Here is a 67,413-nt window from a genome sequence, read left to right on the forward strand (position 1 = left end):
ACTTTGGTAACTAATGCCTTTTGGAAATGCAAGCAAATGTCAAGTATTTTACAATAACAATTAGTTACAAATACAGGGTGCTACATAAGCACTTGCCCGATTGCCCGGGGCAAGTAAACGTTAGAGTCGGGCAAGTGTTTTGAAGTAAAGACCAAAACTACTTGCCCGAATAGGGCAAACAAAATTCTCACAGTAGAATGACAAAAATTTGGGTCGATATATTGTGATATTGACCCTAATTTTGCTCATGGAAGGCAAGATAAAATCACTTTAGAAAAATAAATGCAATAACAAGGTAGATAAGTTCATGTCAAAAGAGAGAAAAAGGTCAATGGTTTATAAAACTGCAAAACTTTCTTTTGAAGAGGTAAACTTTTTTTTTCAAGGATTTTTTCGGGCAAGTGAAATAGATTTTTGGGCAAGTATATTCCAACTATTAAAAAATGTCCTTGCCCAACCGGGCAAGTGCTTCTAAAAAGTTATGTAGCACCCTGCAAATATCCTTTAAAATTTCTACAATAGTATTAGTTTTACAATAGAAGACTTGACAAGACAAGGAGAAAAGCTGTTGTAATTTGAGAGGCAAAGAACATATAGCAACTCATTGTAAAGTCCATCCTTCACAAACAAAATACACTTGATAAACTGCATTTTCTTGTAACCTGGGAACACAATAGCCCTTTTCCTTTCCTTCTTCCTGAAGTTCCATGATGAGGTTTGTGCCCAGTTTGATTCTGATTTCCCCACCTCCTAGGTACCCACCATCCGACTTGCGTCCTATACCATAGTTGCCATGGCAACTGTATTGAAAGGAGATAGTGGCTCACTGCACGAGGACCACTTCAGTTGAAGCGTGAGACGAATGTAAGGGTTCCGATCCCTGGCCAGCATCGCTATGCCCGAGAATAGCTTGGGGGAAGTGTATACCATAAAGCAGTGAAAAAAAACGAGGGTATACGACCTCCAGTGAGAGAGCTTGAGATAGTTGGGGTAGTATTGCAAATTTAATTGCACATACATGTATAATCTCTAAACTGTGTGATGGCTCTATCTACTCTATTCTTTAGAAGCAATAATAATAATAAAAAAGAGGATAATTTCACTAAATACAACACTGCATTGTGACCATTGTAAATATACCAACTTACAACTAGGCACATAGTCATAAGTTAGAATTGTGGTCTTGCTTGAGCAGGAATCATCCACACGTTTTTTCATTAAAGTTGAATTAAGAAGGGGGTGAGTTTCCATAAATATAGGTTCTAAATACAATATATAGTATATATAAGTTGTTCAAACACATAGCATGTCACAATAATCCTCTGCCTTCTCGATATTTTGCTTTGAAAGTCTATGAAATTAGCCACCTGTCAGAGCCCGAGAGACGAGTGTACAGAAAAGTCACTCGGAGTGTGACGTCACCGGGGGGAATTTAGTATAAGAGGTGCCTGAATGTCATACAGAAATGCTATGCAGAGAGAGAAAGATATTTTACAATTTTTTTTCAAAGCAACTCAAATCAAACAAATAGGACTGATATGTACAAATCTTTACTTTCCCTGTATAAAAAACAGTATGAATAACCACCATGAACTCTTCAATCATGATGTAAGATAGCAAACAGTGAGTTATTGAATGATATTTTCAATATATATTTTCAATATATGTTCAATCAAGTGAGTAGCTGGAAAGTAATTCCGGCGGCTAGCTCAGCGCGCGCTGAACGCATAATACTAGTACACACAACACCCAGGCATTGAGTGTACTGTTTTGGTCTGGTATGTCGACTTAGTTCATGGCCGTGTAGCGATCCCCTGGCGTTTTTTCTTCTTTTCTTTTGTCTTTGACTCCACTTTTATATCCTCTGGATCATTTCCACTCATAGCTCATTCCACAGAACAATCTTGAACCAAACGTATAGTATTCTTTCTCGGCCTTCTGAGTTGTTTTCTATATTTAATTACGCTAGGGGTCACCGTCACACATACAAACGCAATTCGGAAGTGAGTTGAAGACAGAAAGATATATAGTAATTAGTATACATCTCTATGGTTGAAGACAACAAGAACGGTACGGTAGCTCGACAGCTAGCTGCGCCGGAGCGGGCGGCCGGTCGGCACAAAGCAATTCCGCAACCAACTGTGTTTTTTTGCAAGAGCCGCGTCACACGCGAATAAATATGTCATAATAACACGTCTGCTACGTTATCGACTGGTGAGAAGATCTCGATCAAATTTCATATTATTCACCTTGAAATTATTCCTTTAGGGTCTATGGTATCATTCTGAGGGAATTCACATATTTGGAATAATAGTACGGCCACAAATATTTTAATAATTTCCTCTTTGCAAGTTCTATGGCTCGCAGATACAACTTCAACTGCAGTTATTCCATATGAACGAGTACGTGCATAGTACACAAAACGGCACTGCCTTGATTACTACACCGGGACCGAATACCCCCCGGTGACGTCACACTCAAAGAACACCCGTCTCGGTAGGCATTGCAGGAGCGAACTCAGGGAAAATGGGTAGGGATAAATCGTTCAAATTCACTATTTTGAAAAAAGAAAATGGGGGGTCGAATCACCTATTAGTGTTTGGGGGGATGTAAGGTTGCTATTAATGTAAATATCTCAATATTTGGAATCGTCTTCTTAATTCAACTTTAACAATCTTCACATTTCATCAGACAAAGAAAAGAATGCAGGGAAAAAAGCTATGAAAAAACAGAAAATGCTCATGATAAAGGGTTTCGATGAACTAAAGTTGTTTCAAATTTTAACACTGAATCCCCTCTTACAATAGATATGAATCAAAGTTAAGGTGAGGGCTTCTCTACTGTTTATTTGTCACATGTAACGACTCATGGTCACAATTATGGCAGTATGCGTAATAAAAACATGACCTACGCTATAAAATTCATGAATTTCAATCCATATGCATCTCAAATTACCAATGAACTTAATTCAATGTTAAAGGTGAAATTTTTGAAAATATCCAAGAAACACTACATAATTGAAATCTAATTTAAATCGAGAGGGAGAGGGAAGGGGCAGAGATCTACAAGACTGACAAAAGGAGATAGATAGACAGAGACAGGAAGGGGGAAGAGTAGGAGAGAAACAGAGAGAGAGAAGAAAGTACCAAAGATGACTGAGAGGACAGAAAGAAGAGAGAGAGAGAGAGAGGGTGGGACTTATATGCACCATGCTATCTACTTAAGATGTTAAACTATCAAGATTGTGTAAAAGAGATGTGATAGTCTTCTTCTATCATGAATTTTGAAAACATGTAAAGAAACAATTTGATGACATACAAAAAAAAAACTTTCTCGAGGAACAGGCTGGAAATAATCACAAAAGCAAATCTGGTGGGAATGGGTTCATTGGGACCAGGGGCAAATCCAGGATTTTCCAAAGGAGGGGGGGGGGGCACATTTTTCCCCGAGTAAAAATTTGAAAAGCAAAAAAAAAGGGGGCACACACTTCTGTTTTAACGGCATTTTTACTTTACAAAGTTCAAGTGTGCCTCTCAAGGGGGGGGGGGGGGCATGAGTCAGCTTTGCCCCCCCCCCCCCAGTCTGCAGGCACAGACCATGATTGTAACTTTGATCAACAAGTGTGTCTCCAGCTCCACGCAAAGACTAGCACATACATCTTTCATCACACACTACCAAAGTAAGGTCATGAAAAATTATGATTATGATAATAATAATGATAATAGAATAATAAAACAAAAATAATATTAACAACAATATAATAACAAATAGCAATAACCATATAATTTATAATATGCTATTGACCTATTACAACAACGCTGATGCTGAAACAAATAAGGAAATAAATATGATGGCGGAAAATAAGCAAATTATGCATACAGCTAAGGAATATACAAACAAAAAAAGGAAAATTCTTTCAATAGAGAGAAATAATAGTTTCTCAAAAAATACTTAGACATATTTTGATAGCTCTTTTTATTCCATTGGGAACCTTCCCCCACCCCCCCCCCCCCCCTCCATGAAAGGTTTAGAAAATGGAATCTATGCCACGGACTGATGAGAATAAATTCTGAGTCAATTGAGGGCATTCTGATGAAGGTCATACCAATCAAATGTGGTATGATTGATACCCATTAACCATCTTGATACCTCCAAGACATCATATCATACTTATAGTGTAGGTCTGTCATTATCAGCCTAATTTAGCTTAATTACATTGGATACAGAAACCTGCTGTGATCACAAGGGCTGCTATGGATTAAAATCAGACTCAAAATCTCAACCCTGAGTTTTCAAGAGGTAGGAATTGAGATAAATTCTAATTTGATTTGAATATATTGCATCTCTTTGTATCAAAGATGGAGCCCAAAACTAGCTAAAGGGAGTATGCAAGGAAAATAAACTTTGTGAGTTAATTATAATAGTAAGTTGCTTCTTGAGATTAAAAACAATCTGTAAAGGCTTGTTTTTGTTGTAAAATTAACACGCTACTTTGAAAATTCATATATACCACCATCATCATAGTAATGTTTGAAACATGATATCGAAAGTACACATAAGTACCCTATAGCACAACATTATATTTCATGCTCAATCCAGAATAACCCCACTTTCATAGAGGTTTGAAAACTATGCCCTCATTTCCGCAAGCAGGGCTAGAATCTTAAACCTTCGACTCAAGCTAATGAAGACAAACCCTTAAAGGTAGACTGTCTAGATATCCGATGGTTACTCTAAGATCATGACTAATTTATCGACCAAAATTTATCAGCACAAAATATCAGTTAATAGTCACTGAAGAGGCTATCTGTTGAGTCTTTTAACCTTTTGACTTCTCATTTTTGCTATCATTATGCCTGTATTAAGCTCCAATCGCCAGCGCAGTAGGGAAGTCGTTAAGTAATTATCACTCTCTGTAGGAGATATGGGTGATTACTGACACATTTCAAATCTGTTATTTCAAAAGTTATGATGTAAGGTCAGATACTATCATGTTATTATCTAATCTGATGCCTTCATCAAATAAGATACATTATATCCAACTATATGAAATTTGTATACATCTTGTTCCTGTAATACCAAAACAAAGCTTTATCTGAATCTATACCTTAATCTCAATCAGTTTGATTCGTCTTTATTTCATAAACCATTATCAAATGCATACAAAATACATATTGAAATGTAGGCATATTGCCTTGAAATAAAACCATAAAAAAGAAAATAAAATAAACTCACAAAGACAATCATAGTTACATGCATCTTAAAAAATGTATGAAGTAAGCACTAAACATATCTTTCAATGTAAGATAAGAAAGATACTTATTTCCAATCAATTATATCAATAGCAAGTTTGTAACAGATAAATTTACTCTTTATATTGGAAAAAATTATATCGGCAAACAATTGCAAACATTTATTTATTTATTTTGTTTTATTTATTTTATACTGCAGGGTAGGCCTGTTCAGTTCTTAAAACTGCTTTACAAAGGCGCCCTGCAGTTTAAAATACATGTCAAGATAACTATGAACAACAACAACAACAACAAACAACATCAAAAATACAAAATACAAAATATCTAACATCAGAAACAATTAACACCAAAATATAGAGTGGGAAGTGACAATTTAAACATACATAGCATTGTAAATCAATGGAATATCATTTCGCTCTTTATCAATTCGTATGAAAGGCTTTGCATAATTTTTAAAAAAACTAACAAGGAGGTACAAACTTGTAAATATGAAGGAAGTGCATTAAATAATTTGGGTCCGACATATGCGAAAGATTTTCTTTTATGTTCAATTCTAGCTTTGGGAAGCTGAAGGGGGCATCGTAAAGAATACCGTGTCCTGTATTTCACGGGCCGTTTACATACTAAAGGTTTTAAATAATTTGGAACTAAATCATTCATCATTTTATATACAAGAACACAATACTGATATTTTATACGCTGATCTACTGATTGCCACTTCAGTGACTGCAACAAAGAAATTTGTGATGTATTATAATCTTTTTTCAAAAGCATTCTGGCATATTTATTTTGAAGTTTTTGTATCTTATCTAAATGTATTTTTGCACTGCTTCCCCAAGATGTAATACAGTAATCAATGTAAGGTAAAATCATAGAAAAGTACAGCTTCTTCATAATATCAAAGGACAGTATGTGCTTAATCCGCCTTACACAACCTATTGCCCGAGATATTTTACAAACGATATTAGTAATATGTTCGCGCCAAGTCAAGGCCGGATCGAGCATGACACCTAAGTATTTAATCTCTTTTACATTTTCTAATTGTATGTTCCTGAATTTCACTGACAAATGAGCACCCCTCAACTTTTTCTTTTGACCAAATACCATGGCTTTTGTTTTTTGCGGGTGTAAATGCATATTATTTAAGTCTAGCCATTTACTTATTGAATCAAAATCATCTTGCAAATACTTTTGTACCTCCTTAATTGATTCACCGTGATTAAAAATGGCGGTATCATCAGCATAAAGAGACATTTTAGAATGTACATGCAATTTCAAATTACACGTCATTAATAAAAATACAAAATATCAATGGACCCAGTATAGATCCTTGTGGGACACCTGATTTTATCTTCAAAAATTCACTGCGACAACTGTTAATCATTTCAAATTGCCTTCTGTCTGTTAAATACGATTCCATCCAGTTGTATTCATTGCCAGTAATACCATAGTACTTAAGTTTTGCAAGTATAAAATTGTGAGGAATAACATCAAAAGCTTTGCGTAAGTCCAAGAAAATACCACCAGTAACATGTTTTCGGTCCATTTTATCATACAAAAAGTCTGTAATCTCAGTTAGACAAGTGGCAGTAGAATAAGACGGTCTGAAGCCAGACTGACAATTTGCAAGTAGATCATTTACATTTAAGTACTTATACAATTGATCATGTATTGCTCTCTCTAGTATTTTGGACAGGACTGGAAGCACAGAAATTGGTCTATAATTGTCAATATCAAATGATCCTCCCTTATGTACAGGAGTAATTCTTGCTGTTTTAAAATCTTCTGGAATAACACTAGTTTGTAAAGTTGCATTAAATAAATGGGTTAAAGGGCCAGCTATACTCTCTGCTGCCAGCTTAAGAAACTTAGGGTGAATGCCATCTACTCCGACCGCTTTCGAACAATCAATATGTCATAGTTCTTTCAAAACATACTCCTTTTTTATTGCATAAAATTTAAATTCACAATCTGGAATAAACAGAGTTTGTAAATTGTTTAATAAATCTTTCGAGAAATTACCCGAAGCGGCTTGCAACCTTGAGCCGACTTCATTAAAGGCTTTGTTTAGAACGTGAGCTATTTCATTGTTAGGTATTTGATCATTATCAATTGTTAATTTAACATCATGACTCGTGGTTTTATTTTTCTTAGGTATAAGCTTCGATAAAATGTTCCAGTTCTTTTTTTGTCATTTTCGCAGTCCTTAAATTTGTCCTGATAATACTTCTTTTTCAAATTTTTAATCAAGTTATTAGCTCTGTTACGGGAAAACTGAAATTTATTCCACCAATAAATTAATCTTGTTTTTCTAAATTGCTTTTGATAATAATCCCTTTCGCGTGCTAACACACAAAAAAAATCATCATTTATCCAAGGTACCCCTCTTTGTTTTTGCCGCACTGATATCACGGGGGCATGCCTGTCACAAATGTCCAGGAGTGTGTTTTTAAAGTAGTGCCACAATTTTTCAACGTCAGTCCCACAGGAATAAAACTCATGCCAATCAACTTTCCTTACATCATCTTTAAATTTCTCACTGTCAAAGTACTTGAATGAACGACATTTAGTTATTTTCGGAGAAAGGGATTGATGTTTCCCTTTAATTGCAGTAAAAATCACAGAGTGATCACTAAGTCCAGCTGACTGCAAACATACAAATAATCTTAAGACTTATGATTAATTAAAAAATCTACAATTGACTCATGATTGATTGCATTTTTTTCACAACCATACCAAGTGAATGACATTCAAGAAAAGAAAATCAAATGCAATTATCATAGACAAGTAGCACTATATAGACAGCTTGTTACTAAGGTAAATGTGATTGCATAATCATGCAAAGATGACATCATTTTCTGGCACGTTAGGTAAAATTCTTCCTTTGTAACTTGTTATGAACGGAGAGTAAACTGAGAATTGTCATTCATGAGTAATACATTCTTTTCAAAATAGATATTTCAAACAAGGCACGAACTAAATGTACATAAACAGGATTCATCGAACGTACAATGTATCTCTATGAGTGGTGCAATGGAGAAAAATCTATGGTGGCCAAGAGATTATGCTATTCAGGAATTGAAAACAATATTGCTTAACACGGACAAAATTATTTAATTTAAAGGTTTATGTGTGTGTGTGTGGGGGGGGGGGGGGAGTGGATCGCATCATGCATGTACACCAACCCTGAATTATAATGTCTGTCTTACGAGTGCAGGGGGGGAGTCTTGATTCAAGCAGCTTCTAGCTTCACATTTATGGTCTACATGTACATGCATATTCCTCTTAGCAGTTAAACTTTAATAAAGTTACAAAAATAATAATATGCAATATAAGCTGACATACCTTCATACACACGCACTGCCCGCTATTTGTCAGAGTAACAGACCTGCCCACGGCACAGAATAACACAGTGGGCCCAATTTATGATCTCCTCCAAGCTAATACTTCCCATATATATCCTAGTATAATCCTTAAGTTGACAATTTGCAAAACTCTTGTCCCAGTGTCTAGCATGAAAATCACAAGGACGAGACTCTAAAAAAACCCTAGCTTACAATGGTGAAACCCAGCTAAGACCTGTGAATTTTATACCCAAGAACTAGCACTACAACTATAGGGTACTTCATGCTTACTAGTTCCCCTCCCCTCTCCCTCCCTCTCCAAGCCCATCTTATAGAGCCCTCCAAAACTCACCACCGACTCTCATGTCATGCCCACTCACCCTCTTAGGTACCTTTCTACTTTCATACCACTAGTCATACTTCAAACCCAGGCTCGATAACCCATCCTCCTCATATTCATCTGATCTCAAAACTCTCCCTATACTTTTCCCTGTTGCTCTCGACCAGTTCTTATCACAACAGCCCTTGTACGGAGTGTGAAGGAGTCCTTCCCGAGTCCTCACCACAACAACTACCCAACACTAACAATCTCATGTCCCTGGTAGAGGATTCTTCAAGTCCACTCACACTTTCTCTCTACACAATTATTTCTTCTCCCCCCCTCCATCCTTCCAATTCTTCATCCGCTCCAAACTACTTCTACTTTTGCCCACTGGCATGTTTTTGAACAATCACAACGAGCCTTCTTGTTCCCCATTCAGACTACCACTCCACCACAGCTGACGACAACCTCTACTTCTACTTCAACTTCAATGACGTTGGTTGGCACGCCAGCCACGGCCCTCACGACCCCGCTCCCCGCCCTCTATTACCACTGCTGAGAGTCCTAGCAGACCCTCAGCTTACCTAAATCATTTTCAATGACCATTAATGCGTGATCATGGTGATATCTATCTCCCCAATGACAGACTACGGCCCTTTAGCATGCACTTACAATTTGCTCAATAAATTCTGATGCTTGTAGTTCATTGAATACCTGGGCACGGGTGCGTGTTTAATAATTAACACATGCACATGCACGTTTTGGCTCTCATTTTCTGTTTCATTTCAAAGTTTGGCTAATCATTTTACTTTTTAGTTGGTTTGAGGAAATACAAAATAATACACTTACATCACACACTGGCAAAATAAAATATTCCTGGATATTGATGGTTACAAAGCAACAAAAAACCTCAATATGACCACATACTAACAGTTAAACATTGGTTCCCTGCAAGTGTGGCACAATACAGTCAGTCCGCAAGCCCTGAAAAAGTAGCTTCTTTTATCCAAGTGATATTCATGACAAGATGGTTTTTGCATAGTTAATGAGCTTGGTGCGAACCAAAACACCTCTTTTTATTCGGCCATTGCTGCTCTAAATATTGACCAAATTTCATGTTTTTGGTATCTTTGTAAAGAAGAAGAATCATTATTTTAGGTCATGTGTTTGGATTTTTAAAAGAATGTTGTAATATAGGAAAAACTTTTGATCTAAAACATGAAACAAAATATTTTTTTCATGCAACAAAAGTTGTTGTTTTCACACTTAATTTCTGTTTGGGCACAAATGATTTTTAAATCATGATAAAGCTGAAGATCTAAGCTTTAATATGATATAATTTTTATAAGAAGATGTATTTTAGATGGGTCAGCAGCCAGCTTTTCATAGACCAAGTACATTTTGCAGCTCAAAAACAAGAATACTGCGCTCTGATTGGTCATAGACCACACACCCATGCAAATTCCAATGTTCCCCACACTGGGCCTCTGCAAGGTCACACTCACCATGTGGTAATCTCTTCAAATTACCCGCGCCTGTTTTTTTTGAAAACAGTATTCAGCCAATCAGAACTCTGGATTTTACGTTACTCAGAAATTTCAGAAATCTCGTCTTGCATCTTGATGGAAATAACTGGCTGCTGACCCATCTAAAAGATGCCACATATCAAGAGTGACATTGTAAGAAAGTATAAAGTTTGAGCTTTCTGATGATATAAATAATGTTGGTGCCTAAATCACAAAATGTTGCACAATTTGCAAGTGAAAACAGAGGAAGAAAATTCTGTTTGATGCATCTTTTCAGGAAAAAAAATCACTTATTTATCAAAATATTTCATTCAAAAGAAATGACCAATATAAAAGGATAACATTTACTCTTGCCCATGGTACAAAAATAATCAATATTACTCAAGGAGAAAGTGGTTAAATTCTTTGAGAAAGAAAGTCTCACAATTCACGAGATGTTGCAGGGACATGAATTCAGCCACGAGAGGACTTGGATAAATCTTGCTCATTTGCTCATTAACACAGGGGCTTGCGGACTGACTGAATATTTTTTTAAAATGTCTAAAATGCAATGAGTGGAATACATGTTGGCCTGGGACAAAGGTCTTATGACTAACATTATTTAAATGAAGTAAGTGTTTCTTTTTACCTCCCCTTTATGTAAAAATGCAATAAAAAAGTTTAAAAAGGTACGATGCAAATATTGGGATGAGGAAATCGAAGTGAATCAACTTTTCTTCGAACAGGTAAAATCTCAATATTCTATGCTTCTATGAACATAATGAAGGAGCTTTGATTGTAAGCAGAAATGGGGAGGAATTATAACAAACAAACTTTCCATGTTTCAGTAAAGACTAAGAGTATTATTCATTATCAAATACATGGTTAAATGTATTATACCGATACTACAATCAGTCTTATTGATTCCTGATGTCATTACCAACCATACAAAGGTGTGAAACATTTGTCACTTTGAAAGCTTGTGCATCAGTGTATAATTTGAACTTGTAAAAACAAAATTGTCTCCGTTCTTACATGACCACATTACGCCTAGAATTTTACATCAGTGTTAGCTCAACACCTGAAGTGTTATAACACATCCTTTTTGTTCTATAAACTGTTTAGTGTAATACATTCAAATCCCATGGTGCATTACTAACACCTGATTGGTGCAATCCTCTCATATTGATGTTGGTCTTAACAAAAAAGTGTTTACAGTATACTTTATGATATATACATGTACTGTACATGTACATTATTTGAAATACTAATGGTACATGCATCAAGTACACAGTATGCAAATAAAGAATAGGCATGAGTGCGATGGTGCAAGATTTTGCATATTAAAGGTGAAAGAATAGAGCATCTCTTTCTTTCACCAAATGTGAAGTGTGGTACCATTGCACGAATGAGAATATTCGCTACTTGTGTTGTACAACACCTCGGAAGTTAGCGAAATACAAACAATAATCAGTTTTTTCCTACATAAATCTATGAAAATAAGAAAACATTGAAAGCGAAAGGAAAATCCTTTCAAACGTGCATCTGATCTGCAGCAGCAATGTGCTTTCAGCCATTAAGCCCTACGCGTTATTGCATCTGCATTTACTAAGCGCATGCAAAACGTTGAATCATAATTTCATAGTGACATCACCTTTTCCTGACCCATGTAATAGTACATAATGAACGGTACATGTGCAACTGTATGAATGTTTGACATACATAGAATAGAATTCACTGAGCAAAATGCAGAAAATTTCATCAAAATCGGATAACAAATAATAGAGTTATTGAAGTTTTAAGTTTAGCAATATTTTGTGAAAACAGTCGTCATGAATATTCAATAGGTGGGCTGATGATGTCACATCCTCACTTTCTGTTTTCTTATGTTATTACATAAAATCATATTTTTTTTCATTATTTCATACTTGTGTGAATAATATGTCTCCCTTATAATGAAATAAGTTGCAGCAATAAATATCAGTTGTCAATCCAACTTTTCTAGTTCTTGGAGGAAAAAATTGAATAAACCTAATTTCATATAATAAAATACAAAAGAACAAGTGGGGATGTGACATCATCAGCCCACCTAATGAATTTTCATGACGACTGTTTTCACAAAATACTGCTAAACTTTAAAATTCAATAACTTTGTTATTTGTTATCCGATTTTGATGAAATTTTCGGCATTTTGCTTAGTGAATTCTACTCTATTTATTAAGCTATAAATACTTTCAGCCCGGACCATCCCTTAAAACCAACGCTTTGGTATGAATGGCATCATGGGAAATGAAAAATATTATTACACTAAGAGAGAGAGAAAAAACTATAGCATGATACCAGTAAAGTCAATCTATCCCTGATTTTATTGTGTGTTTGAAAATTGATAATACATGTGCTCATTTTGTGAAAAAAAAAATTAGATTTAATTTTCCTCTTTTATATTTTTGGTGCTAAATCACAAAATCAGGATCTCTCATGATCTCAAACACAGTTAATATATTCCTTATGTCTGTAAGACTTAGAGTTGGCCTGCAATACAAAGCTTACTGATTGATCATATAATTGATTTTTTTTTTATTACTGATGAAGTAATTTGCAGAGATCATTATGTGCAATGTAATCAACTACGCAGGCAATTAATCAGCTTTGGCGTTTCTGCGCAACATACAATATGCTGGGCTACATGTAAGTTTTAAAAAAATAAAAAGAAATAAAAACAGCAAAAGCTCTTCTATACTTTTAAATAATTATAAATTTAATGGCTGACAATAATTTGTTTTTCATTGTGTAACCAAAAATTCAACGATAACTGCGAATTCAATGTGCCTATTTGGTTATGATAGCCGAAAATTAAAAATAACTGCTAATTTAATGTGCCTATATGGTTATGATAGCTATACTCTCACAAGATAATGATATCATGATGTGAAAAGGATCAATTGCAGAGCCTCTCAAATAATTTGCAACAAGCCTGCATTCCAGAAAAGACTTTGTTATATCATGATGATGATGATTAAAGTTCAAATACAATGCCAGCAATGCAAGGAGCTGGCGAGATAATTGGTCGTAAATGTTAAATCATGTAACGCTAAAGCCCCAGTCACATATAGATCCCGGACCACCCCGGACCATCCCGGATCTGATCCGGGGTGGTCCGGGGAGAGATCCGTGTTGGCGCCTTGGGCATCCTTGGAGGTCCGGGGTGGTCCGTGTTGGTCCTTGAACGTCCGGGAGGCCAACACGGCAGTTTTTGACTGTCAAAAACATCCGGCGTCATCCGTGGACTGCCGGGTTGGCAAAGCCATCCGGGATGGTCCGTGTGGCTGCCGTGTAGGTCCGTGTAGCTGCCGTGTAGGTCCGTGTGGCTGCCGTGTAGGTCCGTGTAGCTGCCGTGTAGGTCCGTGTGGCTGCCTGGAGTATCCTTGGCAGTCCGTGTTCTTTTTCCCCATCAAATCTTTACAACGCTATTTACTTTATGAACTTTTCAGGAGTTGTTAAACAGTTGAAACAAACTTGCTTAATTTATTTATGATTAAATGGATGATTTAACGATTCAGGATATTTTCTTACGCTTTGGAGATTGGCCCCAACCTAATATCTGTCAACTTAGTGCATGTATCAATTTTTTTTTTTTTAAATATTTACCCCAACTTTGTATGTTATTACTATTTCACATTTCATTTTCTTAAAATAAATGTTATGTACCTGTTACATCAAAATTGTACATTAAGTTTTATACCACTGCCCTGCATCGACAGTTATGCGTCATGACCTGGGCCTATCTTAATTTTTATTATGTTTTCTATTGACTTTGTAAATTTCTTTCCTTTACTGTGATTTCAATAAAGTGATATCAAATCAAATCGAAATTAAATTTGTCGTTCAATATTTAAAGTACTTAACTACTGTTAAAACAGTAAACTGCGTTGTATAAAAAACAGCGTTTTTACTGGTTAAGGAAGTTTTAAATTTTGATATCTTTTTTAAAAACAACATAATATAATGTTGCGACAAGGATGAGAAAAAATAAATAAATATCAGCTCATTATATTATGAGCAGATTTTCATTTGCCGTGCTGGTCAATATAGCTGCCGTGTTGGTCCTTGAGCTGACGTGTTGGTCCGTGTAGCTGACGTGTTGGTCCGTGTAGCTGACGTGTTGATCCGTGTAGCTGACGTGTTGGTCCGTGTTGGTGACGTGTAGGTCCGTGTTGCTGACGTGTTGGTCCGTGTTGGTCCTTGTAGCTGACGGGTTGGTCCGTGTTGCTGACGTGTTGATCCGTGTAGCTGACGTGTTGGTCCGTGTTGCTGACGTGTAGGTCCGTATTGCTGACGTGTAGGTCCGTGTTGACGACGTGCTCTGCCGGCATGGTCCGTGTAGATCCGTGTGAAGATGCCGTGTAGATGCCGTGTTTACAGTCATCAACGCTTAATCCGGGGCAAAACGATCCCGGACCTCCCCGGATCATGCCGGCGTTGCCGTGTTGATCCGTGTCTATATGTGACTGGGGCTTTAGTTAAAATAAAAAGCCTCTCATAACGTATGCAATGAACTGGCAAGAACATAGATAGCAATTATTAAAAGATGATGATGTAAAATTCACATACAAAGCCTCTCATTTGCAATGAGCTGATGAGAGCATTTCTGCATACTTGTGTGAACAGAACATTAACACTTTTTGTTTGGGTAGGTTTTTTTGTTCAAGTGACGAAAACAAAATCAGACATCTATTTTTCATCCATTTCACCCACTCACTGATCCATCTGGTGTTCACACACAAAAGAACAATCATCATCAATTTCCTTCTCTATACAATGACAAATCCTATCTCCTTCTTCCCCCCAAATTCACTACAATCCTTCTGCCATTGCCCTTTGTGAAGAACCCCTCTACGGCACATGAGGTATTGATAGATCACACTCCAAACTAACAAGTACCTGCACGTTGTGAGCTAAATCACCTTGGAAGAGCGCAATATGGCCGCCCAAGAGGTCTTAACAGCCCTCATAGAGCAAGACAAGCCACTCTTGAACGGATGATTTGATACATCACCTCCATTGTCTCATTGTTACATTACATATTATCCCACTCTTTTATTTTATTTTTTCGTTTTGAAAAACAGACTGAGAACGTTAGTTGGGAATGCAAGTCTGAGGAAAGAAAAGCTCATATTATTAACACTGTAAAAAGGAACAAAAGGAAAACAAAAAGGCTCTGATGGGTACAGAAGAGACAAAAAAAAGATAAGAAAAACAGAATATAATGGGTAAGACACAGAAGGGAAAAAAAAGGCTGATTGGTAAAACAGCAGTATCAATGAATGCTACAATCAATGAATGCTACAAGGAATCAAAATCTGGAAGAGAAATCCAAATCTATCACTTAGTTATTTTAAATAAAGACCAAAAAAAATCAGAGAAGACATAACAATGTGGAGCGTTGTGGCCCAGTGGATTAGTCTCCGGACTTTGAAACAGAGGGTCGTGGGTTCAAATCCCAGCCATGGCGTAATTTCCTTCAGCAAGAAACTGATCCACAATGTGCTGCACTCAAACCAGGTGAGGTAAATGGGTACCGGTAGGAAGTAATTCCTCAAGAAGCTGTGCGCTGTGAACGCCTAGCTTAGCCGGGTAATATAGGAGTGCCTTGAGCACCTAACAAGGTGGATATGTGCGCAATATAAATACCCTATATTAACAAAACAAGGTAGGAATTATTTGAAATTAGAATTTCTTTACATACAAGATTTTTTTACTCAGCTGAATAATGATTGTTTAGGACAAATGAGTATTTGCTGCAATGCACAACAATCTAAAAAAATGGGTTACTCAGAAGATCTTCTTTTCTCCAAATGAGGACGTACAATCTAATTAAGAAAAAAAATCCCAACATTAATGAAAATGGAAGATGCAGGTTTTGTTGGGTAACATTATACAAAATAATATGTAATACTTTTCTTAAGTTGTATTACCATTTATCAATAAAAAAAGTATTTACCCCATTTGGGACAAAACTTTTACCAACAAAACTTGTATGTTCCTTATCAACCAAGTTTGGTGAAATCCTTCTATATATTTTCAGAGTGTATTTCCATATGCTATTAATTGTATGTTTTAATATTGCCCTTGAGTGAAAAGCTGCATAGGAGATCTCTGATAATTCATTTTACTTAAGCAAAAGGCATATTAGGGCATTTATAAACTACTTAATAGCAATCAGTAACTTAATATCAAATTTGATAACATAAACCTTAGTTTCGTGTTCAATTTCTTAAAATCTTTCACCACTCATGTTTTTATTGTCATTTTTTCTTTCTAAAGTAGGATTGCTCTATAAGTACTATTCAATGTTTCTTATAGACCCTAATGAAATGACAGGGCAAAAAGAATCACACAGCACATTGTAATTAATGATGAGAATTTTAAAGCCTGTTTGAAGCTTAAATAATGTCTAATAACATGAATTACATTCATTGGACTAAAATTTTTAAAATTCTAATTTTACAACTTGGTCATTAATCAGATTAGTACTCTCTTTATGATGTTATTTCCTTAAAAGAGCCCTTCAAATATTTACATGGCAGATTTACTAGTCATTGAATATGGAAAAAACACTACATACAAAGAATGTATTAAAACTTTCCATCTCATTCCATGCTAAAGAGGTGATTACATATCAAAAAGAAATAATGAGCAAAAAATTCGGAGTCCTGAATTAGTGAAAGTAGACATTGCAAATGTACACTTAACTCCATTTCTATCGGATTTAGAATCACATTATCTTTTCATTCTCATTTCTCATTCTCAATCACTGTATCAAAACATGAAGTTGAATGATTTCCAAATTTACCAAATCTTAATACAGGCTCTAAGGAAATCTCAGTGTTACGTGCAAATGTTGGTGAAATCAGGGAAGTGTTATATGAAAGGGCATTATGAAATTCTATCTGAGATCACATCTTGATTGTTTGGTTTGCTACATTCAACAGATGACCATGATTATTACAAGGTTATGGGCTAATCACCAGTCTTGAATAACAAAATAGGATAAAGTTTTATAACTACCAGGGAAATCTGTGACATAGATTGTTTACATTTTGAATATACATGTACAAGCAAAAGCACATTGGCCTTGTTTAAGAAAGAGACATTGGGTAAACCTACTAATATTGACCTTTTTGGCTTGGTCCTTCATTTTGAAGGGTAGTTTTCCTATTTGCAAGAAATTCTGTGACATGGCAAAGTACAGATGCTGCTCTGTTTAAAACATCTGGAGATTTTATTACCTCAGAACTACTGTAAAATCAAATCATATCACGCTGAGAATCATAAACCACAATATATTTTGTTATTCAAAGGTATGTTCTATGCTTCCCTGTTAATAAAATGAAAACTGGAATAAGATTGAAATAATAAACCCTACAAGTAGCATTTAATGGCATTTACAAAACAAAACCCTCCTTTTGGGCAGCAGACCAACATGACCAACTTTCACAGGGGAAAGATAGGGAAAAAATGTAAAGGAAATAGCAAAGGGTGAAAGAAATTAGAGAAAAAGAAAAAATAATTTTGAACCTATGTAAGTAGGCAACAAAGTAGGGTGTAATGTATGAGTCTTACCTGTTATATGATTGTCCTCCTTGATTGTAGCCTCCTGAATATACAGAATAGACAGAAAATGAGAAGAGAAGAGGACAAAGCAAGAGACGGGAAGAGATAGGGAAGAGAGAAAAAAAGAGCAAGGATATAGATATATCGACAAAGAAGAGAGAGAGAGAGAGAGGGGAAAAAAGATAAAGATAGAGAGAGTGAGAAAAGGAAAAGTTGTTACACATATAAAATCTCCAAATAAAAAAAATGTTATTTGACTGTTATTTGACAATGTAACATTTCTAAAGCTTTAAAAAAAAATTATATGCATGTCCTCATAATTATGCAATTAGTAAGCTGATGATGTCATGTCCCCACTTATTCTATTGTATATATATATATAATAAAAGTTTGTCCAATGAGAATGAAAAAAAATGTATTGACAACTGATTTAATGCAAAAGAATTTTCAATGCTGCAACTAATTTAATCACAAAGGAAACACATCTTATACACATGTATAAAAGTATCAAATGATTATTTGACTGTTATTCGACAATGTAAAAACATTTCTAAAGCTTTAAAAAAAAAATTCTATGCATGTCCTCATAATTATGCAATTAGCAAGCTGATGTCATGTCCCCACTTATTCTATTGTATAATCAAAGTTTGTCCAATGAGAATGAAAAAAAATGTATTGACAACTGATTTAATGCAAAAGAATTTTCAATGCTGCAACTAATTTAATCACAAAGGAAACATATCTTATACACATGTATAAAAGTATCAAATGATTATGATTTCATGTAATAACATAATAAAGTGGAAAGTGGGGAAATGACATCAGCACACCTAATGAGTATTCATGACATCGATATAACTGTTCATGAAAAATATTGCTAAACTTTAACTAAACTAAACATCAGCTTTTGATGAAATTTTAGGTGTTTTTCTCATTTAATTGAAACTTCTGATTTAGACATAATTATTTCATGCCCAGAGTACCCTTATAAGTGAGAGAATACTTTGCATCATGGGCTAGGTAATGAAATATAAATATTTTATCACTGCAGTGGAGGGGTGGGGCGTTGCATTTTTTTATTCCAAACTGTATACAATAGTAAATGTACAATTATGTGACCAACATACACATTGACTTCTTTTTCTATCACTAAGTCTAACCTCACTGCCACATGTAGCTCAATCAAAGGGGATTATACTATGACTAATTTGAAGGGGAAACCCAGCATAGGGAGAGAGAGGGTACAATAATGTGGCTTTGCAGACAGCAAACAGTTTGCCTTCAAATACTCTGTGAATACAGTTAAAAACCACAAAAGAATAGGAGCAAAGAATCAGAGGTCATTACCACTCGTCCAATAACAATAGGCATCTATTATCCATCTCATCACTCAATATAACCGTCTAGCTCCTGGGGCTATCATCTTTGCAATACAATTATTGGGAGTAAGGACAGTTTCTTTTACTGTCTTACTGATTTTGGAAAGCATTTTTATTTCAATTTATTTTAGTTATATTTTATTTTATTTTATTATAGTTTTATTTTATTTTTTTAATCATTTTTAATTAATTAATTCATTATTTATTTATCTATTTATTCATTCATTCATCATTGATTCATTTATTCCTTTTTTTGGGGGGGCTGAATAATTGCTTTTAATTAGGCCAGACTTCATTGCATTTTATACAATAGGGGCAAGATTTCATCTCATTTAATTCATTCCTTACATCTGTGTGGTTTATTATCTACAATTTTATAAAAACTTTCATAAAAACAAAGTCTATTTTATTCCATGATGCCCTTTTCTAACTCCAATTCATAATTGCAATATCTTGTTTGGCAGATGTTTGTCTGTTGGTCTATACTTATTGACAACTATAAAAGAGTATGGAGTTTGAGAGCTTAGAAACAAACCCAAAGGTTCCTATTATCAACGCTAGCTTCGTCTAGAGAGCATGAAATCCCATTGTTTCCACTTTACAATTTTACAACCTATCCTTATTTTTCTCCCACCAATCTTTGTCCAATTCCTGTATCTCTCCCTCTATTACACTTTTTATCACCCTATGAATGCCTTTAAACAGCAATAATATTACCGTCATATCTCCTTCAATAATTATGTTAACAATAATTTTGATGTCCTTTCTTTCAAAGTTTACAATCCTTTAACATTTTGCTGTTTCCTATCCCATATCTTCTCTCTCTTTCTCTCTGTCTCTCCCTCTCTCTTTCCCCCTCTACAGATTGCAAAACCCCTATAACTTTCTCTTCAGATGGCTGATGTACAGGCAGTTACATGTAGGCTACCATCACCACCACCAGCACCCGACCCTCCCTCCACTACCATCATCACCAATCTGTTTACCCCTCTCCACTCCAAACAAAGGTTGCTAATTACAAGGGTTTGGTTCTGCCCCCTCACCCCATTCAGGATAGGGGGCTTCCATGGGATCAGCCCATTCATGTCATGGGGGTGGGAGCAAACACTACCACCCATCAATCAACTTGACTGACAGGTTGACTAACTCTTCTCAGTTCCTCTTCACATCTCTGTAGATACTAGATAGACGTGTCATCATAGGCTAGTCAGGGGCATGGGACTATCTCCCTGGTCTAGTGTTCCACTGAAGATGCAAGTGCAAATTTCTTGCTTATTGCCCCAATCATTCACTTTTCTCATTGTTGTCTGTATACATACATGTACACAATGGGCAAAAACAACAATAACCCTCAATTTACACGTCATTGCTTGGAACATCATTATTCAAGTGAAACCACATTAAAGGGGTTATCGAACTGCTTATCATTTTTCGTTAACGTTCAATTGTAATGTATCACCTTAACTATTCTATGACGAAAGTGAAGGCATCCACCCTGTCATTACCTCAAACAAGATTTTTTTTTTATCAATAGCACATCTTTACCTAGGTAAAAAAAATGATTTTAGTGGTAAATGAGCAACAACAACAAAAAATGGGAACAACACCTAGTGAATTAAATCACTTGAAGAATTGCTATGATATACAAAACACTTTTCTATAGATATTATAACGACTGAATACAGAAGAGTTTTGGCATACAAATTTTTTTTCTCAAAATGTACTTTGGTGGAAAGAGTTAATGAGCAGCTTGAATAGAATACAGTAAGATTTTGTTCAATTCAAAATCCACTTTCAAAGAAAAGAAATGCCACCGGAAGACATTGGAATCTAATTATATCATGTTTAAATCATTGCGGAACTAACAAAATATTATCAAATTTCTACGGAAAGAACTAAATTGGCAAGACAGAATCAAACTAAATGATCACGTTTTTATATAAGCCAATCTCAGGAAATTAAATGATGTGAAGAGGGTTGTCTAATTTTGTAAGAAATTGAAAAAAGGGTAAAAAATAGTGGAAAATACAATTTCAAAGAAATTTATACAAATGCTACAGTTTTCTCATTTCATTTTCTTATAGAAATACAGAGATGAAGAAAATGATATCATTAGGTGGGTGCCTGTGGCTACCAGACAAAACAATGATATTCTGAACAAATAAAATAGATTTCATAAAACACTTAAAAACATAAGTACATGATGGAGAGAGGAAAGGTAATTACAGAAGCTAATCGAAAGGAATACTTCAAATTGAGATTATTCTATGACGAGAGAAAGGCAAGAAACTTTAAAGAAAATGCTGCTGAAGGCTAACTTCTAGTAGAAAGAGTTCTCAACATCCAATCATTAATACAATTATGTGACGTCAAAGAAATCCTTCTTAATAACAATAATGATAATAAAAACTTTTCATAAAGCATTATGTTAATTTTAATTTAATGCTCAAGGGCAATGCACAAGTACTTTATTTTACTACTTACTGGTAAACTAAGGAAGGAATAGGGTTTACATAGAGCACTTTTTTAGATACAGAGTGATTTAAAAATAAGAATTCAAGAAATATCTTTTTATATTATCATTGGAATATTAAGAAATATCAGGTTTGAGATAGAGAAAAATCATAGAAGAACCTACAAATGAATAACTTCTAAATAGAAAAACATTTTTGACTTTGAACAATTTTGAAGTTACAATCACTTAATGAATTTTACATCATTATGAATTATATCATATATGATGCTTTTATTAAAAAAGAAAAGTCTAATGCAGTTTTATTCTTTATCAAGACTTTGCCTAAACCTAACACTCAAACCTGTATGCTTCCTGAAATTTGACGGCAAAACTTCTTTCATAACTGATATGCACTGCTTTAAGTAATTTATTAGTACAAATATTCTAATAGTATTCTAATAGGTAACACTGTGTCATATCAAAACTTTGAAAAGTACTGATATGTTTGTGAATATATTCCATTCTAGTTTTTGGCATAATGTTCTATTCCTAAAAATTAACTCATAATTTTTTTTGCCTAACTATACCAATGACACCAATTGGCACTGGCGGAACAGGCATGCAGAATTTCTGGTATTCTGCCTAACTCTAATAAACTGATTTCATAGAATGCCCATCTTCCGTCATTCAACCTCCTGAATTCACCTCCTACTACAATGGTAACAATTATTATAATTAATGATAATAAATATAAAAATTTTATTACAAATTGAGGTGAAAATGAAGAGTTAGAGATATGAATAAAAAGGAAGGAAGCAAGGGATTGCAAGATAAAAAAATACCTCAGGAAAATAAAGATTTAAAAAAATTGAAGAAAGCTGGGAGATGGAATAGGGGAAGACAAGGATGTCAAGGAGGAGCATGAAATAAAAAAGGGAGAGACAGAAAGAGAGAGAGAGAGAAAAAAAGTGAAAGAGGAGCAAAATAAAGGAACTGTCTGAGGGGTGAGAGAAAAGCTAGAAAAGGTAAGTGGGAGGAGATAAAGGCCTTAAGATGAGTAACTGATGATTGTTACTGAGAAAACAAAACTTTGATACAAGAAAGTAAACAAGTAACAAAAATAAAACAAGACAAAAAAGGTAACCAGAAGAAAGTGTGAGGGATGAGAGGAGAATCGGAAGATAAACAAGAGTAAGGGGAAAATAAGGAAAGCAAAAAATACTATGCATAAATAGATAGAAAAGAGATAAAAGTAATTCTCAGTGAGGGGAAATGAAGAGAATATATCAAGACAGATGGTAATATTGTGCATACCACCCAGTCTTCTTTTGAACCTTCTATTGAAATGACAAGGATCCTTAACCAACAAGGATGGCCCTCGTCTGATCTAAAGAGAAGAATGAAATCAACAGGGTGTTGGGACGCAAGCTTACTCTATCATCCTGGCTAGTTATTGTTGTCAGTTGAGGGACTAATGTGGAAACAATGGGTGCTTCACACCTGCAAAGGGGCCCCCGATGGGGATCCAAGGGCCCTTGAAGGGCGAGATGGGAAAGGGAAGCAGGGCGGAACAATGGGCTAGAAATAATGGTGCTATGCATGGGGAGGGGGCAGGTCTTGGAGGCATTATCTAATTGGTCTGATTTGCTGTATCATGTCAAAACTTCCAATACAATATATCATCCTGAAATGTTTCAACTCACAATTTGCATTTCATGAAAAATTTTAACAGGAAGACAAAACTTATTCACAGAATGCACCTGTTTTGACAAAACTCAGCATAAACAGACAATATTTGTATCAGGACTGCATACTGTTTGCCTCGATGGTGTATCTATTCTTAAGATATCAACAGTCTATAAAGACTATAGGCAGAGACGTGACCAAAGGGCGTGACGTGACCAAGGGGGGGGGGGGGATACACCTCCTCTTCATTATTCTGAGGGAGATTGTACCTCCAACTTATATAATACGGGCTGGATTTTTTAAAGCTAAAATTATAAATTCAAACCAATCTTGTAAATATTTCAATTGATTTTGATGGTAAAATTTCATTTTTTCCATAATTGTTTCCCCAAAATGCTCAGCTCTCTCCCCTTGCTCTCTTGCATAACATAAATCACTCTTTCAGTTTTGGGGCAGTGAACTTTGGTGTTTTATCCCCCCCTCCCCACATATAACATAAAATCATTGTTCTTGATCAAGACCACTTTTGTTACTCATCAACAAATTTTGTATTCAGGTGTATAGTGAAAGATCCAGAGCTTGATGCTGTATAATGTAGAAAATTATATTAGTAACTGAAGTAATATTCTCATTCCAACCAAGATATATTCATAATGCAAAATGGATTGCATTAGGTGAATTCATTATATGATCTGCTTTACCAGCAATGGTAACTGATAGATGTCATAGATATATAGATTAATCATAAATCAATTGTAAAACTCTCATATACAGCAGAAGGAATTAGTTTTGATTGTCTTTCAGAATAATCAATGCCCTGGAACATGGCTTTACTTCAAGATAAAACAGATATGTTAATCATACATTTACTTTCTTCAACTGTAAAAATGTTCTCCATATATGTTCAGGAAGAAAACGGCAAAAGTTATTCAATCATTAATCAGGGCTATTTTTTTCATTATCTCTAGCATTCTTCATACTCCAACACTAAATTAAGAGTTGTTCAGGGACACGAACAGGGGTAATCTATCACTCCAATAACACAAATATGCCCTGCTTGGAGTGTATTGGTAGGAAATGATTTGATCAAATGCAGTTTCTATTCACAATGAGCATCATTAATCCTTACTCAAGTAGGCAGAATAAACAGAACTTGAGAGAATAAATCTACTTGCGATTGTCTAGCACTTCAAATCAAAGCTTGTCCATGAATCTTCTCCACATTGGGAGAGGCAAGGAGTCCACCTCATAAGGGTATCTTAACCATCCGTTGATTCTGCCTTTTTTTTCATATCCCTGATACTGTTAGTTGCTATGGTATTGGCAACGAGAGATGGAAAGGGGTAGCAATTTGGGGTGACCCCTTCATGAAAAGTACAGGGTGAAAATAAGACTGAGGAAGGTTGGGTCGTTGCACTATCAACTGTTTTTTGCACATGCATGTCAGCATTCCTGCGGAGGAAGAAGAGGCGATTGAAGAGGCACTTTGGACTGATTGACAAGTTTCTCCCAATCCCTTGGGCAAACCTTCTTCCCCTTTCAGGCCCCCTTATTTTCTTACATTCAGATCTCTCACTGTCTAGCAGTTGACTTGGGTCGGGACGGAGGGGGGGCGTTGGGCTGGGTTCTCTAACTGACCAGCATTGCACTTTGATGACCAGTCAATGGTCAGAGAAAGAGGATCAAGATGGACATGGGATCATAAGATGGATGTTAAACCCTGGTGTTTGCAGACAACTTGAGTGTAACAATCAAGCCCTAAATTTTCCACAGGAATGTCCACAGTGCAGGACAAACTGCTTCAATTCCTCTTTTTAGCTACCTGGTGTTTACATACCCAAACAATGAGACAAACAATACAACTCATCATGAGTGTCCCCCTTTTAAATAATTGCCATTGCTTTCTTCTACTTCAACAATGCTACACAAACCAAAGCCATCAAAAAAACAGTGTCCCCTCTAACCAAAGCACACAAACATACAACCAGCTATTAGAGTGAAAGCACTAGGCCACAAAAATAGCTAATCTGTACTCAGCAGAGGCCTTCTATGGCACAGTGTGTTTCAACTTGGTGGGATATTGGCCATAGTCTCAATAGGGTAAAACTTTCACTAATAGATGAGCGAGACAGAGTTTAAATACGCTGTAGACAGGAAGGTTTTACTCTGCGTGCAGTAACAAAACAAAAACAAACACAGGATGGTTGATGTGTATCCATTCTTCTCATGCTTTGACCTGACTGGCGTCTTTATCCTAGAGACCATTTATAGCATCTTTCTGTCTTTCTAGTATATTAAGAAACAGTTGCATTTCCCGAAAACATTTGGAAAACAAAAAGTGTTTTTGTATTTATGCCATTGCCTACAGACTGCTTGTCTCCAGTTGAGTTTGACTTCTTTAAAAAGCAAGCCATACAAAAAAGAAAACATTCTTTGGTAATCCCATTTCACCATTTAATATCTTTGACGGTGGTCAATTGAAAACCGGCAATTAGTCACCCACACATCCAGATAAGATTTACAGGAACAATTGGCTCTTAATAAGCTCCAAAATGGACACTGTAATATCTTATAAGAATGGAATCAAATTGCACCAATACAATTTCCATTATCCTAGCAAGTACTTATGACAGTGCATCTAAATTTAGATTGTCACTATGACTAAAATAGGCAATCATGAAACTGAAATTTTATTTTTGATTTGTTCCTATGAGAACAAAATTTCTCTTTAAATTAGATTCCACTTTACATGATGAAATCCACACATATACATGAATGTTTATTTAGTTTCCTCTTTAATTTTTTTTTCAAGCTGACATTGTGTAAAACAAACCATTAATTAAACAATATTCATATGAAAGTTACCATTTATTAGTATTTAATTCACTGATAATCCTTAATCATTAATAAACCCTCCTTAACATAATATATATATTTATAAATGACACTGTTTAAAATTAGTTTGTTAAAAATATCTTTGTGAGCTATCACTACTCTCCACTCAGCTCATTTGACTTTAACAATTTTTTTATTGCTTAATTGAATATGATTTAAGTATTTCAAGACGAAGCAAGATACTTAAAGGTAAAAGAAAGTAATTGCAGCAAACAATTATTTCACGATAAAGCTTTTAAGACCAATCAATAATTACCACAATATTATCATAGATCTAGATCTGGTACACTGAAATCAACTCATCTTTGTGAAATCATGAAATCTTAGCTGAAAACTGATAATTCTGATAACTGACATAAAAAGAATATGTTGGGCAGTGTATTAATATTGCTTGGAAAAATACATGACATTTTAAGGAATTCTGTGGTTATTTTGCTCATTTCTCAGCAATTACACATTTTTTTCAAGAGCCAATTAGCAAATATTCTTTATTTATACATGCAAACACTTGGGGTCATTTTATTGGATTCTGTTCGAACTCACTTTCAGGTCTTAAAACAACTGGTATTCATCTTTGAAGAGATCTGAAAGTGAAGATAAAACATCCAACATTATTTACAAGGGGCTTAAAGTTTTCTCTACATGTTGATTTTTTTTCTCATTTATGATCCTTAAACATCACCCCCAAAAGAGAAACCATTAAATTGACTACATAAATGGAAAGAAATGAGGAAAAAATTAGTGTATGGTTGAATATTCAAGATGAATTCTGTGATACTTGATTAATTCTTTCCAGAAGCAAAAAAGAAAAAAAATATCAGTAAAATTGGAATAATAAACATTTCTTGGTACTCATGTGTAAACGCATTCTGGACATGTACGAGTGCACACAGATTCCAAGTAAAGTAATCCTGTTGCAAGCCAGTCTAGTTTATAATAATAATAATATTCCGCATTTATATAGCGCTTAACACATCGGAACGACGTCTCTAAGCGCTTTACAGATATATTATTACCCCGGTCATCGGATCCTTGCATGCCCGCATACAATGTATGCACCTTCTCCACTCCCTGGGGAGCATTCCAACAAGTGTTCCAAGACTCAATTGCTAGGCATACTACATAGGCTTTCGCATCCTACCGGGTACCCATTTAACACCTGGGTGGAGAGTGGCAAATTGTGGATTGACGCCTTGCCAAAGGACGCTAGGCCATGGTGGGATTCGAACACACGACCCTCTGATTACAAGGCGAGAGTCAGAACTGCTACACCACGGCGCTTTCGTTTATAGAGTTGTATTTAATTGAAAGCAATTGCAATTGAAGGAACTGAGGTAATCTTTAAGAAGAGATATCACAATTTTACATGTGATGAAACTTTAATATTTCATTTTGAAAATGTATGGCTTCTATTTCCTAATACTTTCAAAACTGCCTTGTTGTATATACATGTACATGGGAAGTTCAACTTGACATAAAGTTGGTTTATAAATAATACAGTAATAAAAAAAAAATTTGAGAGAAAGAAATCAATGAAGAATCACAGACTTTTAGAGTTAGATTTGTGACACCATAAAATGCCACTTTCTTGCCAAAAAAAAATTATTTCACCTGTGTATTCATCACTATTAATCATCAGACACATCTGAAACCATTAAAAAATTCTAATTTATGAAATGAATATCATATGACATTATGAAATAGAAACATTAGAAATTCATAGCTTTGTTATTCTTTTGATAGATTTCCATCAAACCCTAATTCATACATGTGTGTTTCTCTAAATTTTCTGCTTTTTTTAAAACCAACTTACTGTCAGGGTGGACTTCTTTTTAAGCATACAGTGCCGACATGACAAAGGGACTATAATTTAAATTGACCATTACGCCAATGAGAAACAGACATGTGGTGGTGAAAACGTATCGCATTTGAGAGGATAAAGTATTGGAAATATCAATCGACTTAGCATAGACTATAATAAGATTCGCAAACAATTTAGCATGAAACAATGGCAATCAAATGAAAAACATAAGCACCTAAAGGGAAGTTCCTTTTTAGCGATGATTATCCTGCATGAAATTAAAATATTTGGTTACTTTTGGTATCATATGAAAGCACAATAAACTTCCTATATAACTTTTCCCACGTTTGTGTACCGGTATTGAAATTACCTCGGGCATTGAAAAATCAAGAAATTTTTAAGATTTGGCATAAATTTGAAACAAGAAAATCTGCAACGTACTATAAATTGCATAAGAAAATGGCATACTTGTGTATTTTAACTAGCCTACTCATCACCATATGTCAGGATTTATGTTTACTTGCTGAGGGTCCTGTGATACAGGATCTATCTATCTATCTATTGACATTGTGTTTATCCAAATAATGTTGAGAAAAAAGTCAGAAATGGTAAAAGGACCTAAAATATACTTCTGAATAAGCAACACAGTTGTCGAAGCTATTGATGATGGTAAGAGACCTGGGCCCCATCTTACAAAGTTACGATTGATCCAATCAAAGTAACTCTAAGGAAATCCATTAGTGTCATAATTTTTCTACAGGAAATTTGCAAAATGTCCTTTGTAAACAAAGGAGAACACACCAAATTGTCAAGAAATCAATGAATTTATGGATATACATTCATATCTAGAATTTCTTTTAAACGAACATGCATTTTATATGTTGACTTTACTGGCTTTCCATAGTTGCGATTGATTGGATCAATCGCAACTCTTTGTAAGACGGGGCCCTGGATTTAGTCCTTTGAGTGGCAACAAAGAGAAACAACAAACTTAGTTCCATTGGAACACACATACTTACTGAAATGAAGGAACAACCATTCGAAATGTCTACAGTATTACTAAATTTATCTATGAAATCTTAAGGTATGTTCAGTTTATGATGTAGTGAATCTTTTCAACAAACACTGCTATCTATCTGCTTTTTTTTTTTTGGTATGCATATTTTAGTTGGATATTAGGTCATATGGAACAATCCAAATTCCCCCTTTAAAAAAACCGCACTACAAAAAACAAACAATATAAATATAACACTGAAACAAGAGCAAAAACTCAAAGCCATGGACAAATAAAATTCTTAGAAAGTTACTTAGATTTAGAACATTGTAAGCATACCTATTCAGCTTTTGGCATTACATATACTTGCAAAACTTTTCAAAAACCTCAATATCAGTGGCAAAGTTGAATTCAATATCTAAACAAAAGTTGAGGCTCAAATGCGCAAAGGACCAAATTCACAACATTGCCCTCCTGGACCATGTCGCATCTACAAGTATAGCAACTTTACCATCCAGTGTGTTGGATCAGTTGGTAGAGCGTTCGACTCACAACCAGGAGGTTGCGAGTTCAAGCCCAGGCCGTGTCAGATCAAAAGATGGAGTTGCCGCTACCATGTTTTGTGTTCAACAATTCAAGGGATAGAGCTACGTCCATCTGACGCTGCACAGTGACTGCCAAAGCCCACAATCAATTTGGCAAATAGAATTTTCTGAGTTATTCTATTTTAGATTTCATTTCAAACAATGAATATGGATTTTTTCCGTTTTACATATGTATCCTTGCTTTTAACTGTCATAGTACATGTAGTTGCCATTGGAAGGTAACATTACCATAATACTAACTTTTGTGCAAATACCACCCTGGATTGAAGCCAATACTATTTGTGTTTTGGTTTGAAGCACTGTGCCATCTCTAAACTTTTTGCCAGTTAGTGTCAGAACACGGTAAATGCAACATCTAGGCCACAACCAACCCAACAACTAATTGATACAATACACAGGGGAAAAAATCAAACAAGCATAAGAATGGAAAATTCATCCAAATCTGTAATGAATTAAAAACAAGTTATGATTTTTAAAGTATTTTATTAGTTTACTTTTATTTCATATGTAATTTTTTTGTTTTTCACATTTCTTTTTTGTTGTATTTAACATCTAAAAATATCAGCAACATAATTTTTTATTCCATGCTGTGACAACAAAATAATCATACTATGAATTGGGTTTGAGACACATATATTGGATTTGTAAATAAAATTTTGCACAATTTTGGTCAAGTGCAAAATGTTCAAGTACAAACCAATCATATAATCATAAAATACTACGTTCATTGACAATAAATGGCATTTGACCTTGATCATCCGACCTAAGACTTGTCAGTGATACTTGATTACCTCTATATCCACATTTTATATACTACATCTATAAACTTTGAAAGTTATGACAGCAATCTAATAATTAACTCCAAAATGGCCATAGTTCATTGACCTTAACTGACCTTTGACTTTGGTCATGTGACCTGAAACTCGCATGAGATGTTCAGTGACACTTATTACTCTTATGTCCAAGTTTTATGAACTACATGTAGATCCATACACTTTCGGAGTTATGATGGTTATTCAAGAATTTCCCCCAACATGGCCAAAGTTCATTGACCTTTGACCTTGGTTATGTGACCTGAAACTCGCACAGGAGGTTCAGTGATACTTGACTACTCTTATGACCAAGTTTTATGAACTAGATCCATACACTTTCGAAGTTATGATGGTAATTCAACTAATACCCCAAACATGGCCAAAGTTCATTGACCTTAACTGACCTTTGACCTTGGTCATGTGACCTGAAACTCGCACAAGATGTTCAGTGATACTTGATTACTTTTATGTCCAAGTTTTATGAATCAGATCCATAAACTTTTAAAGTTATGATGGTAATTAAACAAATACCCCAAACTTGGTAAAAGTTCATTTACCCTAAATGACCTTTGACCTTGGTCATGTGACTTGAAACTCAACCAGGATGTTAAATAATACTTTATCACCCTTATGGCCAAGTTTCATGAACTAGATCCATTTACTTTTGAATTTATGATGACATTTCAAAAACTTAACCTTAGGTTAAGATTTTGATGTTGATTCCCCCAATATGGTCTAAGTTTATTGACCCTACATGACCTTTGACCTTGGACAAATGACCTCAAACTCAGGCAGGATGTTCAGTAATACTTGAATAACCTTATGTCCAATTTTCATGAACTAAGTCCATATACTATCTAAGTTATGCTGTCATTTCAAAAACTTAACCTTCGGTTAAGATTTGGTGTTGACGCCGCTGCCGCCGTCGGAAAAGCGGCGCCTACATGTACATGTATAGTCTCACGCTGCTATGCAGGTGAGACAACAAAACGATTCCGCAATATATAGCCCCATAGCATATTACATAGATCTCCTGAATAAAGACATGCCCAATCAATAAACCTATTACTCCTTTGAAAGCAATACCATAAACATGCCTACTTGCAATTTAAATGTTTAATGAATGAGGAAAGCTAACCTTCACTTGATATCCATATATTTTTAATGATCTTTTACAACTTACTTATTTTGTTTTTATTGTTCCTCTTTATTTTACCACTTCCTCATTATCTTATGTATACTTATTTCTTGCCTTTTACATACATATTTCTTAACTCAGTATTTACAATTGTCACTGCTTTTAATGTTTGAAATATGTATCAATTGTTTGTACTTTGCATGCATGACCAATTCAGCAATTTGGCTGCGACTCTTGTTTTTTACTAAACCTTGAATTGAACCACATACCCAGGAATCGCAAATTCGGTCTCAAAAGTTGTGCAAGACTTTTGGAAATGTTGTATTGCACAATACTTTGAAAGGGGGGATAAATATTAAAAGCGACTTATGATTGAATCCTACCTTGCCCACCATATCCTTGCCTCTGGTTGTATCCTCCTCCTCCTCCTCCTGATTGCTGCATTAGGGGTGGGGCACCCAAGAGAGACTGATCATTCCTTCCTTGGTCTGAACCATGGTGTCTGCAAAAGCAACAATTAAAATTGAATTTTAAAAACCAAATCATATAGTTTGAACAACTAAAATTATATATTTTTAATTGAGTCAATGAAATGAAAAAATACATATATAATATACCTGGAGAAAGATATACATAAACATTATACATACACTTTATACAATGAATATTTTCTATTTTTCTTAAACTTCAACACATCATTAGCAGGCAATACACGTATACATACAAATAAACACCACATGAAAAATACATTGGTAGGTTCAAGGCAAAAAAAGGACATGAAATCCAGTATGAAAACATTTCAAAGTATTATTGAAATGATTATCTGATCGTATACTCTGGATCCACATGTTGTGTGCACCATACATGTATTTACTGTGACAGAGTTAATATATTCTTAACCTGTGTAACACGCACAAGCTTTTAAATATGAAATCAAAGAAGTTTAAACTATGGCTATGCTAAAATGCAATGTCTATTTATATTAAAGAAAATGAGAATAAACCATTTCATCTGGATATTTGGTGTAAATAAAGTATGTAAAATTGGTACAATAGCAAATCTTTATCTTGACTGTTTACTGAAGAATAGACACATTATTTCAACTGGATATTTGTTGAAAATGAAGTATGTAAAAGTGGTACTATAGCACTATGCTGCTTGACCGTTTATTTGAGAAAAGATGCATTCATGATGTTCATCTGGATGTTTGTTACAAATGAACTGTGGCAAATCTTTATCTTGATGATTTTCAACTGGACTTTCAACTAGATATTTGTTGCAAATTAAGTAAGTAAAATTTGGGACTATAACAGATCTTTATCTTCACTGTTTATTGGAAAAAATACATTAACTAAATCATCTGGATCTTTGGTGCAACTGAAGGTGATAACATTTGTACTAGAGGCTGGTGCACATCCATTTCTTTATTATCAATCGAAGACACATTAATAATTCACACAGAAATGAAAAATGAGGGAGGAAAAAAATGATAAGAAGTGTTGTGCAGATATTTCTGTTGAACAGTTGATTATCTCTCCTCATCTGGTAACTGAAAAACTGATTAAAATGACCTCAGACTTCTTTGAACTGTTCTTTTGAGTGTTTAGTACTTCCAAAGGTAATGCTAAAGGATACTCCTAAGAAGGACAAATACATCAGTCAAATCTTAATCAATACACAAGTACAGATATACACTGAGCATCACAGCAGGATAACTATGACCCATTTCGGTCAAAATGCAAGTGAATAGATGGAAAGAACAAAACAGAAATACATGAATTACTGATTAAATACATAATTATTTCATGCCTCTGGAAAATATTTTAATGGGGACTTGGTGAATGGATGCTGGTGACAATACTATCTGAAAAGAAAAATAAATGGGAAAATTCCAACATAATTGCAGGAACAGCACAATTCTCTGGAAATCAACCTCACCTCACTTTGGCTAAAGTATTCCAAAATTAGTAATATAAAAATATTTGTTAATCCTAACATGTAAAGATGAATTCTGACCAAGAGATTTATATCTCAGAAAAAACTGTCTCAAGTTGACTGTAAAATAGTAGTAATTACAAAGAATTTGTTTAGGATGCAAGTCTTTGGAATCACCAAAATGATCAGCTATCAACTGTAATTTTTGCAGGTAATGTGCACTGGACATAGATATACATGTCATATATGGGACTACACTCAAATTTTCAGCCCATGCATTTCAGCTGCTTTGGAGTCAACTTTTGAATGTTAAGGCATCTGAAGGGCAATCCTTAGTAGAGGATCTTATTATAATAATATTCTTCTTAAACTCAAACTTATTGTTTTCACAAAAGGAGTTTCCTTTTAAATTTCTACAATATGTTTGTCTTCTCCATTCAGTACTCTTAACTGACCTTACCATAATCTGCAACTAACTGGAAAAAATAGCCCCATGAACAGCAGCAACAAATACAATCACTACCAATACAGACACCCTGTCTTATTGTAATTAAGTGTGTACACTCGATTAGTGTTCAATCTGTATGTATGTGAATATTTCCATAAGAGGAGATATACATCTATCCTAAAATAAACAGAGCTATTCAATACATAACAAGCATTTTGTCAAAACAACAACTACCAGTATTGCATATCATTTTATTATTGAAAAGACAGAAAAATACTAACTCTCTCATTAAATACTTTTCTAACCAAGTAATAGCAAAACTGAAGCATCTCAGTTTTTATATATAACACTATTTTCCCAACAAGATAAATCCCCCTATCCAACCCAGCCAACTCTTATAATACCATCAAACTTTATTGACCCCCCCCCCTCCTCTTTTTTCTCTCTATTCATCTCCTTCTCCAACCCTGATTACATGACCTAACCATACACCCAGACGATGTCTCCATAGTACCTACTTGGTATTCTCTCTTCTCCAACCCCAACCACATTACCCCTTACCATACCCCCAGACTACCTTGAAAGACTTGCTTGGGGCTGGCTAAGGCATGCTGGCATGGCATGATTGCTAGGGAGGTAGTGGGACTGACTGGAACAAGGCGGGGCACCTTGCTGAAACAGGGGGAGGGACGACTTGTATTGGTCCACAGGTGCACCTTGGGTGCCTTTTATAAGCTGTTGTTTCCATTGGTTGAAGAGCTGGGTTGCACCGAAATATTCCTGGACATCTTGGTCCCTGGAATGAAGGAACAGGGTTTCAGGAAAGACATAGGGAAGGGGAGAATATATATATGTACGTGGTCAAAATACATCTAAAGGATTAATGATCTATCAATGGCAAACTATATATTTATAAGACTTTATTTTAATGCAGACATTTTATATTCATTTTGATTAGTGAAAAAAAAAATTATAGTATGTTTTGCAACAGGGACAGATTCCAGTCCCTAAATTTTCTTGCTTTATACATGCTGTATCTATTACTGAGAGCATAGTGAAAAGAAATGGTCGCTCAGCAAATATATCAATATAACACAAATTTTGGATTCAATATTGTTAATCATTGTCTCATGTCACTGCTGTTTGCTTAAATATATTTTACCAATCAATCTAATTAGCTTCCAAAATTGCTGGGATATACTTTACCACTGTGCTAAAATACAAAATGACTTGAATGCTGTATTATTTATAAACTATATAAAGGTTATATTCACCAAGATAGAAAAATAAAATTTTGGAAGTATATATCACGTTAAATACACCTAACAAAAAATACAGACCTACAATGGAGAAGATAGAATTATATAAAACAAAGTATCAGAACAATGTTGTGATGATGATGAAGATAATGATGGTGGTGGTAGTGGTAAAAGAAATGTACATGCAAGCTAATGTACGTTTGTTTGAATGATGTATAAAAAATGAGAAAATACATGAAATCTTGTAACAAAAGAAGAAACATATATATTATATGTGTAAATGTTAGAATAATGAAAACATTTTTAAAATTATGTACAATATCTGAAACAAATTCATGTAAAAGATAAAATAACCTGAAATATAAAAGGAAAACATGAATATTGAACACCAAAACATGATGCAATGCCATGAATATAACTCACAAAAATGATGATCAGTAAAAACACAAAGCGGTGAATAAACACACACAAAATAATATTTTAAGAATTGAAAAAAAATAATGTTCTGCTGTAATTACATCTGAAATAGAAAAGTGAAAAATTGTATCATGTATCAAATGAATAACAAGAGGCAAATGCCATCTCAAATACACAGAATATTCAAGTATTTGCAATTGACATTTCAATAGAGTTTGAATTGTAATTAGAATGAAGACATTTTACAGAATAGTACTGTAATTTATGAACTTGCAAATCACAAAACAACATGGAAAAAAAGAGAATGAACATGTAACAAGCACATACATGCATCTTTGAAGGTATCTAAAAAAAAAAAACATAAAAAAAAACTCATAACTCACCAAAAATACTCATAACTCACCAAATATAATAGAAACTTTTGAAATATTAATAAATACCAGATACAAGTAATCTAAAAATTCAGTATATAAGCATGTAGTTCTTTCATTTAAATTTTTTTTTTTAATGACAATGATATAAAAGTCACAATTTTACTATACCAATTAAAAAGTAACATGCAAAAGGCATTCTCACAAAGATATTCTTGAGTTTAGCACAACCTTATGATTGACTGGAAAATGGCAAGGAAATTATTTTTCTTGATTGCACAAGCTGATGTTCAAATGAGCAGATATTCCTGAGAAAGTCATTTGAGCTTTACTGAGAAAGTCATTTGAGCTTTACAAACAGCTTAAATATGAAAAATATCAGGTCTGTAAAATAAACCCTGGTCAAAACTATCATCAAAGTATCAGAAATTTTTATAAGAATTAAGCGTATCTTGGTGAAATCAGCTATTATATTACTTGAAATAAAATGTATTGAATGTCCAAACAATTTTTTTCAAATGACAAAGCAATTTCCAGAAGAAAATGCAACAACAGCTCAAGATTTCATTATCATTTGCACTTTTATTTTGATTGTGGAAATTCAATAAATTCCAATTTAATTCAATTTTGTAAAAAAGTAAAGATGAGATTGAAGATTTAATTTTGATGCCTGTGTTTTAGAAGGATGCCAAGGAATGATTCAATGATCCCGTCACATACTGTTATTAAACGATATTATCAGAGAAACCAATGCATATATTTATTTCAAATTGTTTAATTGTTCATCAGATGGTTTATAGATGCATATCCAAGTTGACAGGCATCCTTATCGACTCGAATCTCGGACATGTTGAAATGGAATTTGCAACGGTAAAACACATCCTGATGAAATTGCTAGACAGAGGCAGACATTACCATCAGATGGTAGCATGTACGTGACAGAGCCTTGAACTGTCAGGGATGTACAGATTTTGAAATGTGGAAGTTATAAAGATATCTATGATTTCATACAGGTACCATCATTTAGTTCATTGACACCCTTGATCAATCATTTGATGCTGTAAGGAATTATTTCTATGTATACTTAGAAATAAGACAATTGAAAAATATCTCAAGATGTTAATCTTTTTTCATATATCAGGTAATTTATTGTTTGCTTCAGGTGTTTGCAAATTATTTGACTGATAGATATGTCTTTTTTTAACCATATTCCAGTACTTGTCATAGTTTATACTTTTTGTTGTTACAATATATTAATGTTATTATACTAACAATAGGACCACATTTGAAATAAGCCTTGTGGCTTTCATGGGCTATCCTGTCAATGTATTCTTCAAATTAATTGTAATCACCTGTGATATTCTTTATGAATAAAATCATTCAATCACATAAGGATATAAATCCAATCAGCCTACATCTTTTCCTAATGTAAAAAACACTAACAATCAAATTATATTTCAATGAAAAGGAGTATGGTTTACTTGAAACAGGAAGCAAATACATGTATGGAGGGGAATTTTCAAGCACGCAACTCATTCTTTTTATTTTCTGGGGTTACTCTTTACAACTTATTGCCCAAATCGGCAACAATACATAAGCTTTAACATTTTAATGAATGGGAATTTTCCAGGGCTCCTTTTTTTTAAAGTTTCCATGGCTCTTTTGAGCATTTCGAAGGGAAAGTCGGCCACCCCCCCCCCCAGCCACCGTATATTTTTTCCCGTTTTCAAATTTACTTACTACACTCTATTAAAATGGAATATGTCAAAATAATGAGAAAAACTCATGAAGTTAGTATAAAATGAAAAATGTTTGGATGATCAACTTTGAAAAATTGAAAGAACAGTTACATCAGTTAAACGGTTACCTTGCTGGAAAATAACCAGTGTCAACACCATGCCTTAGGGATAATGAGAGGGGAGAAGAAAAGCATGCAAAACAATAAGTTCTTGTACATCATGCAGATGTAGTAGGCACGCATATTTTAATGCTGAATCAGTGGATTCCATCACATTTACTCCAGAGCAGAAAACCTGTTGCATAAAAGATATTATTATGGCAACTTTGCTATTTAATGGTAACTGCCATGGAATCATTGATATCCAATATCTGTTTAACATTGTTACCATGGTAGTTACCTAATGGATTGTTAAGTTACCACAATAGAAACTTTCATGAAATGGGGGGGGGGGGGCAGATTAAGCTAAACACAGAACCCTACCTCACACTCAACATCAGCCATAATCTTTCCCCGAGTACAATTCTGAATAGAACCCTATACAACCATATGCCTAATCCCTCTCCAGAGAAAGAATAGAACAATTTTCATAGGAGCAAATGTGGGGTTGCTGAATTATGATATAACATGCAATATAATGGATACATGCAATAGTTCATGGCTATGAAATATTTTATATTTTAGAACATCAATACCCAATGACATGGACTTAAAGTGCTGCAGCTAATTCTCAGAAGCACAATGTGTCAGAAAAGGATATTGGCATGCTGGTTTGTTTCAAAACAAATTTCTATGCCGTCTTCCAAAAAATTCCAGTGATTGAAAATCAATGTCACATTGAGATTGATTGAACTCTGATCAGAAAGTGCAAGTAAACAAGAGAGATCAGTCTCAAGATGAGATGAGATGGATATGAATCATAGCAATCAAAAACAAGAATAGCCTCTAGGAACTGTTGCATGAAGACTTGCGTTTAAATGCAACTCAAAGAATCAAAGGCAAGTCTTAAATGCATGCTTCCGATTTGTTACATATCAAGTTGTGCATTACTTTTTAAGTTGAGTTGTGATTGATTTTAACTTTTTATCAATGGTCTTACCTGATCATCCTCTGAGCAGCACTGGTATCCAATCCATCCCTGTATCCACTATTCCTCTGGAATCCCAGCTGAGGTCTGTATCCATCCCTTCCACCACCACCACCACGACCACCATAGCCCAGGCCTCCTCTACCACCGTAACCCCGTCCACCGCCACGCCCACCTCGGTACCCGTTGGCATTCATGAAATCCTCGGGCTTCAGCACCTTGTCTGGCACCCTGTGAAGTTATTCAAAAACATATAGCATGGTAAACTCAAATGCTATGCTACGATTTACATGTAAATGTATTCCAAACTAAAGAATTTTAATCGTCATTATTCTCAAATACTGGTTCTTATTGTCTTCATTTGGTATTCATGACGATGATAACTAAATAATAATTCATACTTCTCAAATAGGTAAACGACTTAGCTCCAGTTTAGCTCCATGTCTTGTCCTGTATAACATTAACCCGCATGTCAATTTCTATTTTCCATACATAAAAAAATTGTAAAGTTGATGAATGACAAATAATAAAACACATTATTTCACTCATTGAGCCAATACATAGAATAAACATCATAAAATAAACATATTATAAAATAATTCATTCTAAGCTGGTTGGCAAATACAAATAATCAAATATAAAATGAGCATCATTTGAAACTTCAAAGTACTACAATAAACACAATTCAAAGATAAATTTCAAATTCCTCACACATTACATGAATGTCAACTTAACTTTGAAATAAAATGAGAATAAATATATAGAGCATTTAAAAATGCAAATCTGTATGAAGTTACTCACTTGGCTCCGGGTAACCTCTTAGCCTCAAATATGAAACCTTGTGGGTAGGTAGGGTCACGGAATGTCACTCTGGTGAAGAAAAAGTGAGATTTTATTGAGCTATAACAGTGACAGTATCAAACAGCACAGAGAGAGAAGTATTAACTTTATTAGCCCACATATATTTAGAAGTAGCACATTTGTACAGGCTCAGTCAGCAAAACCAGGTACTGAATTTCGTGTGCATTATGAAGCTTCTTGAAACATATATAATCACTAGATTAGCCTTTTCTAAGGGAAATCTATGAAACTATTTTAATTTAGAATTTAGATATTTTACAGCATGTTTTGCATATAAAAATTACCTGACAAAATAAATAATCAAGAAGAATATCTAAGTTTGGAATGACTGTTGATTCAGTGCATCATATTTCTTTATATAGTCTGAAGTGTCATGAGCATCATATCTGGTGCTCTTGAAAAGTTAACAATTATCATTTCCTTCCTTTTTTAAATTTCAAAATACTGTTATGATACATACCCTAAAACATAGCTCTCTGGAATGTCTCTCAGTTGAGGAACAGGTGACCGATGAAGTCTGCCAAAGGTGAAATTCAATTAGAAAAGGGATGAAAGAGGAAAAGAGGAGACAGAGGAAAGGAAAATTTCCAAGAGAAAATATTATACAGATATTGCCTACCTAGAGTTTGAATATAACATTTCCTCTCCCCGACGGAGTTATATTTTTCCCAAGGGATTATATTTTGCCCGAAGCGCGCAGCGCTGAGGGAAAATATTATCCCGAGGGAAAAATATAGCTTCGGAGGGGAGTTGAAATGTTATTTATTAAAACGATAGACCAGGCAATATCTGTTATATTATATAGTCTATGTGGATTCGCCATCAGAAATTGCATTCATCATCTGGCTCAAACCCGAAATTCTTGCTACAGCTCTGATCCATCTACGTCATAATAGATTTTGTTTTAAATACATCAAGCGCGTTCTTCATGCAATCGACGCGTTAACATTAGCGCGTACATTAAATAAACTACCTTGTTACGCAACTTGTATGCAGCGAGTGACGTCACCTTAGTGAATATAACGCCGCAATTGAAAATACAACGCAGTATATTCCCTGAGGTGACGTCAAAACCTAGAATATAACAAATGCGATCCTCGCAGCTATGGTCACGTGATGGCGTATTGACCTATCACTGATTCGAATCTACATAACCTATGTAATATAATCAATTATTTGCATGCATTATGAGATATTGTTCTTATCTTGTACTTTTATTAAGTATTAGCATTTGTTTTTAAGGATGAATGAAGGTTTTACAAATATCCAAAGACTATAGTGTTAGGATTTTATTCAACTTCGATTTTGTGATGTCATATATGTTTTGACATATAACTTTTTATATTTAATGGTTCATGGTGACTATATTTATTTTTCTCATAGAAATATTCAAGAAATAATGCGTCAAATTATATTGTGAATGCACAAAAGATCAAATTTCAACTTTCTAAGAAAATGACATTTTATGGTATTTACATCACAAGCATATGGGAGTGCTTGCCGCATTTGACATCACCAAAAGATATCTAAAAAATCTTTACTCTGTTACTCTTTGATGGATTTCAACTCATCTCTCATCTAAATGTTGCTATCATTTTCTGCTTTAACAAAAAAATACATAATGTCAGGGTGAACATCTGTTAAGTTTTTTAGATACAAGGCTCTATCGTCCACCGGGCCCTGCTTTAGAAATATGATAGACTGAAATCAAAATCAAATTGTGACTGAGAACTTGAAATCAATAGAAATTTGATTTTTGCAACTCTTTGTAAGACAGTGCTCAGCACTGCCAGCGGCAATGCATACTCTGATACCATACAATAAAACAAAGAGAAGTAAATGATTCTACTCACTTTCCAGGCATTGTTACAAATTCATCCTTTCCAATCTTTCCTCTCACACCGTTGGCAAGTGAAGGGCAAATATCAGTGTCTGGTTCAGCCTGCATGGAAAGAAAACAAAATTCAACTGCTGCTGGATTTCTAAATGATCTTTCAGATATGTGACAAAATCAAGTAAAAACCAGGAGTAACAAGGAGTGAGACTAATATGTAATTTAGGGCTCTTCACATGATCTTTTCCCCTATTCATCTTAGTATTAATTCATTGCCAATCTTGAATAAACAGATGCAAAATTGAACTGAATATACATTCATTATCCATAATCAGTTGAATATATTTTTCATTTAATTTTGATAACTTACTACACTGCCCTGACTTGATTTCTAATGTTTGATAATCATAATGAAATGAAATATAAGAAGAACGTTGTTCAAAAACAACATCAAGCCCTGATCGAAAAGTTATATGAATCTAATTCTAAGAACCCACAATTTCACAAAAACATAAATTAAAGTTTTCTAGTTGGTGAGATGAGAGAAGGGCACTACCAGAACACATTTGATAATGGTTAATAACCTTCTGTTTCTTAGCAAAGGAGATGTTCCCTTGTGTATCTTACCTCTTTAAGACTATCTGTTTCATACAGCTCCCTGATGAAGTTATAGAGTGGGTGATGCTGACCCACAAACAAACGATCAGGACCATTGCTGTTTCTCTTCCCTGTAATCACACACAAAAAATGATCATCATATTCATCAATAATCCTAATATCCACACTTCTTGGTTTACTTCTGCCTCTTTCTTCAATTATCGTTATCATTATTTTCTATATATGATTTAAATCAGAACACATATAGAACGTATATACCCAAACCAACATCAGACATTAAAATCCACCACTAGCTCCATCATCACAATCATCTACACAACTATCACCACCATCGCCAACCACCACCACCACAAATACTATCACTACCAGCACCAATCCCCCCACCACTTCCACCACCATCATCTTCACCATCGTCATCTTCATCATCTTCGTTATCCCTACTATCACCATCACTTTCACAACAACCATCATTTTTATCATCTTCATTATCATATTCATTACAATTACAACCATCATTACAATCAAATCCTACTCCTCTATATCAATATACTTACTCTCTATTGGTGCGAGGTTGGGATATACCTCTGCAAGGGTCGTAAGGAGTCGATGCTCATCTACAAATGGCAGGAGTGCTACACCTACAAATGAAATTAGAAGAAAATATTGGTATTCACATACATTCACAAAAGCTTATGACATATTATAAGTTGGAACTTATCACTGCACCCTTTAGCAAACAAAAGGTTTCATTGCAAATAATATACATAAATATGCAAACCCACTACTCTATCTTAAAGTATTTAGTCTCAGAACATACATGTATCATATTCTAAATCTAATATAATTATTTGCTTAAATGAGGTATAATTCAACCAAAGTAAATTTCTACTTGATTAACTTTATTAAAGATCTATTTTAGAGAAGGATACTTATCTAGGAGAAAAACCGCTGCTAAATATTTCTTTGGTTAAGTTTCTAGTCTGGTGGTGTACATCAAATTTCAACCAGATAAAGTCTGGATATGCACCCATTGAGAATGGAGTGGAAATATAGTCTCTTTGCTAATCCTAACACTGTTTAAGTACATGTCCTACCTTGCCATGCATATTTCTTCCCATTGAGATCAATCTGGAAATCATCTGGATAGAAGTCAATGATTGGTGAGTCCTAAGATTAAAAGAAGAAAATGGTTTGAATTATTGTAAGATGATTAATACTGAACTTTATCTGAACTTCTTTAGGATATCAAACAAAATAATATTTGTACATTTCATTAGTCACATGATAATATTCAGCTCAGAGACATACACTGAACACAAAGAAATAAGGTTATAACATGTCTAGGCATATAAAAATAAATAATTTATGAATAACTATTGTTAAGTATCTAAAATCATATAAAACAATAACTTAGATGGAAAATACACTTCATATCATTCAAAATTAAATAATTATGAAAGTTATCAGAAAATTGTCACACTTTGTAAAAATTAAGTGCTCACAGGTTGGCAGGTCATGATCTAATTTTCAAATTGTGCATACAAAAATGTCAAGAAAAGAATTATGATACATGTGTATTTCTATTAAACTTACAATGTCCATCATTTTTCTCCTCCATGATTCTGGTAGGAAGTTACCACTGGCTGCAGGGAACACACTCATCAGCTGCTCTAATGGCTTGAACTGGTTAAACAAAACATAATATGATGGGTCAAAGGTCATGTTGGTTTTTTCATGGGATAGCAGGCTAGTTTAGGATACTATTTGCGTTGTGCTGGTGTTTATTTTAATTTGATTTTTATGAAATAACTTTAAATGTACATTTTCTTCATCAATGCCACCAGATGAAGGATTCTGTTAGCCACCATATTTTTATATACCTCTGAGATGTTGATTGGCCCAACTCCCAAATAATAAATGTAGTCACAAATTTAAATGATAACTCAACACAAACTGAACATACTTGAAGCTTAATTATTGTTCTATGTTACCTTAACCTAGTGGTATTCTTGATAAGCAAATACTTTTGCATCTGATTACATGTTTGGTGGAGAAATATTGAATTAAGACTTTCTTTGAACGATAGATTTTTGGCGTACATATATTCATGTAAACTTTTCTAACCAATTCGAACATGGGCAGAAATAGTAATTTACAGAATCAGAAAACATTACAAAGTTGGATGTGCAAAATAACTATTTGCCCGCCATATATAACCCCCCCCCCCCCCCGGGCCCAACATTAATTAGTAGGGTGCCACCTTACAAGGGTTCTGCCTGTACTATCCTCATTCAACCCACAACTTTTGATTGATGAATTTCTATATAAAAAATGTGTAGCATTATTGTACAGAAAATAATAATCCTGCCGATAAGATTTTGAGATTTCAACTATAACTCTTGTAACAAATTTCTTATTTAGAAGGTTTCTTATATTTTCTTATATCTAATACTTTATAATGAAGGTTCATGTTCTAAGATAGTTCCTTCAAAAGATGAATTTATAAGCTTTCGTCACATACCAAATTCACGTCTTGAAGGTATCAATTAGCCTAGCAATTTAGGACTGACACAAGGGTTTAGATAAATAGGAAGTTGACAATGAAGTGAGCCCCGATTGAAATTTACCCTGGGGACTTCTGACTTCCCATCTATTCATACCTGACCCAGGGTAGTTCTAGATAGACTTCCTGTCTATTCACTTCATAGTATCCTGAGTAAATCTGAATAGACTTCCCATCTATTCATACATAACCCAGGGTAATTCTCAATAGACTTCCCTTCTATTTATAGTAAATTGGGTACTTCTGAGTAGACTTCTTGTCTATTCATACTTGTATGCCCTTATTGTTATAGGGAATCACTTTGTATCATTCTTTTATTACATGCAAACTCTACTAGAATTAAAAAGAATGAATGAAAGAACTAATTGATTTTCTTCACTAATAGGCAGAGTCATGAACATAATGTACGCTTGTAAATGTACTAAGTAATGAATTGTTGAAAAGCTGGTGTAAAATGAAATTAATATAAAATATTTCTGACAACAAAAATTATGTAATTATACTGTGGTCTACTCCTAGTAGAGTAGAACATTTGTGAAAGAAGCTTGAATATCTTAATTTTTCTCAAAATATCTCAATGTAAACATTGTTAGCAAAGATGTGTAATAGACGCTGGATGTGCGTACACTGCGATGCATGCGTAGTCATGTGTGTAAGTACAATAAAATTTAAATGAGTTCTGTAAGCATTGTGAATAAAATGTGAATTAAGTCAAGTAGGTAGCCCACTTTTTACTCTGCGAGTAGAACGAAGCAGGCAAAGAGTTAACAAAATTATATACATTGTGAAAATTCAGATCATACAGTATCCAACAATGAGAATCTTCAAAATGTCAAATTAAATTCCCAAAGAATACTCACAGGTTTTGTTCCTTTCTCAAAGTCATTAGGAAGGCTGCCGATGTCGAGGAAATCTGAAGCAAAGGGAGCATAATGGTAAGGAAAATACCACTTCCATGATGCACATCCTTGATAGTAATACCTCAGTACCCAGCACAGACCTTCAACATAGCATCGCACCTGATGGATTTAAGATGGGTAGATTAAACAACATTAAATATACAATTATTTGTTCTCCATAGATAAATAAGTCACTTTTACATTAATCTTTTATGATGACAATGGGAGCATGTGTTCAATTGAATTTTTACAGACAATTCAGTTCAGATATGATGATTCACAAAGAATATATAACAGAATTATTATAAAAATTATTGAAATACATTAAAGCTATCAGGCAGTAAACATTGCTTGTGAAAGTATAGTCATGTACATGTAATTCTCTCTTTGACATAAACAATTAATTTATCTAAATTGAACAGGACTTTCAATTGGACCACTATACATGCTCTGACATGCAAGGAAATTGTGACCAAATACTTGCTATTGTGGCACTTGTTTATAGAAGACACAGAGTTTGGTTAGGAATGTGAAGTTTTGGTTCAGAATAATGTGAGGATTGCAATTGGGATTACACATCAGTGATAGGTAGGAGGTAATGTTTTAAAATACAATTTTAGTCGCTAATGTCATGGAACCTTTATGATAATAATGGATATCATCAACTACTTACAACTTTTGCACGGAAATCATGGTCAGATGAGGGAACATCAAACTTGTTTTGATAGTAACGCTCCTTCCAGCCATCTTCCCATAACCTGTAAACAAGAACAGCACAATTCATTGTTTCAAAAGTATACAATGAAAAGAATCTCATTAAAATGATCACTGTTTTGATTTGGTTACTATGTAAAAATTTGAGCTGCATGACTCTACATTCTGTAAAGAGCATTTGCATAATCTAAACATTTATATCCCTGAAAAACCATTGTCATGTGAATTTGACTAAAACTGAAAAAAAAAAAATCAAATAGTTTCATGAATGATACTATTCATTCAAAGATATCTTGATGATAACAACTTTTATTAAAAATTTTTTTTAGGCATCTGCCTGGCTCTTCATATCTATTTGAATAAATTTTCCAAATTATCAGTTTCCAATTATTCTTCAAGTGATTCACTCTTAATAAGTCACACCCTTTTAATCATTACAATGTATGGATGATAGATTTATCATTTCCGTGATGAGGATGAATTTTCTCAGTAGAATGATAAACTATGGTTTATTCTCTTTTTTCCTCCTCACTCCTCCTATCTACCAACCTGACAGTATCATCCTTGTCTTCATCTTCTTCCTCGGCCTCATCACGACTTCTCTTTGTTCCTCTCTCCTCACCCCCTTTAAACGAAGCTCTTAATGCATCAGCTGCATTCTGAGAACAGAACATAATAATAATAAAACCCCAGGATTTACATTACCTTCCAAAACTAGTAAACTTAACTTATTTTGTATAAAATCTAGATTAAAGAGTGAACTCATACTTCGTTGATCATTCTGCCATCTATATATTGGAAGCATCAATGCAAATTTGCTCAAGTTACAAGCTCAGTCAAAAAATTTCAGCAAGAAATGATTGAGTGAGAAATTCTTTACAATTAAGGTCAATTATTGCATTGTAGATGATCAATGTTTTAGTTAGTTGTATGTATGCAACCTTGTGAAATAATGAAATCTAAGCTGAAAAGCAAGCACACTGAAGATTGCCAGCACAGATAAGCACATTTGAAAATGTGTATCATCACTTCTTGGAAAAAGACCCGTCATCCACAAGAATGCCATTTTGCGAATTTCCCCAGTAATTACAAATTTTAGTACATTTAGTAGATCTTTAAAAAAAAAAGCTGGAATTTACATTTGATATATGATTATACAAAATACTTTTATGGCCACACCAGTAAAATGGATACAATTGTGTAATAAATCTTTAAAAAGAAAATTTTCATACATTTTACAACTACGACGTACATGTGCACTTTCCTCACTTTTGTTAGATAGAGACCATGTGTTATTGTACCCTTATTTCGAAATATATCTTAATAAATAACTGACTACTTGGCTCATAAAGCTCTTCCCATAACTGTCTAACCTAAGTGATTGCTATTATGATTGAATAAACATCTGAATCAGTGATTTTTTATTTTAATTTCTTGACAAACTAACTATCTGCCTTCATCAAGACTTACTAGGATTATGAATAACCAAATCAAATATTAGTGGAACCACATACCCTGTTAGCACTATCCCTTGATGTCATCCTGGCATCTCTACGCTGCTCCATGATCTGCTTAGCTGAGCTTGATGACGGTCCACCAGTAATGGGCTTTAAGGAAGCAAGATTTGGATTTGAGAGCAAATAATACTAATAATTGTACATTTATATTGCGCAATTTTTATACATATATACTCAACTGCCCATTACAATAATGCTATTATTATTATTACCCCGGCTATAGCCGTGCTGCCTACAAGCACTCTGGCACTCAAGGAATATCTTTCTACCAGGTACCTATTCACCAAATTCACGTATCTATTGCGAAGGTAATCTGACAAACATCAAACATTTTTTTTATCCACTTGAATTTTCAACATTATTCAACCAAGGTTCTTGGGGTTTATTGTTGATGTTGGCTCAAATAATGCATATCTAGTTAATTAATTATCGATTCCCACAATATGCTATCAAATTAAAAATGGTATAGTTATTCTATATTACTGTAAAAAGTGGAAATTTTCACAGATTTCGCAGCAAGATCGGCGAGTGCGAATTTAAAAACACACAAATTTATGAACATCTTTTTGGCAAAGAGGCTGCATAATTTGACCTATAGAGGGGGACATTTAAGAAAGCAAGCTTGAGCTCCAAAATCATTATGCATCGCGAGAATTTGTTCCAATGCGATCATTTTTTTTAAAAGGACAAGTCCACCCCAACAAAAGGTTGATTTGAAAAAAGGAGAAAAATCCAACAAGCAAAATACTGAAAATTTCATCAAAATCGGATGTAAAATAAGAAAGTTATGAAATTTTAAACTTTCGCTTAATTTCACAAAACAGTTACATGCACATCCTGGTCGGTATGCAAATTGGCAGAATGATGACGTCACCCACTCACTATTTCTTTTGTATTTTATTATATGAAATATGAAATATTCTAATTTTCTCCTCCTTGCCAAGTGAAACAAAGTTTTATTTCTCCCTGACCATGTGGAATTACCATTATTTTAACAGTTTATGGTTAATTTAAGCTGGTCCTTATTGTCAAATCTGTAAAAATTGAAATATTGTATTATTCAAACAATAAAAAACAAAAGAAATAGTGAGTGATGGACATCATCGACTCTCTCATTTGCATATCGCTGAGTTGCGCATTTAACTGTTTTGTGAAAAATAAGCGAAACTTAAAAATGTCATAACTTTCTTATTTTACATCCGATTTCGATTAAATTTGCAGCGTTATGTTTGTTTGATTTTTCTCTATCGATTCATATCAACAATTTCCTGAAGTGGACTTGACCTTTAACAGTCGCAGATCGGTATTTAAATTATGATTTTGCTTGAAATATTATTTGCTTTTGCTGTTTGATTGGGGAGTGTTTAGATGATCTGTTTAATTTTACGAAGACGTCTTGTCGATCGCCCAGGTTTGTTGATTGATCCCATGCACTTTGAATAGCCGTTATCCCCCCCCCTGTCCTTACCCCATGCTCGGCCGTCCATACCAGGCCAGCAGCGCCTCCATTTTGCCTTCCCCGATGTCCGCCCCGCAAATCATGATTGGATCAAAACAATGCTGAATTACGCCGCTTTAGAGCTAGAATTATGATCAGAAAATACAATTTTGTTGCTGAAATGTTAATTAAAACCATTCACAGATGGGGAAGAAGGAAGTGACTTTGCCTAACTTGCAGACAGGACAAGATTGTTTTGAACTTCTGGGTCCCACAAATATAAAGCATAGTAAGTGATTGTACAATTTGTTTTCATGCTAGATTGTACATTGTGGTCTATGCAATTATTTGTGAAAATTTGTTCTATAATCAGCTGCTATGTTTTGTGTTAAGAGGCTCAATGCATATATTGCCTTGTTTGCAGGATTCTTGACTATGCACTACCATAAAGAGAGTAGATGAAAGGATTACTTACTGTGGGAGCCAATACACCTGCTGGTATGAAAGCTGGTGCAGTATTCTGAAAAACAAAAATTGGCAGAATATTAACATAAAGCTACAAAATTAAACAAAAGACAGCACAAAACATTGATTTACATATAGAACCCACTAACAAAATTATCATAAAGATTTGAAGATGCATATAGGATAAGTACAAATTATTTTCTATTCAATTCAATGTAAAAAAAAGTAAAAATTAGCCAAAAAACTTCATATTATTTTCCAGATTCATTGCATAATCAATTACATAATACTTTTCTCTTAGTGTCCATACCACAATTGTTTTTCTAATGCTATAAGCAAAAAAATTACAAGCTTTTTCTATTTTTTAATGCAAAAAGCCTAGTGAGAATAGTACATACTGAATGAAATGGAAAACTACTCACAGCTCTCATTCTCTTATTCCTCTCTTTATTTCTCTTTCTGAAACCGATTTCAGTGACTCTTCTCTTCTTGAAGATCTCATCTTCTGCTTCACCTAGATCGGTCATCATCAGCTGGACACGTTGAAGGTCGACCACTCCATTCTCTGTCAAGTAGCCCTAGCAATAACACACAAAAGAGGTTTTACAACAAATATGAGGTATGTGTGTCATATATGACTAGCCACCCTAAAACCAACAATGAGATGCCCAAAATGAATTTTGAGATTTTTATTGAGCTTGAAAAAGTACATCCTAAGCTTTAGAATGATATACAACTTGTAAAAATTGATCAATAACCTACAGAAGTACTTGATTAAATGCGGAAGAAATTAAGTGAGAGCCAAGTTAAAAAGTTAATAAACTGATGCACAAGACAATGCAACTTCTTCAATGCCAATAGAAAAGCACACATAATCCTTTGTGGTGTTTCAAAGAACTGTTTTTAAGTTACACACATATTTATGTATGATTTTATGCACAACATTATGGACAACACTATGCATGACTGGTGACTGTTCTTTGGTGAAAAATAAAAATGACAATGACATTAGTTTCATACAAGTAGAATATACAACATACCTTTGTCTTGTAAACAGCTTTCTTGTACAGTCGTATCAGCCTGTCAATGGCCCCTTCCCTTTTGATAAGAAAAAACAGATTTCTAAAAGTCAATCACCTTATTTTAATATTAAAGGGAATTTACATATCACAGAAAAGTAAATTATCTTCTCTGGTAATGAAACACTCTAAAAGAAGATATCCTGGTATTTGCTTCAAACTGATACAGTACATGGATAACTGAAAATGGATTAGTGGGATGCAAAATGATTTTTAATCAAGAAATCATGATTAAGCCTTATTTATGGAATTATTACATGTTTGAATGAATCATATCAAGATATAATAAATATAAAAAAATCTAGGATCCACCCAAATTTAGTGCATCATATTTTCGAAAAAAAAATCACAATTTCTTTATCAATAAAGGCCAGGAATGGATTTAAGCTGTTATGACAAATGATTGCTATGCTATTTTTCAGCCAAATCTAGATTCTGTAACAAAGATTTCCATTCATTGTTCAAAACACTGGTCATAAACCAATATTTATTGTTCTTAGATATTTTCAATTCATTGCAATCATGACAGGGCTTGGACCACAGTGAATTGTAAAGCAAGTGTGAGACGTGCTCAAGACACAGCCCTATATCACAGAAGAAATTCAAACCTTACAAACTTGTGATATGAATCATGAAAACACTTACCTGATTTCAAGTGAAGGAAGATGAGGCAAGAAATCATTACCAACAAAGAAGCACATGAATACCCAGTCATCTATAGCTCTCTGCAAGTGTTAGAAATTAGAAACATGGAATTAACATGAATTTTACTTCTCTACATTCCCAAAGTGCCTGGTCCAAGGGCATTTCTTAACACAATCCTCAATAAAATGTGGATGCAATATTTTTGCTGTGAATGGTTTTCATACACAACAATAATGATAATAATGCAACTGAAAAAGTGCTTGTATCCATATACAATATTTGAAAATACACATTTTCCTCTTAAGTCCATCTCATAATAGTGGTTTGACTCTGACAAATTGTTATTTATACAATAAGCAATAGAAAATATGAAATTCAATATTTTTTCTATTGTAATATCTACTTGACAGACAAGTGCATCCTACCAAAATAATTTGAATGAATAGTGAAAAATCAAGCCTAACACAGAATTTTTTTTATCAAAATCAGATATTTTGAAGATAAGTATCTGTTGCCCTTATTGATATGACTTGGGCAGTGTACTTCTAAATGTAATTCTAAAGTTCACTCACCTCTAGGTCAAAGGTGAAAGGTAAACCTGTCATCCACAGCTCTTTTTCCAGGTACTGAGAACAGAAACAAGCCAGATATTAATATTGCTTATATCATCAATAGTCATGAATGTAGAAAATTACGATTAAAAAAAAAAAAATCAGATAAAGACACATTAAGAATAACACATATCAGGATTCAATCATTTCACATTGTGGCGAAGTTTGAATGAAAGTTTTCACCTCACAAGTAATTTATTTCAACATAACCATTATTTATAAAAAAACAAATTCAACAATTAATTCACAATACAAACTATGCAACAAGGATTTATGTTATTTTTTTTCTACATTGCTATTCCTTGAAACATAACAATTAGAATTAATCATCAATTTATTTATTCAGTTATTTCATTTTATTTCAGTTATTAATGTTACCTCTTTGAGAATATTGAGTCTGAGAAATATGAACTCTGTCTCAGCACCTTGAGGCACAGGTATGGTATCCAGCTGTAAAGATAAAAAAGCAATTTTATTTATATGTTTGTGCATGGCAATGAAATTAATCTTTTATCACTCTTTCTATCCATCCACCCACCCATCAGTTTATTAGTCTATCCAATATATCAAATAGAAAAATTAAATTTACTACTTTGTGAATTTTCACATTAAGTATGACCGCATACTTTGATTCATTGATATGAAGAATAATAAATCTTCATGGTATAATTTTGGATTATTTTATGAGTCCAACATTGCAAAAATTCATTTGTATATAAACCCCTCAAAAAAAGAAAGTCAAATAGGGGCCTAAGCTTTCGATCCTAGCAGAATCTTTGTCGGAGGCAAAATGACAAACATATAAAGTGGAACAACCCTAAAAAAAAGTTAGGAAATCTGAGTTTGGCCATTAATTTCTCTCAACTCCCAATTTTACACAATGCATATTTGACATCATTCAAAAGATAATTTAATTCTCTTTAAATGATACCATGATTGTTATGATCATGCCATCACGAAAAGAGCAAGATTATTCAAAAGTGTTGGATGAGGTCTGAATTGAAAAGCTGCAAAACGAGCAAAATGTTTGGAAATCTGAGTTTGGCCATTAATTTCTCCCAACTCCCAATTTTACACATTGCATATTTGATACCATTCAAAAGATCATTTGATTTTCTTTAAAATGATACCATGCTTGTTATGATCATGCCATCACGAAAAGAGCAGGATTTAAAAGTGTTGGATAAGGTCTGAATTGAAAAGCTGCAAAACGAGCAGAAATAGTCATGAAGGGTCAACACAGAACATGATTCTTTTATCTGTGTCAATAGAGATGAAAATCCATTCAAATCAAGCCCCTGCTTCTTCATTTTTTATGTTTTGTTGTGGTTTATGTAGTGATGGTTCTGTGAGATAACATGGTTTGAAACACCCATGCATATTTGTTTGTTTGTTATGTGTTTGCTTGTGCAGAGGTGTGTTTGATTCCATGTTAATGTTGATGTTAAGGTGCATGAAAACAATTAAAGGAAACCGCTGAGAAACTCACTCATCACCACGGAAAAAAGAACAGTGACTTTCAATATTGTGTCATTTTGCAACTTTTGAATTTTGACCTTGCCCCACATTTCAAGGCACTGCGCCTCCATGTGAACCATGATCATATCATGTAGGGTATCATTTTAAAGAGAATTAAATGATCTATTCATTGATATTAATTACACATTGATATTTACTAAAACCGAGGAGGGATTATCGATCAAAGTCAGATTTCCAAACTTTTTTTGAGGAGTTTATATTGCTGTGCAGAAACAAAAAAGAAAAATAAATCAATTTAACAATTTATAACCATACAAAATGAGTTGAAATGTAATAGGTTATGGATAGTGGCCCTTAAGAATAATTGTCCTTACCAATAGCATTCCTCATGGATAATGAGCTTGATCTGAATAACCTACCTCATTTGCTCTTTCCTTTGGCAGCCCCTGGCATTCTTTCATTTCATGTCCTAAAAGAAGAGAAAATAATTAGGGCCTACATATAAATCAAACGAACACATTCATCTGACTTATGGATTTCAATGCAATGAACTACCAAATATCACCTTAGCACTACATTATTTAATCAAATTTCATATCGAAGTAATAAGAGAGTTCACTTTACCTTCTTGATTGCAGAGCTCACAAGGTCTCCTCTGATTTGGTTTGAACTCCTCACGGATGATGGTGAACTTTACCTCATGGGTAGCAAGACCTGTGAAATAACAATGCAATATGATTACTTTTCTGCATTTCTATAGATATAAAGTTAACCATATATATGAGTTATGTAAACAATTCTCTTTTAAATGCAAAATCAATTCATCTTTACTTCTCAAGAAGTGGTCAGGTTGGATGATCTCTGCAGAAAAAGTACATGTATTTGGGAGATATAAACAAACCGGGCCATTATCAAGAATGTTAACTATTATGTCTGAGTTACTCTTGGGACTGTTCTGAGAGTTTGATAAGACAGACTTGGATTGCATTGTGGGTCAAAAATATAAACATCTTTTAAAATGCAACCACAAAACAATGACTTAGAAAATATGCATTTTGAAAGCCAAGTCTGTAGGACCATTGACATTGAAAAGTTAACTGAACTTAAGAGGGGTTTCACACTTTCACTCATTATTCTACAATGGGCCTTCTTCCCAAATCTTCTTCTTCAGACATGTATTGCATACAATTAAAGATTGACCTTTACTCCCTAAGTAAAATGCACTGGGGATGTAAACTCTGGATATTAATTCACATACATATATACACATGTAATTCCAATGAAAGTTCCATTAGCTATGAGAGAGCATGAAAATTTATTCATCATTCTGTCAGGAAGGTCAAGGGCACTGACGTAGTTCAAAGCTAGCACTTTACACACATTAATTCAACAGATAGTAGTAATCAAATGATCTCAGGCATGAATCTTTATATGCAAGGAAACCAATTTGAGAGTACACTGTATCAGTTTCAAAGCAAAGCTTTCTTTCGCTTCCATACCTACCAAATGAGTACTGAAAATATAAAAAAAATCCACTAATTTTGGAGCAAAATTAATTCAGGTTGTTGATACAAAATCAATTCATATAAATGAACCGTTCACTTACCCAACATAATTAGATCAGCTGCAGATATCAAGACACAAAAAGACAAAACAATTATATAGGTTAAATTTCTTGAAAATATTAAATGAAATACATTGCTAAATATCTAATGAAGATAGGATATTGAAAATGATACTGAAGTATCATACCATTCACCATGCATGCATTACACAGGCACCATTCACTCCTATCTTGATAGACGACCATCATTTGAGATCTTTGTCAATTTCATATCTCCAAGCCATCATAGACATTGGTGATGTTGAACAGAAAAATGAGGAGGTGCAATATGCTAATCCTACTCCAATTTCAATGATCAAGTTTTGGAAATAAATGTTCTTCAACGCTTACATTATGACAGGGAATTTTAGTTAGGAACATGAGAATTAATCAAGACACCATTGGAATCCCCCCCCCCCACAAAAAAAAAAAAAAATAATAAAAATTAAGTAAATAAGCAAACAACAATATAAATGATAAATAAATAATTATAATAATTTTTAAAAAAATCCAGCATGACTCAGCCCTTGTGTGATAAATGAAGATTATCATATTACTTACCATCAGCACCGCACAGACAATGATGAGTGTTAGGGTCATGGTCTGGATTGGCTGTTAATACAATCAAAGAAAGACAGATTTCTTATCTTATCTCTATACATATGTGACCATAAAGCTCAAAACTTACATAAATTGAAGTTCATGCTTTTAAAATTGTTTGTTTGAAAAAAGAACAGATGGCGAGCTTCAATAATCTGTCAAGTCTGCTCAACTAAAACACATAACATCTATGCACCCATGAATTTCAAAAAGACAGAAAGACATTCCAAAAACAAGAAGAAAAACTTCAAGGTTTCCTCAAACAAGAGTAAGATAGGCATACAGTGCAATATCTGTTGAAACTCTCAGCGATCCTAATTGTAATTTTTTTTTTGAATTTCTTGTATCTCCTGTTTGCTATTTTCCAATGCAAATCAATTTTCTTGACCCTTTATAACAAACAATATGGTATGAAATGTTTCCTTACCCCTTTGCTTCCTAATGTAGTCCATTATCTTGTGCTCACCCTCTCCTGGGGTATTAGCATCAGAAAGGATCACCTAGTACAAAAGAACAAAAATAATAAAACAAATAAATATAAAGAACAGCGTACAACTAGATGGATATTTGATTGAGCACAGTCGAAATTCATGCCTCAACTATCTATATTATTTCAAGCAAACTGCTTATGATAACAATCCTTCTCCTGCATAATGCAGATGTTTAATAATTTGGTAGTAGATATAGGGACAGTGATTATCCGTTTCTAAAAATTGCCTTTTCCATTTCAGAAAATCTCAAATTCCGTTTCAGCATGGCTGAAAACGGAAATTCCGTTTCCCCATAGACTTTGTGTACATGAAAAAGTGACGATTCCGTTTACATAGAAAACTAATACGCAATGATGTCAAAATGCTAGCGCTGTCAAAATTTGCATCTGCCAATGTACTAACATCGCTTTAAAATCCATTTAAATCAAAGAGATTCAAGCTCCAAAACTATTCAGAGAAACATAATCAACATAAATAAATCCTCACCTTTCATATTATTAGCATTATTTTATGGTTAAATGAGGTTTTATCACTGATTTGGGGACTTTTCAGACATGGTTTTGATCAGTCGACGACTTCCACCTATCCGCCATTTTGGATTTGTTGAATCACCGTGATCATGATATTATGACCGAACGCAGAGGGCAGCAACACACGGCCGTATTCTGCCTTATATGCGGACGTGAGTGTAAACTAATTTAGATACGATCGAGGGGCTCGAGTGTAGTTACGATGTGTTGATTGTCATGATTGTTGTAGCAAAGTGAGATCGTGTTTTTCCAGTTGATATTCGTATTTTGTTGAGGATTTGGGAGTAATTTTTGTTGCTATTTTGTGCATTTTGAGAAAAAAACATGTTTTCCATGATTTTCCGTTTGATAAGCCACTTTCCGTTTCAATAGACCGATTCCGTAAATTCCGTCCATTTTCCGCGATCGCGGAAAATCACTGTCCCTATAGATCATATTGATTCAAATTTTTTTTTTTTTCTCTATGATTGATGCAAAAACAGTTCAATATCAATATAATAAATCAAATTACTTAATAGACCCAAGCATTCCTATCATAGATAGCAAAACAAAATATTATCTATTATCAGTATCAATATAATTTATTGTGGTTTGACTCTCATCTTTCAATCTGAGGGTTGCGGGTTTGAATCTCAATCATGGAACGTTTTCCTTTAGCAAGAAATTTATCCACAATGTGCTGCACCCAACCCAGGTAGGCAAATAGGCACCTGGCAGGATTAATCAAAATAGAATGCATCAAGCACTCCACCAAAAGCTAAAGCATGGGTCATACATCATGTATATAAACTGGCCAGCAAAAGAAAGTACCCACTTCTTTCAAAGGCTGCACACAAAAATTCACCACATAGAAATAAACAATTTTGTACACAGGTATGGTGCAATATCCATTAGGAATCATATACCCAACAGGAAGTGATTATCTTTATTACAAAGAAATAAAATGACACGTACAGCATATTGGTCACTGAATCAAAAGTCACAAAATGTAACAGACCGAGCTGTCCGTTCACTTTGACATATTGGTTGTTAAAAAATGTTGTCCATTCAGTGGCCATTTTTGCTTGGTGGAAAGTGCTTTTGTGTGGGACTTTTTATTCAGAGACAAAGATGCTATGCATGTCAAGTTCTTTTTGTTATGAAGATATTCAATTGCTTTATGTGCATGTGATTAGTAAGGGGTATTGTAGCACACCTAAGTACAAAAATTGTTTATATTTATGTCGTGAATTTTTGTGTGCGGCCTTTGACAGGGGTGGGTACTTTCTTTTGCTGTCCAGTTTATGATTTTGAATAGGCAACAAGTTTAACAGATGCAACAAATTTACAAAAAATAGATTTACAAATGATATCATCGAGAGTAAAATTTGACGTGACGGGAATGACGTAAGGGGAAAAATTTCTAAAAAGTTAGGTGCTTGCAAAGTGAAGGAGCGCAAAAATTCATCTTTTAGATTTAGAAAATGCTATCTTATTTCACCCTATCCCTTTCATTTTCTTTGATTTCCTTACTTTGGGGTTATTTTCTTGGTCAAAGAACTTTTTGGGAGAAAGTCCATCTCCCCCTCCATCTTCACATACGCTAGTGACTATCATTAATTATTCAACTTGTAAATAATGGTGTGGTGAAGAATAAATAAAATATGAGACAAAGCAAACATACCTTAATGTTCTTCCAGCCAGGATCATTGTTTATTCTCTCTGTCACATAATAACGCAAGCAGTCAGCAAGACGAAACATGAACTCTGTCCCCTGTTAACAAATCAAGGGTAATCAGGTAATTATTCAATTAGTCTATTAGCAGATGATCTAATTATCATATCGTTTAAAAACATCCTGGTTACATCTACATGTACTTGGTCAATTCTGTCCAACTCTCACATGGTCTCATATTCACATGGGTTGTCTTTTAGTCTAATGGCCAAATGATCCAATTTCCATTTTGTATAATTTTTTTGGACTCTGTAAAATGAAAGCTTGATTAATAAACAGTTGCTTACCGGTGTGATACAGTTGCTGTCAAAGTGACTTTCTTTGGGCTTAGGAGGAGGCAGGTATCCACCACGCTCACCAATCTCAGCTCGTATCCTTGCCTCATCTTGCCTCTTATCTCTACATGAATACACAGAAGAAAATATATATATGGTTTGGAGTAGGATTAACATTAAAGAAAACTCGTTCTATCCCATAAGACATTCTGCCTTAACTTCCTAGTTCATTATATAACACTCTACGAAGATAAGAATCAGAAGTACATTTTGTAAGTTTACTTCATTTTTTACACATAAAAAATGCCCTCATACCTGCTTTCTTTTGAAGCTCTGAATCGACGTGAGCGCTGTTGATTCATCTTGGCACGAGGAGCAACTCCATCAATGGCCATGTAGAGCAATCTGCGAGGGCGCACTATACTGAACAAACGATCGATGTACAAGAAAATCTCACACATCATCTCATCTTCGTTCTTTGGCGCAGGTCTTTAATGTAGAGAGAGAGGAAAAAAATCAATGGTACAGACAAACTAAAACCTTAAGTTTGGTAAAAGTTAATGTAAATTATATCTAAGTATTATCAAACATGGCAGTTCACAAAAGTGTAGAGACCACTAATTTTTGTTTTTATCTGAATCTATATGAAAAATAAAAATTTAACATTTGTAAACATATTGTGCCTTATCTTACTGATGTTTTTTTTCAATCAATCTCTTTAAACAAAGCCCTTTGAACATTCACATGTATTTAACAAATATAATGACTGCCTATCAGAAAGCTACAAATAAAGATTATATCATTACTACATGTATTTCAATCCAATCCATTCATGAGAAATAGTTAAATAACCAATAGAAACAATATTTTTTTCATGTAATTCCACTTTAACACCTTTCTTTATTTCTATCATTTTAAACATCATTTGAAACACTATTAGTAAATAAATAGATGAATAAAACGTAAAGAATTAATTAATGAAAAAATAGAATAATACACAAATGAAAATGAAAAAAAAATGGATACTGTATGCAGGGTACTACATAACTTTTTAGGAGCACTTGCCCGGCTGGGCAAGTAAATTTTTAAATAGTTGGATATACTTGCCCAAAAATCTATTTCACTTGCCCGAAAAAATCCATGAAAAAAAAGTTTTACCTCTTTAAAGAAAAGTTTTGTGGTTTTTAACATTTTTCTCTCTTTTGACATGAACTGATGTCTGATCTGCCTTGTTATTGCATTTCTTTTTCCAAAGTGATTTCATCTTGCCTGCCATGACCCAAATTAGGGTCAATATCATATAATATCGACCCTAATTTTGGTCATTCTACTGTGAGAATTTTGCTTGCCCAATTCGGGCAAGTAGTTTTGGTCTTTACTTCAAAACACTTGCCCGACTCTTACTTTTACTTGCCCCGGGCATTCGGGCAAGTGCTTATGTAGCACCCTGCTGTATGTGTTCTTGGTGTTTTTAGAAATGTATCAATTGGATTATATATGCGAAGGAAAAACAAGCTGAATACAATTTACCATCAAATTGTTAAATGAAGTCCAGATAGTGGAAAATGATTGTGCACTTACTTATTTTCTGGATGACAACATGGATGAATAATTCCATTCATATCCAAATAGAGATTGTCAAACTCTACATCATTGGGGTTAGGCTTGGTACTATCAACTGGAATCCTAACTCCATCTACTTCTTTGGTCTGTAATTTAAAAAATAATAATGGAGGAATAGAATGACATCAGATGCACATATAATTCTAAATAAAAAATAGAACAATCAATAAAAACCTCAAAAGATCTATGCACAAGACAATAAAAGGCTGTGAGGCCTCATTTTCCTAGCAACATCAGCTGAAAAACATTTTGCAAAAAGCACATAAAACATTACACTCTATACCTTTTGCAGACATGACTAGAATCTAAACTGTAGTTTAGTGAAAAGTCTTTAATTAACTTCCCTACTGAGTACATGTAGTAAAGCTGGTAAAGTCTGAAGATTTATTTTCATGATTATTTGATGGACAAGTATTTTTCCCTAAAAACATAAACAACAAAATTGACTCTGGCCACATAGTCATTTACAATCATATCCACTGTGTGTGAGTGAGTTGTGTCTAAGTACAGTCAGTGTACCCAAATGGTATACAGTGTACATACTCTAGGTCGAACATACATGTAAATTAAATTCCAGTGTGAACATTAGTGTAGTTGCTACTTTAATTCAAACTGCTTTGAATGCTGAGAAGAAGGAGTTTTTTGCCAAAAGCTACAAAATTCTACATATATTTGGTCAGTTTGGTGTACTTCTGCAGGGTGCGACATAAGCGCTTGCCCGATTGCCCGGGGCAAGTAAAAGTTAGAGTAGGGCAAGTGTTTTGAAGCAAAGACAAAAACTGCTTGCCCGAATCGGGCAAGCAAAATTCTCCTATGGAAATTATATTTTAGAAAGATTCCCCATATTTCACCATCAAAATATAGAAAAGAAAAAGAGACAAAAAAAAGCAATATCATTTATTTCTTCTTTCAAAAAAGTTTATAATTCGAATTGCAAAATTTGCGCCAATTTCTGCAATAAACACACAGCTCAGAGACGTACACACACACACAGAATCAATGGCAGTCTAGCATACCTAGCTAGCTAGCGCCAAGTCCATGCAGCCGATGCATGTAGTAAAGTTTCTACGGTGTTCGGTGCTGCACGAACGAAGTTTGCTCTGGAAGAAATCTCCCGCAGAACTGTCAAAATTCACATTTCTCATCAATGAAAATTCTTGTAATGTCCATATTTCCTAAAAATTGGGGTAGCTCTGTCATTTGTAAGCAGTAAAAGGAGAAATTTTCACTTCTGTTATGCTTAAAAAAGATCGGGTTTCGAATGATCGTCTGTATCGCACACACTGAAATACATTGTTTGACAGTCCCACATATGCATTTGTGTGTATGTTGATAAACGTGGTTTCTTTCGTAACTATTTTTTTTTGTCAAGGAAATTGATAAATTTTCTTCTTTATTTATGACTGGATAGTTTGAGCTTTCTTCCTCTCTATTTTCTTTCTTTCTGCCTATCTTTCCTTCTTTTGAATCTCTCTTTATTTCTTTAAATTTCCTTCCTTCTTTTGTTCATTTTTTCTGTTACTATAGCTGTCTTTCTTTTTGTCATTCTTTTCTTTCTATCTTTTTTTTCTTTCTTCCTTCCATCCAACCTTTGTTTACCTCTTTTTTAATCCTTCCTTCTTTTTCCCTTTCATTCTTTCTTACTGTCTTCCTTCCGTCCATCCATTCTTTACCTTTTCTTCCTGTCTTTTTTTCTTCCTTACTTTTTTCATGCCTTTCATTCTTTCTTTTCTTTCTTTATTTATTTCTTTCCTTCATTCCTTCCTTTCTTTTTGTCTTTCATTCTTTCTTTCTTTCTTTCTGTTTTTCTTTATTTCTGTCTTTCGTTCTTTTGATCTTTCTTTTTTCCATCCATCCTTTCTTTTCTTCCTTATTTTTTCTTTCTGCCTTCCTTCATCTCTTTCCTTCATTCCTTCCTTCATCTCTTTCCTTCATTCCTTCCTTTATTTCTTTCTGTCTTTCGTTGTATCTTTCTTTTCTTTTTTTCTTTTTTTTCCTTCCTTCCATCTATCCTTATACCTTTCTTCATATCTTCCTTCTTTCCTTTCTCTCATTTTCTTTCTTTCTCTTTTCCTTCCTTCCATCAATCCTTTACCTTTTCTTTTTTCCTTTCTTTCTTTTTACCTTTTTTCTTTCTTTTTCTTTTTTATTCTTTCCTTGCTCTCCTTCCTTTCTCTTCCCTCAGTTTTTTATATATTTTTTTCTTTCCTTCTTTCTTTCCTTCTTTCTTTCTTATTTTCTTTTTTTTTGCCTTTTGTTCTTTTGATTTTTCTTTGTTGTTCCATCCATCCTTCCTTTTCTTCCTTATTTTTTCTTTCTGCCTTCCTTCATCTCTTTCCTTCATTCCTTCCTTCATTTCTTTCTGTCTTTCGTTGTATCTTTCTTTTTTTCTTTTTTTTCCTTCCTTCCATCTATCCTTATACCTTTTCTTTCTTCCTATCTTCCTTCTTTCCTTTCTCTCACTTTCTTTCTTTCCCTTTTTCTTCCTTTCTGTTTACCTTTTTTCTTTCTTGATTTTCCTTTTATTCATTCCTTTCTTTCCTTCCTTTCTCTTCCTCTCATTTTTTTTCTTTCTTTTTTCTTTCCATCCTCCTTTCCCTTGTTTCTTCCTTTCTTTCTTTGTTTCTTTCTTTCCATCTTTCTCTTCCCCACAGCCATTCTCTCTCTCTCTTTATTTTTTTCTTTCTTTTTTTTTCTTTCTTCCTTCCTTTATTTGGCTTCGTCCTTTCTGTTTTTCTTCTTACTTTTTTTTCTTTCATTCTCTCCCTCTCTCTTCTTTTTTTTCTCTGGTTATTTTCAGTGATTTCCCCTTTTTTTATTGTGTGTCCTAGTCCCCTCCAAAATATATGGAAAATATATGAGATTAGGAAATTAATTAAAGAGCATATTTACCAATTATTTTGTCATGATGTTCAAGATAAAAATCATAAAAAAAAAGAAATACAACTACAAGGTACATCAGAAGTAATATTGAAAAATGTATTTTAAAGCCGTCAATGGTATGGTATGTAAAACTATAAGGCTATAACTTGTTTTGAAGCAATAAAACTTTGTTTTGAAGGATTTTTTCGGGCAAGTGAAATCTATATTCGGGCAAGTATTTTCCAACTATTTGAAAATTAACTTGCCCGACTGGGCAAGTGCTTCAAAAAAGTTATGTAGCACCCTGCTTCTGTATCCCTACAAGCTTCAAGGTTTCAAAAATGCTGCAAATGGATGTTCATACCTTAAAGCCCAGCAAGCTTTCCCCCGATTTTTCTAATAAAGTAGGCCAGAAATTCTAAGTAGAAATTTTATTTTTCATGATAACCATCTCGAGGGTTCATACACTTATACATTTTTAAAATTCCCTGACTTTCCAGAGCAATGAATGTGAATTTCCATGACCATTTTTCGGGCTTACTTTCTAAGTGCAACAAATATTTTTAAAACATTTAACATTCACTTTCCGTCATTTTCTTTACCATATGTCATTTAATTTATTTCCTCTCTCATATATTTTCATGTACTTTTGTATATGACCACAGCACAAAATAAAGAGGGAAATCACTGAAAATAACTAAAGAAAGAAAGAGAGAAAGAAAGAACAAAATAAATAAATGAATGAATGTACAAATAAATAAATGAATGAATAAATAAATGAATAAATAAGAAACACACAAAGTAAAAAAAAGAAATGGAAAGGAAAGGAGGGTGAACAGATGGGTGAAAGAACGAAAGAAAGAAGAAAAAAAAGAAATAAAGAAAAAAAGAAGAAAGAAAGGAGAAAAGAAAGAAAGAAAGAAGATAAAGAAAGGAAGAAAGAGGAAAATCAGGAAGGAAAGGAGGAAGGAAGAGAGAAGAATAAGGGAAAAGAAAGAAAGACAATTTCAAAAAAAAGAAAACAGTGAGGAATGGAAGAAAGCTCAAACTTGAAACAAAAAATCAAATCATCTAACAAAAATCTTACTGATTTTTTTTTTATATATTTCAAAAATTGTTGGAAAACTAAAATGTTTTTAAATGAATAAAATTTCAAAGTGAAACACTGTCAAACTTAAAGATAAATGCCAGTTGTGGTAACAATCTCAAATTGACTTTTAAAAAAATCCAATATAATGACCACCCAAGTGTCTGTTTGTGTGAATAAAAAATATGTGCCAAAGGATTCTGGAAGAAATTGTGTAATTGCTGAGAAAGAAGCAAAATAAGGGCGGATTCGGCACTTCCGTTGGGTCAATAATAATATACACTGTCCCACGTGTGCCTATCTGTGTTAGCGATCTTCAGTGTGATCGTTTTTCAGCTTAGATTTTATGATTTCACCAAGTTCAGTTTATGTAACTGTACCAGATCTAGATCCACGGTGATATAGTAATACTTAACCTTGTTTTTAAGACTTTCTCACGAAATCAGTGTTTTACTGCAACTACTTCCATTTAGCTTTAAAAAGTATGTGAATCATCACGGCAGGGCATCACACACACATCTTTCTCCAGCTCCCCATTCAGCTATTGCATCGATCACAACAACACTAATAACAGTTGAAACTACAAACCCAATAACTTGCTCCTTTGATCACATCACCAAATCAGTCTTAGCTGAGAATCCATTAAAAAAAATTCTGCTGATTATGTGATTATTTTGGTGGAAAAACTCCTGGCCAAGATTTTTGGAGGTAAGAATTAATAATGATTCGAGAGCGAAGTTGGCTCAGTCAGTAAAGTGTCTGCCTGTCGAACCAAAGATTGTGGGTTCGAGTTCACCCCGGACGGATGACTGAAGCCAGTGCGTTGTGTGTAAATGTCTCTCCCCTATTCCATAGATGCAGGCTATGTTACAGGGAAAACACTCCATCCCTCGGATAAGACGTTAAATGGAGGCCCCGTGTAGAGGAGAGTCACCACCTTTGCACGTTAAGAACCCACTGCACTATTCGAATAAGAGTAGGGGGAAACCCAGGTGTAGTGGTCCACCTGCAATCCCCAATCAGATATCGAGAGGTGAGCATCTTCTCTCTCCATGCCATCAACATCTGCGCACTTCCTGCCGGTTGGCTCCTACTGTGGGGGCGTTGGGCAGTATACCCAAAGTCAAAGAAGATTTTATTTTTAAAATGATAGGTCTAGACAAGGTAGACTCTAGATCTAATTTAATGAACTGAACTTTTTGGGGGAAAATTTTGGAGTGTTTTATTAACCCTAAATCGTGTGACGAAGGACAAACTAAAATGTCCATTGTCAAAACCAGTAGAGGCGCTGGTCCAAAAATTTGGATTGTCCCAGAAAACAAGGATATCCTCATAAACCAAGACAAATCATGTCTTGATAAATTGAGACTGTCCTTGTTTATGGGGACGTTTTTTTTTTCACTTCCCCCTACAGGGAAAAAGACAGCAATTACAGGAGTTGAGAGTTCTAAAAATAGATTCAGTGACCTCGATTCCCCCAGCTCACCATCTATTTTTCATGACTTACCGTCTTCAAATAATCTTGTTATGAAACCCGATATGTTTACATTGACTAACACACTTGATTGGTGTCGGCACTTGACAGGTGAATGAACTTTCCTAGATTTGTAACGTAAATACACATGATTTTTATCTGATTCAGTGATGTATGAGTGATGTATGGCTCTGATGTGCACCAACTCAAACTTGGAGGTCTCACCTACTCTGGGCCCGATATCATCCAGGGGTGGACTCGGCATTTCCAGGAATTGCCACCCCATCTGACTTCAGTTCTACACAGGCTCTAAATCCAACACATCCTGAGAATATGGACTCCCTTGTTATACATCATCCACAAGGGCTTGACCATCTCTTCACTTCAAAGGAGCTGCCCTTGCCATCTCTTCCTTAAGGCCTGACAAAGCTAGTGGTCCGGATAACATCTCTCCTGAGCACCTAACGTACACTGGGTGCACCACTAGGATCCTTATCCTCATCATGATGAACTGGATGATACATCTGAAGCACATTCCTCTCAGCCTTAAAGATGGCCTTGTCATTTCTCTCTTCAAAGGTGGGAGCAAGAATCCAACAGACCCAGGAAATTATAGGGGTATCACTCTGACTCCAGTCTTAGGAAAGCTGTTGGAGTTGTTGGTAAAGCCCAAACTTTCCCAACACTTACAAGAACACCAAATTCCAGACCCATTGCAATTTGGTTTCCAACGAGAGAGGTCCTGTACTCTTACAGGTAAAGCACTTGACCTTGTCATCGAATCGTACAAGTCCCTCAACCAACCTCTGTACATAGCTATGTTGGATGCCCAGAAAGCATTCGACAGGGTCTGGCAAGATGGTCTCCTTTCGAAGATAGCGACTCATCCACCTACAGTGCTGCTGGATACCATTACTGAATTTTACAACAGTTGCTCAAGCAAGGTATTCTGGAAGCATGAAGTTGGTCCCTCCTTTCCTGTTCTCCAAGGAGTAAGGCAGGGGGGAGTGCTTTCCCCCATGCTGTACACTCTCTACATCAACGACCTTATTAAGCATCTGAGGGAGTGTCATCTTGGCTGCTCAGTCGGCAACCTATATGTTGGGGTCATAGCCTTCGCGTATGACATTGCACTTCTTAGCAACGAGCCCATGGAACTGCAACAGATGTTGAATGTCATATTTAATTACACCCAGGAGTGGAAGTACAAGATCAACCCCTCCAAGAGTGCAATCATTGTGCTTAATCAAGATCTTCAGAACAGTAGCAACTCTTGGCAGATCAATGGTGAACCGATTGCACAGGTCTCCTAACACAAGCACCTTGGCATCGTCAGGACTGATAATCTTCAGTATGACTACGCTGCTGATGCGA

The 67,413-nt window shown here is 34.4% G+C and overlaps 1 protein-coding gene across 3 annotated transcripts; it reads right to left on the reverse strand.

Annotated features, from left to right (window-relative positions):
• Positions 1 to 29,411: 29,411 nt before the first annotated feature.
• LOC129265458 (5'-3' exoribonuclease 2-like) lies at positions 29,412 to 60,701 on the reverse strand. Of its 3 annotated transcripts, XM_064102064.1 has the most exons (30): positions 60,575 to 60,701; positions 59,309 to 59,482; positions 59,006 to 59,117; positions 58,668 to 58,757; positions 56,411 to 56,483; positions 55,945 to 55,995; positions 55,387 to 55,404; positions 54,405 to 54,494; positions 54,200 to 54,249; positions 52,680 to 52,751; positions 52,263 to 52,316; positions 51,691 to 51,770; positions 51,007 to 51,064; positions 50,389 to 50,544; positions 49,977 to 50,021; positions 48,061 to 48,153; positions 47,096 to 47,205; positions 46,506 to 46,590; positions 45,794 to 45,952; positions 43,964 to 44,053; positions 43,465 to 43,537; positions 42,925 to 43,008; positions 42,380 to 42,480; positions 41,772 to 41,860; positions 40,379 to 40,435; positions 39,859 to 39,927; positions 39,070 to 39,288; positions 38,100 to 38,132; positions 34,763 to 34,981; positions 29,412 to 32,304 (listed from the first exon to the last, which is right to left on the reverse strand). In XM_064102064.1, exons 1-30 carry the CDS (start codon positions 60,613 to 60,615, stop codon positions 32,169 to 32,171), a joined length of 2,781 nt encoding a protein of 926 aa, XP_063958134.1. In that variant the 5' UTR covers positions 60,616 to 60,701; the 3' UTR covers positions 29,412 to 32,168. The 3 variants fall into 3 exon arrangements, with proteins under 3 accessions (XP_063958134.1, XP_063958135.1, XP_063958136.1); XM_064102065.1 differs by lacking the exon at positions 34,763 to 34,981; XM_064102066.1 differs by lacking the exons at positions 34,763 to 34,981; positions 38,100 to 38,132.
• Positions 60,702 to 67,413: the final 6,712 nt, after the last annotated feature.

This window comes from Lytechinus pictus, chromosome 7, assembly GCF_037042905.1.
Source record: "Lytechinus pictus isolate F3 Inbred chromosome 7, Lp3.0, whole genome shotgun sequence".
Taxonomy (NCBI): Eukaryota; Metazoa; Echinodermata; class Echinoidea; order Temnopleuroida; family Toxopneustidae; genus Lytechinus; species Lytechinus pictus.

What these genes read in the sequence shown, in the direction of transcription:
- LOC129265458 (XM_064102064.1), bottom strand. Translation starts at nt 60,615, where the DNA reads ATGAATGGAATTATTCATCCATGTTGTCATCCAGAAAATAA. An exon ending in CTACATTAGGAAGCAAAGGG is followed by an intron (nt 55,996 to 56,410) that starts GTAAGGAAACAT and finishes TTGTATTAACAG; the next exon opens with CCAATCCAGACCATGACCCT. An exon ending in CCAGAGAGCTATGTTTTAGG is followed by an intron (nt 39,928 to 40,378) that starts GTATGTATCATA and finishes TTTCTTCACCAG; the next exon opens with AGTGACATTCCGTGACCCTA.